Source organism: Carassius auratus, unplaced genomic scaffold (assembly GCF_003368295.1).
Source record: "Carassius auratus strain Wakin unplaced genomic scaffold, ASM336829v1 scaf_tig00016376, whole genome shotgun sequence".
Lineage (NCBI taxonomy): Eukaryota > Metazoa > Chordata > Actinopteri > Cypriniformes > Cyprinidae > Carassius > Carassius auratus.
Window position 1 is genome coordinate 56,819 of NW_020524671.1, and position 72,089 is coordinate 128,907.

At 35.4% G+C, this 72,089-nt stretch overlaps 1 protein-coding gene and 1 long non-coding RNA gene across 3 annotated transcripts; both read right to left on the reverse strand.

Annotated features, from left to right (window-relative positions):
• Positions 1–1,473: 1,473 nt before the first annotated feature.
• Positions 1,474–59,029, reverse strand: LOC113075115 (AP-3 complex subunit beta-1-like). The gene is made up of 27 exons (XM_026247854.1): positions 58,683–59,029; positions 47,300–47,375; positions 46,872–46,946; positions 44,792–44,887; positions 43,769–43,929; positions 43,620–43,686; positions 38,535–38,717; positions 38,056–38,205; positions 36,288–36,385; positions 36,145–36,199; positions 34,861–34,932; positions 34,689–34,751; positions 34,380–34,512; positions 33,777–33,886; positions 33,506–33,682; positions 33,251–33,437; positions 30,242–30,372; positions 29,936–30,083; positions 29,699–29,858; positions 27,334–27,517; positions 27,192–27,234; positions 25,864–25,967; positions 18,305–18,533; positions 16,326–16,410; positions 12,844–12,941; positions 9,214–9,352; positions 1,474–2,064 (listed from the first exon to the last, which is right to left on the reverse strand). The coding sequence occupies exons 1-27, from the start codon at positions 58,832–58,834 to the stop codon at positions 1,908–1,910; spliced, it is 3,333 nt and encodes a 1,110-aa protein (XP_026103639.1). The 5' UTR covers positions 58,835–59,029; the 3' UTR covers positions 1,474–1,907.
• Positions 59,030–62,987: 3,958 nt separating this feature from the next.
• LOC113075118 (uncharacterized) lies at positions 62,988–66,835 on the reverse strand. Of its 2 annotated transcripts, XR_003280893.1 has the most exons (5): positions 66,167–66,835; positions 63,898–63,958; positions 63,593–63,628; positions 63,166–63,212; positions 62,988–63,082 (listed from the first exon to the last, which is right to left on the reverse strand). It is a non-coding gene; the product is annotated as an uncharacterized LOC113075118 (long non-coding RNA). The 2 variants fall into 2 exon arrangements; XR_003280892.1 differs by lacking the exon at positions 63,898–63,958.
• Positions 66,836–72,089: the final 5,254 nt, after the last annotated feature.

Sequence of the window (72,089 nt, forward strand, 5' to 3'; positions counted from 1 at the left end):
GGCTGTTTGTACTCAGTTGTCATCAACACCCTTTAATTACTTTTATAATACAGCACAGCATCTCATAACTGGTTAATAATTACTTCATAATTCACATATAGATAGTATGATCTAGAATGGTTATGCCATCAAATTACACCTAGATGAATACCAGGATGAGATGAAGCAGCAGCAGCACACACGAGATGAGTGTTTCTCTCTTGAAGTGCATCTTAACAGCCTCCAGTGATGAAAGGAGATGGTGCTGAACTCTCTCTCGCACGCGTCCCTTCCATAAAAATGCCAGCTGCACATCTATGTGCACATCAAATCAACTCTGTGTGTGATAAACAAGTGCCATAATGCTCAATAAAGATGTGGCTTGTTGCTTGACAGAAAAAAAAGCCTCGTACTGGCCATAAACTACAATTTCTCTTACTTAATGGGCAAATGTACTGAGAATCTCTCCATGTACGCTCTCAAACACACATCAGCAGAGGCGAAAAGGCCCCTGTAGTCAGAAAGTGTACTCTTTGTTTAAAGTGTCTTTCATGATTCACGTGCAAGCGACGGACTGACAGATTATGAGACTGGTGTTAAACACACAGATTATTATGAGCTATTAATATTAATGCATTACAGTTCTATCTTAGCTGGACATGGTCATGATGCTCAGTTTGTTTTAATGTCAGAGTGGTCTTCAGTCGGTCAGAAGTCCTGGACTCATGCCCCGACTGGAAAATGGTAGTTATGTAAATATGAATTGGACTGAACGTTTAGGTAAACTAACTCTAAAATGAAACTTACGTATAGTTGTTTCTTTCAAATGTATAGTGCCCCCAAAAAGTATTTGGACAAAACCAAAATGAACGAATGAATGAATGTGATGCATAAGAAAGTCTTGCATTAGGACAAATAAATAAATAAATAAATAAAAACAAAACAAAAAAACAAACAGAAAAAACACAAAACAAAATAAACCAAACACAACAAAACAACCCAAGTCCATATGAAACAGATGATAAATGAATGAACTAAATACCTAATTATCTTTTAGGAGAAAGCATACAGTTTTCTCTTGCATTGAATGAGGCTTCAAATGCACTGAATGTTGTTTTTTGTGGTGTGTAGGACGGCCTTCAATCAATACGATGTTAACTGAACCCTAACAAGATATTTGGGATCTTCTCTCTCTAAAAATAAACCTCCTCAAAAGAACTCCAATACACACCTGTTCCCCATACTTCATGCTGAACACTGCGAGAAAATATGAACTAAATCACAGTACACGAGACTCCTGACTGGCTCATCCAATCAGAGCAAGTGACAGTAGCTAGTTAGTCCTCTGACATCATCTCAGTACTTAATTACATCAGTTTCAATCAGCGTTCAGAGGAACTTCTTCATTTAAACCAGATGTCATGTGATCGTGACATCACAGTGACTCCATACTGCACAAAACAAAACGAATACAAATAAGAAAAACAAACTTCTCAGTTTCCATATTGTTTTTAATCACTTTAAGCAAATGAAACTGCTGTCTGGAAAAATCACTTTAAGAAAGGCACTTCACAAAGTTTTGTAATTTTGCATGTTTTGGTCACTCAAAGAGCTGCACATGCTAGTCATCTGAAACATTTATCCAAATGAAATCTTACAGCATTGAGCTCCAAAGGCCTTTCTGGATAGAGTCAAACCTCACAGATTAGCAGGGAACATTAATAATGAAACAGAGAATTATGCAAAGCATGTTTGGACCATAAAGTCTCTTGAAATGAAAACAGATGTGAAGCCATCTTTCTGTCATCTTCTCAAAACAATACAAATCCTCCCAAGTGTCATTATGACCCAGAGTGAGCTAGATTTGACCAGAGCACCTGTCTGTGACTGAACTTGTGAAAGAGTGATGGTGAGATGTGATTTGTTTTCTATGGGCTGCTGTTGGTCAGGGCAGTCTTAAACTGTCGCAGGAGCATTGAGCTCATTACGGTTTTCTCTGTGTTAATGGTGATCACAGCGTCAGGATCCTTCAGGGCGACCGACACCAGGACCAGAGACCCAGAACTCACTGTCTTACCAGCAAACCTGGAAACACACACACAAAAATGGATTGGCTGGTTAGTTGGTGTTTCATCTGCATGCTAGCTTTATAGCGAGCGAGGAGTATAAATAGTTTGCTTCAGATGGAAAATCTACAATGGATTCAGGATTGACTTTAAATATCTTCAAAAGTTTCCTAAACAGAGAAATATAAAACATTAAAACAACCAATAATTCATTCCAATACGGACACAATTTACTTAACAGATACCCTTAATATTATTGTGCACAATTCATCCGTTCAAATTCCTCCCAAAAAAACGACTCTTCTGAAGACGTAACCGTTGAACTTGAAATTAATTACACGAAACCAACTGTGAATGAGATTTTTATCAACTAAATTAGAGAATAAATGAAAGGTGCCTGCCACAATCAATATATTTGCAGTGTTTGCAGAGGATTTCATGACTAATGATCTGAAAAGAAGGTGATAATGATAATAGCCAAACAACAGTTAGTCATAATATATTAAAGATTTACAAAACAGCCTAGTAATATTACTTTTGAACATTTGTCAAGAGAAACTGATGAGACTCGTATTTTTGGAAACACACACACACACAAATAAAATTCATATAAAAAAAATAAATATTTTTTGTTAATTGTGTAAGGTAAATACTATTCCATATGCCATAACTCTAATATGATATGATATGATATGATATAATATAATATAATATAATATAATATAATATAATATAATATAATATAATATAATATAATATAATATAATATAATATAATATAATATAATGTGTGCATAGGTTTACAGATTATATTTAAAAAAGTGAATAAAACATTTTATTTCACAAATTATTGTTTGTGTCCTTACAGCAAAGTAAGATAACAATGAATTGATAACAATGAATAAGTATGTAAAGTATGTTTATATTCAATAAAGTGCATAAATATGTGCCGTACCCTTATGTGAGCACTGGAGAGTGAAGGGGGAGATGTGTGTGTGTGAGTGTGTGAGTGTGTGAGTGTGTGTGTGTGTGTGTGTGTGTGTGTGTGTGGGTGGTGAACAGGCACAGCAGTCTATTATTTGGTCTGATTAAGAAGCTATTAGGGGCCTAGGGACACACTCCTGTCAATCACAGACTCGAACCTGGTCGCCTCTCACAGACAGGGAGCAAGTGTCGGGGGTGTGCACTAAATAGAGTGCAGAGGACTAGATCAACTTCAGTGAAGATGGAGAAAAGCATACTGAGCAATATTATGATATTAATAAATGCTCCACGGGAATTATCGTGTGATATCCACGTTGCAGTATTAATGGCCATTCACACCAGTACAGAAGCGATTAAGCAAAAAGAATTCATTCATTCTGTTGTCGTTTCATATTAATATCCAAAACTAACTATGCTTTATTTTTACATTACATTTCACATGCAGCCATTTAGGAGTCACTTTTATCCAAAGAGACTATTTGCAGGACATAAGTTACAAGTGTAAGCTAGTAGTTCACAAGCAATGCAAACCTTCACTGGGATCTGCACTAATTTAGCATAGCTAAAAAAACGCAAAACACACTGCAATTAATGTGCTTTAGACAATAAGATAAGCGACACTGTTCTATATTCAAAATAAAAAGATTTTGGGACACAATGGAGTTGCTATATGCACAATAAAACACAATTCTGAGTACCTCTTTGCTTAAAGTGACATGCTTCTGCAAGTGGATATAGTCACTGATGTTCAGTAGTAGAAGAAGAGTGCTTAATGCAAATCAGATATTTTCATCGCAAAAACAAGGTGAAATGGACCAATGAAATCAAATGAATAAAAATAAATTAAGTCATCCAAAAATGTAAAAATTAAAAAAAATTAAAGAAAAAAATAAATAAATAAAATAAACAAATATAAAAAAAAAATGGTAATTAAACCAAACACATGATCTTTGTGGTAAAAAAAATTTTTTTTTTAAATGGTGGAGCATTGCGTTAGCAGCGCAAAAGGTTGTGGGTTCTATATATATATAGCCTAAATGCACTGTTAGTCGTTTTGGATAAAAGAGTCTGCTAAATGCATAAATGTATATATATGTGTACATATACACACACACTCACCAATTATGTGAGTTTGAAAATTATGTTATGTTTGAAAAATTCTAAAAGGCTCGCTAATGACACATTCTCCAAACAACTGTCTAAATAAAAGAGTTTGACCATTTATAATGGCATGAAAAGCAGAACAGTTTACTTTCATATACAAGCTAAGGATAATATTCGGCCTCTATGAGTTCTGCGCAGTGGTACAGGACGAACACGTTTATTTTCACTTAACTGGAACACTTTTTTGGACCAAACATCTTGGAAAGGAACAACTGATTTTAAAATGCAAAATAAAACCCACAGTTAAAATGTAAATGGATGTGTTGTCACTGTCCTATAACGGCATGATGCAAGTACACCAGAGTGAGCTATAGTAACAACAGTGATGAACCGTTCCATAGCGCTGTGGGAGAATTCCACACACAGATGTGAAACACTAGTGAACGCACCACACACGGCTCCACTGACCCTGTCTGACCTCTGCGCCCTTGTACCTCCTTCCTGTCGGTCTCTCCTCCCCTCTCTCACTGAGGAGGACCCACGTGCCTGATACACCGCCATCTGCCTCCCATTTACACAGCCTATTATACAACAATCAACCGTTTAGCACACACCCTCACACACGGGGACCCCATTTAGCACTGAGAAGCATGCATACCCCCCGTCCCACCAGGAGACCCCTTCTTTTACTCCTAAACTCTCTTGTCTCACGCACGCACGCACACACACAATGACCAGCATTTATCCATGACAGCATGAGACACAAGGGCCGTCAGAGCTACTGCTAACCAACTGGAGAGGGCGTCACATCTGACAATCACACACACAAATGTTACACGATAGACAGAATGATAAAACGATAGACAGATAGATATATGATCAGACATATATAGATAGTTGACATATACAGACATTGCAGATGTAGTGCATTATATCTGTGCTGCTGACATCTGATCTCTCGCTCCCTGCGGCTCTACTAATGGAGACTAACGTTTATAAAAGTCTTATTTACACATGGACTTAACGCAGCCCTGAGGCACATCCTATGTGTGTGATTGAAACCCAAAGCCACTTCATTCACATGATTTTAGTGGTCTCTAAGCTCACATACACAAATATAGACACAAACAAACACGGTACAATTACAGCTGCAGGTCCTGATACTGGACATTCATTGGGTTTAACTGTCTGTCTGTCGCTCATTCTCACACAAAATAAACATCCACACACACACAGCAGCTTTACTCAGTGTGTGTGTGTGTGTTGTATACGCTGTGGTTCAGGCTCTAAATGGGTCATTGGTATTCTGGTCTGTCACCATTGGGCCTCTGAACTGGATTAATTGAGGCTGTGGGAAGAAAAAGCAAAGCAGAAGCCCAGCGCTGGCCAGCCGGACCGCTATCGATCCACACACACACACACACACACTAACACTTTCTCCTAATCGGAGAGAGACAGAGAGCGAGATTAAATGACTGTCGCCTCTTTATTCAACCTTAAAGACTGGACTAGTGAGATTCCTGTTCACACGCAACAGTTATCATTCACTTTCACGGATGGAGCTAAACAGTGAAAGAAACATTGCTCAGGCCACATTTACTGAATCAAATTTGACTGAAAACGGGTTCAAATCACAGATTAGCGAAAGTGTTGATGTAAATAGATGAATGTCGCTAAATAAAGAAAGAAAGAAAAATATGTGAAAATACATTCATAAAAATTATATTATTGTCTTAAAATAAAAGGAAGCCATTTTGAACTGAAATAATTTTTCATGACAATGAAGTAAATTTCCCTAATTCTTCTAAGCATAATGTAAAAAAAAAAAAAAAAAAAAAAAAAAAAAATATATATATATATATATATATATATATATATATATATATATATATATATATATATATATATATATATATATATATATATATTCATTCATAATTATTACTACAATTTAGAGACTATTTACGAACCATGGTAGAGCCTGCTGCATTATCTTTATTTTTAAAATAACAAAAGACAAACATGCTGAAAAGTACTTTTATATTGCACATTTATATTAAACATATAAATAGACATATAACATATATCTAATTGTACCATAAAATTGGCACTGAAGAAGTAAAAATATAATTTTTTATATATCAAAACATGTATTAAAACACACACATTTATATAAGTTGTATATATAACTAATAACTAATAGTCCTAAAATGGCCTTCATATTCTTTATGCCGAATATTTATTTTCTATTTTGGGGGGACATGTTTCCTTCAGATTTATAAGCTACTTCATCCAGTCGGATTGGCACTGGTCATCACGGATCCATAAAGGTTAACCACTATAACTAAATTTCCTATTCACACATCTAGCATTCAGAAGCTAGTCAGGAAAGCAAATGTTTTGCACTGGATGCACCATATGGTAAAGCCTTATCCTGGTATCTCGTTCCTCTGTGTCCTCAAATCTGCAGAGAGGGTTTTAGTCATCAATTGCCAAATGTCGGTGCCAAGTATGTTTGTGTGTGAGCGTGTGTGTCTGTTTTAAGAGTCCTCTGTACTAATAGAGGTTAATGTGAGTGACCAGATGACCAGCTGTCCCTCTCCAAAATGAAGGACAAGCTCCTCTCCTCTTCACTGAAACAAATTCCACTCACACAGCTGCTAACTAATGGCCACGCAGAGGAGAAAAGAGCACGTGAACTGAAGAGCATGCATGAAATATGATGTAGACGGACATGAAGCAGTGTAGTTGAGCAGAGGACAGGAGACAGAGATCACAAGACTCCTCAAGAGCTCAATGCGATGTCTCTGAAAACAGAAGTGAAGAACGTACTAACAGAAACCCAAGAACCAAACCCTTGATGAACCTCAATCCACATTTTTAAGGAGATGTTGAGCTACCTGTTGTCATCAAAGTCAAGTTGTTCCTTACAGCACATTCACCAATGACAAAGTTCTAAATGTCTTTTATTTTATTAATCAGATACCAATAATTCTCTAGTCCTATTAGTCCAAAATAACACATATTATATAAATATGTATAGATTTTTGTAGATTTTGTATATGTATTTACAAATACATCTTATGTTAATAACTGCAAATATGTTAATCATGATAATCATATTATATATATATATATATATATATATATATATATATATATATATATATATATATATATATATATATATATATATATATATATTCACAAATACATCTAATATCTACTTAAATATTATATATGTGCAAATAAATGCATGTGTATTAACAATTATAAATCCTATGCATGCAATAATAATTATATCAAATAAATAAAATATCAAAATAAAGTTATATGTATAAATGCAAAATTCAGTATCTTTGACAGTAAACAGCTGGTTAAAAGCAGCAGTCCTATTAAAGGAGCAATTTTCTATTTCTCATGCACAATACTTACATTTGTTTTTTTGTAAACCCTATGATGCTTCTGTGCAATAAAAAGGTTGATTAGTTGACTAGTTGTTGAGCTAACCCACCAACTAACATTAAACACAACTTTTGTGATTTTCCACTGGTATGACTGCTTATGACTGCTGTGAAAAAACAACAAAAACAACTACAACAGTGAAAATAGCTGTGATTCATTCAGTCTCTGTTTAGTAAGAGAGGACATGATGCTTTCCTTCTGTGATCTAGAGAAGGACAGGAACAGAGTCTCATTTAGACGCTGCTCCCATGGATTTCTTGTACTCTCCCACTAAAGCAGTGCTGCCCCCTGCTGCCAAACAGAAGAACTGCACCTCACAAACACCCACAATCCACTAAAACACTGAGCTCAGGTAGTCCTACCAGACCAGTAGGTACCATTAAACACAGAAAGTGCAGGACTTTGTGCATAAATAGTTAACAATGGTTTTGAAAAAGGCCTCTACAAAAATGTATTCTACTAAACATAAATATACTGAATCAGTTGGTGTATGAGTTGCACATAAAAAAAGACAATGAAGAATATACAGCCCTAAAAATATTTTCTTTTGGTTAGAAAAGACACCAGTTGGAACTGTGGGACATGGAGAATCTCTATTTTACAGTCTAACACTGAGAAACACCTCAAATGAAATGTACATCTAATTATATTTATTTGTTGTTACCTATTAAAGACTACATCAACCAGTTAAAATCTAAACTGCATGACAAACCAAATAAAATCAGAAAGAATACACTATTAAACTTCACAAAAACAACTCGCACTGGACATCTCCGTCATTTGTTTATGAGTGTAAGTGTCTCAGGGTTGTAGAGGAAGGATGAAGGAGAGGGTTTTTTTGGGATGTCTGTTAAGAAACGGCCGTGTGATTGATGACATGCTCTCATTTGCCCGATTGCGTATTCTAAATGAAATATAGGCCTTTTCCACCGACCTGCAGGCATTGATTTCCACTCAGCCTGGGTGCGGTGTGTCCTTGTGAGGAAGACTTTAATGCTTCTCAAGGTGCTTTCATATTCGCTCATATTTTATAATTAAATTAGCCTGCATCAGAGACTGCCCCAAAGTCCAGACCAAACATCACTGTGTTTGTGTGCATACATGAGACAGAGACAAATAAGTTTGTCTGTGTGTCAGCAAAAAGGCTGTGTGTGTGTGTCTGTGTCTGTGTGTGCACATAGGAAAGTTTTGGCTTCTATAGTCCTTACCAAAGTCAGAAAGTTTTTTTCCTTTGGCAATTACTCTGCAAATAAAGCTCTTTAAAAATGTTCAGGAGACACATACAAGCTAATCAGGGCCTTTAAAAACATTATAAACTGCATTTTAGGAATAAAAACATTGTTTACTTTACTTATGAACCACTTTTCCTTTTTTGATGACATTCCCAAATGTAAGCTGTCAGTTTAACACAGCTTTTAGCGATTTTTTTTTCAGCAGAAGTATAACTAAGGTATGACATAAATACAAAGTAAAGTTTCTGAAGAAAAAAAAAAAGATATTAAAATATAAACAAAATACAGGGCACTGGAAAAAAAAGCAATAAAATACAACAGTAAAACTGAAATTGTAAAAGACCAATTTATTTAAAAAAAACAGGACATATGCTTTATTTTTACCTGTATATGTTCTCCTGACTGGAAGGAATAACGCCTATGTTGGCGACTGACACCACCTTTCTGTTCACTGATTGGCTGGAGAGGTTTTCTGGTGTCATGGTAATTGTTGCCGATGACTCGTTCATGCCCACCAGTTTACCTGAGCACAGAAATAAACATTAGTTTTACACTTTTAATAATCTAGCCTCTACAGAGGTATTCAAGAAACAGTTGAAAAATCACCAATTTGCATCTTTTTTATTTTTATTTTATTAGTATTTAATGTAAATTGTTTTGGAAGCTCAAACTGGATTGAAAAGTAGAAGAGCCACATGTAAATTTTGAGCATATATTTGCAGAATATAACAGCAGGAGCTTGTTTATGAATTTGAAATGAAAAAAAAAAAGAAGTGCTCAAAAATGCTGTCAAAACAGTAATATTATATATATAAAAAAATGGCATTACTCCAGTTTTTAATGTCATATGATCCTTCAGAAATCATTCTAATATGCTGATCTGCTGCTCCATTAACATTCATTATCAATGTCTAAAAAAGTTGTGCTGCTTAATATTTTTGTGAAAACAGTGTGAAACCTTGTTGAAGAAAGTTATACCCTAACAAAAATACATATATACAGACTGTCATGCTGAAAAATAAATAAAAAATTGACAAAAAAGGTAAAAAAATACTGTAAAAAAGAGCTAAAAGTAAAAAGATTTGAGAGGCAAAGGAGACAGATGAACAAACTTAAACCGAACAGAACACCAGACACATCTGTTCTGGATAAAGCTTTTAGGAAAGTGCACCTCTGATTCGTGCAAAGACAAACCTAGCATGTATACGTGTGCTTTCTTTCGTATTTAACATCTGACGTGCGCAGACCGAAAGCTACTGGGGGTCAACACAAACTCGGCTTTCAGTAAGAGCATGTGATATTTGTGGGCCGTGTTGGACCACTCCACTTGATTAAGACTAAAACGAGAGGAGAAACACGGAGGCCGTGCAGGACATTAGCCAGAGATGGCGTGAATAAGACCTCGTCGAACAGTAACAAGCACATAAAAGCAGAACGCCGCTGCTCCTTAACAAGCTTCTTCAGGGAAACATGAGCAGACAATATGGCTTAATGCGCCCAAACTGGACTAAATGAAAATGTTGTGTTTCACTTAAAAACACAGACAGACTGGGTGCTTTTCTTTCCAAAAGGCACAAACTACGGCCCACTTCAGCGTGGCTTTCAAACAGCATGAATGTGAAAGTGCACTGTGATATCTACAAACACACACACACACACACACACGCGCTCTCTCTCGTTTAGGGGGCAAGGTTTTGAGAGTGCTCATTTAAAGTCTTAAATCTGTCCATTAGGCTCTATTGTAGAGAAAATGTGGAGTAAATGAATATAGCGTGGCTCATGCTAAAAGCCTTTGCCACAGCAACCAATTAAGAATAAATGATTGGCTATAAAAAGCGCCCTACTTCCTGTTCCTCATCTGTAAATAGTGAGGCGGGAAGCACTCTCTTCGCTTTATTAAAATGTGCGTGCACGCGTGTCGTCCTGAGTGAAGGTATAGGCGGCTCTCTAAAAAGACAAGGCAGGAATCCATTGAGCGTAAATTAAAAATCAAACCCGCCGTTTCTTTCGCAGAGCGTCTGTTTCATTATGTCGGCCTAATGTTGGACCCTAAAGCAGAGAAAGGTATTTGAACGGGCCAGGTGTGTGTGTGTGTGTTCCCGAAAGACATTTGAACAAGCCAGATGCACGATAACCAAGCTTTTCTCTTCTTGGCTTCTATTTATTTGGGTTTCCCGTGCTTGTGTTTGGTTCGTGCATCAGCTGGTTTGTTGTGCAAACAAAGGAAGGGGGAACAGGAGTTTGATCAGGAGTTTAAAGGTGAAGTGCAAATTTCTGTCAGTAACAAAACACAAAAATGCAAAAATGACTGTTTTCAAACAGGTTTCCATTACCCAGCCTGTCATTGGTCAGAGAAATAGATAGCTCCGCCCCAAACTGATATGATTGGTTGAGACTAGTGGTCGACCGATATATTGTCAAGGCCGATATATCGGCCGATATTTCATAGATCATATTTGATTTGAATGTTTTAATAGAGAAACATTATTGCAATTTGGAATTATTGGATTTTTTTTTTTGACAGTTTTCATAATGTAAACAGAGAGTGCATATATGAGTCTTTGATATTAATTTATATATTAAATAGCCTATTATAAATCTGTACACTAGATGAGGTAAAATAAACCATGTGTATGAGTTCACATTCTATTGATTTGTATTGGTGAGCGTGCAATACCTGAAAAGTAAAAATACATTTCTCAAATGACAACAAACTTTGATTATAATTTTGGAAGAAAATAAACAAACTATTATTATTTAACTATTTAAAAGCATGACAAAAATGTGAAGAAAAAAAGTTTTCATTGACTTAAACTAGACTAAAATGCTTGTTTAGTCAAATAAACAAAAACAGGACAAGGTTGGATATATATGTGACCCTGGAGCACAAAACCAGTCTTAAATCGCTGGAGAATATTTTTTTGCACCCTCAGATTCCAGATTTTCAAATAGTTGCATCTCAGCCAAATACTGTCTGATCCTAATAAACCATACATCCATGGAAACTTGTTTATTCAGCCTTCAGATGATGTATGAATCTATGTATAATGTTTTTTGAAAAAAATGACACTTGAGACTGTTTTTGTGGTCCAGGGTCATAGTTGATAAAAAAAAATTGTGTTCATATCAATCAGTTCCTCACAAAATAGTGCTTAGGACCCCCATGGTCCTGTGGAGAACAGGTCAGATGTGTCAGTCTAATTCTCCTTGGACAACTTGTGTTGGCTTTCAGCGGAGACGCTAACGTGCACATGTGAAGTATACTATGTGTGTCAGATTTGCCTGTCTGAGATTTCTGCATCAGTGATTAAATTCACAGAGACAGTATTTCATGAGACTGTGTGTGTGTGTTTAAATAACCACATTTAAATGTAAAGAGTTTTTGAACAGGTCATGCCTGTCACCAGCACTCAGCTTGTTCATCAACTAAACATCGCACACATTCAAAGTGGTGAAAAAAGAGTGGTCATCTCTGGAGAATGTGTGAATACGTTAACTGATCACATGCACTTGAGTTTTTCTAGGATGCACTGGTTAGGATTGGCAAAAGATTGAATTTTACAGAAATTATAAATAAAGAAAAAAAAATTGTCCATCAAGTTTTCAAAGGATTATCATGAACTAGCTTCATTATCTTAATTTTCTTCATTATGCTTCACGACTTGCATGACACAGTAAGTAAAAGGGACTAGCACTTTTCAATGAACTATTATGTGCAATAAAAATAGGTATCATTATTATTTTGTGTGTTCACTGACAAAAAAAAATTAGTTTTGTTTTTTAATGCAGCATTTTGAATCAGTTTAGTGGGACAATTATGATTCCTCATACTATTTCAGAGCTTAGGCTTAAAATGTTTTTCATATAAAATCCCCCTGCCCTGTGTTTTGAGGTTTTTAAGAGTGGTGTATAGATGTTTTTGACGATGTATTTTTAAGGTCTTTAAGGGGTTATTTCTTAGTATTTACAGCATCAGTGTTGTGTTGTGTATGTGCTAAGAGGTGTTTGTATTACCCTGCTCTTTGGTGAAGTCTGCTTCACTCATTGTGATGGGCAGCAGCAGCTCTCCTACCGCAGGCTGGATGGACACGCTGAATTCATCTTCTTTAGTACTGAAAGAAGAAAGAACAGCACCAAAAGGTCACCACACACCTGTCCATCTTTTTCTATGTTCCTCTCTTCTAAATATACACTGCTGGTCAAAGTTCTGGAGTATCATGTGACACTGAAGTCTGGAGTAATGATGCTGGAAATTCAGCTTTGTATTACAGAAATAAATTACATTTGAAAATATATTCAAATAGAAAACATTTATTTTAACAAGATTTTACTGTAACTTTACTCAAATGTAGCCTTGGTGAGCAGAAATAGACTTCTAAAAACATTTAAAAACCGTACATATAGTACATATACTGTATTTGGTACAGTACAAAATATTATAGCATTTATAATTGTATATATGCATTTTATGTCTACTCAAGTAATGCCTTCTTTAGATAAGTAATGAGATATATTTTTACAATTGTGTGTGGAAAAAAAAAAGACCAGGATGTACAAAGAAAGTAAACCGGGTAAATTCGGATGTCAAGATACTGATGTGATGAAGCTGTAAAACATTTCCTGGAAGTTGTAACAGTGTTTCAGAGTTTTTAAACAAGTAAAAACATCAGACATCCGAGAGACACCGAAACACAATCTATTTTGTTTTTGGTCCCTCCTCTCATCCCAAAAGAGTAAAAGAATAAAGTGATTGATTTTCAGGTTTGCCAATTTACTTTGTAAGCAGCCAATTAGCTGAGAAACAGAACTGTTATTACCATCCAACTGGATCAATCATCACTGATCCACCGATGGAGAGAGACGAAAGACGGAGAGAAAGAAAGAAGGAAAGAGAAGGATGAGAGCCATTTCTATTTTCATTTTCGTATTGATTAGCATCATCACTGTTTGTGGCCTGCCATAGGAAAGATGACTGTCGGGTACTCCAACAAAGACTGAAATCTGACATTAAAGCCCCATCATGAAGAGCGGCATGCTGGGAAACAGGAAGCCAATAAGGAGTGAATCCAGGAACGGGATAACAGGGGCACCATGGAGATCAGGTGATGAGGGAAAACAGGCTTGAAAAAGATTCAGAGACCAAATAATTGGCCCAGGGATCAACGTGCAACGTAAATCGAGGGATTTCTTTCTAATACAGCATAATCTCTTGACGTAGCCACAATAAAGAGGGGCCGAATCCCTCCTTAAACCAACTCCATGAGCTCGGCTTTCATCGAGGGGCACAGACACGTGTGCAGGCCTGACCTGCGCCCACTCGTCTCCATGTCATTGAACTCACATTGGCTCCATTAGCACACATAATCTACCGGTCGCCCGCTCACTCCCTCTCTCTCTTCAGCTCGGCTGTTTATGGTGATGTTATTCACGCCTGGCTATTTCACTGTATCGATCACAAAAGCCTCCAGCGTAATCGAAAAAAGAAAAAACAATTACAAGCTTTGTGGAGAAGTGTAATCACTCTAAATTAGATTATTAAAAAAATGTAATGCATATTATTACCATTCACCATTTTTTTAAACGTATTGAAAAGGGGAACAATTAATTTGGTCGTATTTCACCAGGTGTAAGGATAATGAACAATAGTAATGTAATCTATATAATGACATGCTAGCGATATCATAACGTGCATGCATTGTGAGTGTGTATTAATGTTTTTGCTGAATGTTGTTTTTTGAGGAAAGCGAGCACCTTCCTCGTGCCTAGTTCTTAGATGTGTCAGAGTGACCTGATCTAAGGCTTGTAGTGCTACCAGGGCTGTGCAAAAAATCAAATGCGATTTTCATGCACATCTCATCAGTAAAGACGCTCCTGTAATTAGAAGTATATCTCCTGCACGTGCGTTCAGATCAGGGTTGCCAGGTTTTTACAACAAATCCTGCCCAGTTGCATCTCAAAACTAGTCCAAAACTAGCCCAATCACGCTTCGAGGTGGTTCCTCGATAAAAATTGCTTCCCGGGGTTAAAATATACGTTTTTTGGCAGGGTTGCCTTGGTAAAATTTGCATTTTAGGGGCTAAATATCAAGTTATTTGTATTGGGGTTGTTTCGACCCACGGACATGAAAAACAACCGCAGACTTGGCAACACCGGTTGGCATTTACTACAACGAGCTGTAATTCACTGACAATCTACACAAAATCGATGTTAAAATCGCAGGCAATTCTTTCTCGATTTTGAAAGCGATTTTGTGTTAGTTGTCGGCACTGTTGGGAACGTTACTTTAAAAAAGTAATCAGTTATAGTTACTCACTACTTGTTCCGAAAAGTAACTGCGTTAGTAACTGAATTACTTTATAATAAAAGTAACTCGTTACCAGGGAAAGTAACTACAGTATTTGCGTTATTTATTGCACGTCATCAGACAGCAAGTTTTATCCTGCACCTCAAGTATTATCTTTGTAAGAAAAGAGTTTTTGGCCACTAGCTTTGTAGATGCGTGTTACACATTGGCATGACACATTACATGCACGTTCTTGCCTTTGACCACAATGAATTTGAAGCAGTGCTTATATCTCCACCTTGAAAATGCCAACTTTTCAATGGATTGCTACTGACTCGCCATTTCTTCTGCGAATCTCTGTGTAGCTGTTGCGTGTGTGTGTGTGTGTGGCGCCGCTGGCGTGTGTGCCGGCATATGTGTAAAAACACTGGCTCTGATTGGCTACCATGAAACACATGACTCTGCCTTAGCCAATTTTAATTGCTTATCTCGTTATTAACCCACCTGCTCTCTCGCTGTGTGAGCCAGGGGTGCGTTCGGATTGCATAGTTTATTAAAGCAATGCATAGTAATGCACCGCATTTAACTTTCAGTAACGTTAACAGCGTTGAAACGATGGGAAAAGTAATTAGTTAGATTACCCCGTTACTGAAAAAATAACATCGTTACCTAACGCCGTTCTTTTAAACGCCGTTATTCCAAACACTGGTTGTCGGTGGACTACGGCTCTGTGTAGTAACTGCCGCTCCACCTGAACCAGTGTTGCCAAGTCTGCGGTTGTTTTTCATGTCAGCGGTTTAAGTAACCCCAATACAAATAACGTGATATTTATCCCCTAAAATGCAAATTTCACCAAGGCAACCCTGCCAAAAAAAAATATTTTAACCCCGGGAAGCAATTTTTATGGGGGAACCTCCAGGAAACCCGATTGGGCTAGTTTTGGACTAGTTTTGAGATGCAACTGGGCAGGATTTGTTGTGAAAACCTGGCAACCCTGATCTGAACACACGTGCTGGAGATATACTTCTAATTACAGGAGCATCTTTACTGATGAGATGCACATGAAAATCGCATTTGATTTTTTGCACAGCCATAAGTGCTTCTAAACCATGATGACTCGAGATAAGCATGGAAACTGTAAGGGACTTAAAGATTCTGGCTCTGTTTAACAATGTTTTCTGTATATGATATACAGTATGCAGTGAACAGTTACCACAGCTGGAAGTTTGCAGCTTGTGTGGAGTCATTGAAGTCAATGCCCATGGACACCGTTACTGACGCCTGCGGCTCCAAACGCTCTGAAGAAAGAAAGAAAGATGTGTCAGCATGCTGTGTGAACAACCAAAACAGAAAGATCAATCTAATTCTATAGAAAAAGATACAACATTTAAATGAACATCAAAGAAGGAAGGAAAGAAAGCTGAAGTAAGGATGGACTGAAAGTGTGAAAGTTGAACTAAAGGAAGTGAATAAGGAAGAAAGGAAGGATGGATAGAAGCCAGGATAGGACAAACGGAGAAATTGAAGAGAAAGAAGTAAAGGTAGACAGAAGAAAGACAGCAAGGAGGTCTGGAAGAAAAAAGGAAATAAAGAAATAGGAAGGACAAAGAATGAGAGTAAAGATGGAAAGAAGCAAGAAAGGATGTTAGGCCAGAAAGAAGGCCGACAATTGAAAGGAAGAAATAACAGAATGAAGGAAGCAAGTAAAAAATAAAGAAGGAGGGAAGGTAGAAAAGTAGGAAAGAAGAAGGAAAGTATGAATAAAGGAAAAGACCAGAAGGAAGAAAAACTAAAAGGAAGAAATAATGGAATGAAGGAAGTATGCAAGAACAAGCTTAATGAAAGAAGAAAGAAGGAAGGATAAACTAAAGAAAAAACGTAAAGAAGTAAAGGAAGAATGTAGGGAAGACCAGAAGGAAGAAAGGAAGAAAAACTGAAAGGACAGAAGGAATGAAGGATGGATGGAAGGAAGGAAAAACGAGAGAAAGTGCTGAACTCTGAATGTGCAGCAGAGTCTAGAAAGAAGCGTGATCTATTCTTCTCCCTTCCAGCCATGAAATTCATCTTTGTGATGCTTTAACAACACAAGCATGGTTCAATTTAATGTTATCAAACCCAAACCTGTCTAGTGAATGACTAAAACTGTTTTGTGACAGAGAAAGAGAGAAACAAACAGAGGAATGTGAGTGTGTATTTGTGTTTTGCACCACTGTGAGCTGAGTGTCTGATGAGAGGACCTCTGCTAATCGATACACAGGCTGAAATCATATCAGCTGCATTAATACAGACTGAAGGAGGGAGAATGTGAAAGTGTGTGTGTGTGTGTGATGGAGAAGTCTCAGCTGGGCAGTCTGAATCATAACTATTATTTATTCATGCCTAAGACAGCTGTATTCTATATTATTAAACAGTCTCAAATGAATTGGGACTTTCTTGAATTTTACAAAATCTGTTTAACTGATTTGAAGTTGACATGACAATCAGAGAAAGAAAAATTAAACTACAGGGATGGCAAAATAACCAATGTATTTATGTATAAATAAACAAAGAAATAAATAAATAAATGAAAAAAAAAATTAATAGCAAAGTATGAAATAATAATAATAATAATAATAATAATAATAATAATGTACAACAACAATTATAATTGAAATAAATAAACAATGTAAAAAAACATCCATACTTAAAATAAATACTTAAATGTAGAAAACAATAAATCAAAACAAATCACTAAACAATTATTGTAACAAAAACAACTATTTAAAATAAATAAATGTGATGCAAAAATAAATGATAAACAAACAAACAAACATTAATTGTAAAAAAAAAAAAAAAAAAAAAAAATACTACAATTAAAACAAACACATAAATACCCAAGGCAAATAAACTGTAAATAAATAAACACTCAATGTAAAAACAACTATAATTAAAATAAATAAAAAATTAATTACTGCCCAATAAAACAATAAGAATACCCAAAATAAAAACAACAACTATGATTAAAAGGAATTAAAAATAAATAAATATTAAAGTAAATAAGTATTAGTTGTAAAGTAGGTGCTGATATCGATAAACATGGTTGTTCATATTTTAATGTCCTCACAATTTCACAATTCAAACGCTATGACCCCTTCGCATTACACATTCACAGCTAGTCCTGTTAAACTCCATTTACTGTCGTGTTAAGCTCACCGATAGCGTTAAAGCGGTGGATGTTTTGTCCGGTTGAACTCTTCTCAGAGATGTGGATGTTCTCCAGGGCTTGGTCACTACTGTTGCTTAGCGTCAGCTGCAGGGATACCATGCTGTTGCCATAGATACAGGGCTGCCGGGTGAAGCGGTACTGGCCTGACAGACCTTTACCCGTCATCCTGTGGAGCAGCTCATGGGAGGTTTCCGGCACAAACACGGGAAAACTCGCCTGCAGGGAGACATGCACATGCCAAGAAATGGCGTCAAACTGACAAGCAAGAAATACACAAAGATGGAGATGAAGAGAATACATGCAGTAAGAAATGGAAAAGAACAAAATATATTTAGTCATTATGACCAGCAGAATTTGTGAATTTGTCTGCATAATTTGTGGTGGTAAATAACTAATAATTAAGACTATGGTTGTGTTGCTTTATTCTTAAACATGTTGATCAAAATTTATTTTGTCTGACAACTCTCAATTTAAAACAACCTTTTCTTTTTGACTCTTTTCATTATAAGAGTCTTTACTGTCACTTAGATCAGTTTAATGCATCTTTGCTATTTCTTAAAAAAATAAAAATCTTTCCAACCTCAAACTTTAGAATGGTAGTGTACAATACTGACCATCATAGCAGTTCTCGGCCATAACAAAATAAACATCTGCTATCATATCAGCAAAAACGTCTCTAATGGTACATCCCTTATTCACTGTAAAGGCCCAAAGAAAAGAAAGGCCAAGCGTCATGCCTGAATTGCATCCTGTGACAGCGGCTGCCATCAATATGACGAGTGTGGAAAGACCACTGATGTCTCAATGCATTACTCCTGACTCTCAGGATTCTCTCTAGCTCGTGTGACAGTAGAACAGATCGGCGGCTGATGGCAGTTTTCTGGCTCTACACTGCACTCCTGAACACCTGGACAGGGATGACATTTCTGCCTGCAATTTATTTGTTGGCTGCGGCTCGGTCTTCAACACCAGTAATCCCTCCAAGATATGGATTCCATCTGCAACCCAGCACTGGAGTTTTTGTTTTGTTTCATATAGTGATGAGAGGTGTTATGAAAGCTAAAAATAGTGTAGTACCTCAAAGCTCTGTTTGTGGACCGGTAATGTTTTCACTGCTCAGTTCTGAATGCTTTAACATTGTTACTACATACTAACACAACAACAGCAGGTCAAATCAAATTTTTTATTTTTTTTGGAGTTGGAATTAACTTTGCTAAAATCGGTTAAATAGAGCTGAAAATAAAACTATATATTCATATTAACAGCTAAAACAGTATCCAATTATGCAATTTAACCGATATTTTTTATTACTAAACATAATATTGAAAACGTTAATATAATAGTTCTACCAATTATATTTAAATATTAATATTACATATTATTACATATAAATAAATATCAAATTATTCATATAGTCATAATACATTATTTTAATATTAATAATATAAAACTTTATATTTTGGTAATTGATATTATAATACTAAATAATATAATAAAAAATATATAGTTAAATAATATTAAATTATAAATACAATCATAAAACGGTTCAATATAATGTTAATAATATGACAAAATTTTGATTGGTGATATTAAATTATGACCATTAAAATTATTTTGGTAAATATGAAATTATTAATATTACTATATTATATTATTATTATTATTATTATATTATTTAGCAAAATATTTAATAAAACAAACAATGGTGGGCAAAACGTAAAAATAAACCAACATTAAATATGAATTATGAATTTTATATATAATATTAATATTATAAAACATTTAGATAAATTATATTATTCATGTTAAATCAAATAATACAGATAAATATTACATTATTAATGCAATCATATTACATGTAACATATAATGTTAATAATATAAAATACAAAATGTTTATTTGATATTAAATTATAATTTAAATTAAACTTTACAATTATTAATAATATTAAATGATGTATCAAACATAAAATTATTTATCAAAATAATAAATAACAAACAAACAAAAGGTAGGGTATATGTAGAAACGAGTGAATGATGGGCGTCCGAATTCTGTGGAAATTTGCAGAGCTTCTGTACGGGCCTGCACATCACCTACAATCACCATGACGGACGGCGCAACCGAAACTAGACAAACCACAATAAATTTGGTTTGAAAACCTGACAGTATGAATGAGTTGGTTTATCTGAAACAGCAGCGTTACATGAAAGCAGCAGTTACATGCAGCTGAAAGCACCTTCAGATATGTCATATCCTTTTTTAAGCTTCCTATAAAAACCAACACACGCACACACACACCATAAATTTACAGCCATGCTTTTGGAGGTGTCAAGCCGGTCTGTGTTGATAAAAGTAGCAGTAATGTTTACAGCGTCAGATTTACCACACAGAAACTGTGGCCACCGTTTCATGATAACCGCTCCTGTCTGTGTCCTCAAGGACCGGACGAGCCAATATACAACACATCGCTTATGATCACCAATATAACACACACACTTCACATCCTATAAAGTGGTCAACTCCGCTGGGCGGTGGAAGAGTAAATAACCGAAAGAAAAGAGTAACCTTGACCGCAGCGTCCCACACACACACACATTTGGACACATCTCCCGTGTGAAGGGGAGCTTGATTGAGGGGCTCTATTATGGATGAGCTTAAAGGAAACCTCAGTGATGGATGACAACTCGCTCTAGTCACCTTCACATATCCCAGCATCCTCTCTGTCCAGCTGCCACCCAATTCTGCTGACAGTCGACAAACCCATCCGCTGGCCGAGATAAAGATGGAGAGAGAGAGAGAAAAAGAAACCAGAGGAGGGAAAAGAAGGATAAACGGAGGACTGGAGGACATACAGCAGACAGAATTAAAAATCTATTTTCTATTGCTGTTTGAAATCCAATTCATTTGTTTATGAGACTGTCCGTACGAGAAAAATGTCATTTGGCGAGGTGTGTAAGAGCATCGATCCTGTCAGATGTTAAAAGTCAGCGTGATTAATATTAAAGGCTGTGAAATAAGAGTAAAGAAATCTGAGTGAGTTTCTTTTGTGTACAGAAGATCAAACGTCTAACATTGTGTTTTGTGGCTTTTTAAAAATAAAAAAAATCGGGTAACGGATCAATCAAAAGAACTAAAATTGAAATCAAAATATGGTTCAGTATGCTTTTTTAAATCTCAAAAGACTGCGACTCAAATAAATAAGTACACAGTGTGTCGGGTGTTTCAGATTGAAGCGCATCACTGTGTTCATTTACACACGAGCAGCTCATGATCCCGTGCTTTTAGCATCTCAAATCAACTCGGGTCACAATAAATACTTCAAACTCCATGTGCTTAAAATGCATTTAGGAATGAAAGGTTTACCAGGTTCACTTTATTTTCACATTAGCATTATTTAAAAAAAAGATTTTGTGAACAGATTACAGTATTTCACCAAAATTGTAATGAAAAGCTAAGTAAACTTACTGTCAACTAAACACAGAAACAAAGATCTCTCAACATGTTTGCGCCAAAATAAAAGCTCAAGGGTTTAACTCTTGAGAGAAGTATACAATAATTAAAAAACTAAACAAAAATAATTAAGATAAATCATGGAATGTTAATTTTATTTTACAGTGTAGATGTATTCAAATAGTTTGTCTTCTTGAACACATCAGTGTGAATCACTTTCACAACTAAAAAGGGCTTTTAGTCTGCGTGATTTTAGCAGTTTTTATTAATATTTAGAACTTAAAAATTCTCTGTTTGAATTTTAAATGCAGTTTTGTTATTTTGTTCAGCATTTTTGTCATGTTAATTAGTTGTTGTCTATATGATATGTCTATATAGCTTTATCTTAATTTTTATTTCAGTTTTAGTTTCAGTTATTTAGTACATCATGATAAACTAAATAAATATTTGAAATGTTGCTCTGGCAACTTTTTTTCCACATATATTTTATTTTACTTAATGATTATTTTATTGAATTTTTTACGCTTTTAGTTTTAGTTAACCATAATAACCCTTTTTTGAGTCCACTTTAAAGTCTAGATCAACATCAATGCAAATACTGTTTAATTCTGTTCAGGTTGGTCACTCAAAAGCGGTTACCACTCTTTATTTTGCTCTCAAAGTTCATCATACTGATGCATTTAACTTAAAAACAAATAAATAAATAAACACATATGTGACCTTGAAGCACAAAACCAGTCTTAAGTTGCACAGTTATATTTGTAGCGATAACCAAGAATACATTATATGGGCCAAAATGAAATTTTTTTACTTTATGGTGAAAATCATTAGGATATTAAGTAAAGATCATGTTCCATGAAGATATCTGGTAAATTTCCTACCGTAAATATATCAAAACTTCATTTTCAATTAGTAATGTGCATTGCTAAGAATTCATTTGGTTTGATTTTCTCAATATTTAGATTTTTTTTGCACCCTCAGATTACAGATATTCAAATAGTTGTATCCCGGTCAAATATTGTCATATCCTAACAAACCACATATCAATGGAAAGCTTATTTATTCAGCTTTCAGATGATGTAACCGATGCAAAAAAAAAAAAAAAAAAAAAAAAAACACTGGTCTTGACTGGTTTTGTGGTCCAGGGTAACATAAATAGATTTATATAAATCATACCCATGGACCCCTCAAGAAGACAAAGGTCCACCCAACCATAGGCTCACAAAATCCTGTGCGAAACACTAAACCATGTATTTCAAACACACAACCTAAAAACAAGCTAAATGTGTCCAACGTAAAGCACATGTGACTGACAGCACGAGTCGGTGTCTCCACGTGCGTTTCGTCTTTGCTGCTGAGTCATAATGAGGACGGCACTGAGCGTGCTCCGAGAAGAACGGGGTCACCGCAGCAACGCCGGCCGGCTGATGGGCACCAAATGAACAAATTATGACGCGGCCCCCAGATTGTGATGGGGTCAAACGCCCCCCACCCCGCTCTCAGCCCGCGCTCGCCCTCGTTCGCCCTACACTGACACTTCAATTTCCCTCCGAAGCCCCAGTTCGGCCCCCATTCGCCCCGCGCTAATTATGAATGAAAAGTTATCAGCCGGCTCCCCCGGCGCACGCTTAAACAGTATTTCAGAGCAGATCCGCACGTCAAAATGTTATTAGAAACGGGAGGAGCCGAGGCAGATAGTTTGCACGCTGACCCCAGATCAGCTAAATACCGCTGCTAACCGTCCCAGAATGCATCGGAGTGTCTCTCTATTTCACACACCGTTATTTCATCTGTACCCATGCTGGCCAAAGTCACACACACACACGCACACAGCCGTGTCATATGAATATATTTTCATACATCTGCATGCACGCTGCTGAGAAAGACCAGCTGTGTGACGTGACACGCCATAATGAATGCCCGCGTTTGAATGCATGTATGTGCGAGCGAGAGAGATGAGGTTTATCCACCGTGACTAAGATTATAGCGGCCTGTAATGTATTTATGCATAGCATTGACTTTAAATAAGCCCTTTCTCTTTCTCTCAATCTCACCCTTTATTTCAGCTCTGATTAGCCTGCCCGCCGAGGCTCGTGGGTAGTATTCTAATGACCTGTGCCTAACAGCTTCTAGCTGCGCAGCGGCCCGGGCCTGACGAGCCTGTCAATCAAAGCGGCAGCGCTGACACCCGCTCAACGCACCGATACAGGTCACAGGGGCAACCCTGCAGTGATGGACAGGAGGAGAATAGGAATTCTGACAGATGGAGGTTGGAACCTATCGGAAGTTTAAAAGTTTTCTCAGACGAAGGGATATCAAGGATCGTGTGTTATCAGCAATCAGAGTTTATCCACAGCGCTGTCAGCAAGATGTCTGCAGTTTAACAGCATGCTCATATACTCAAAAGTAATAAATCGCTATGACCTTTGCATGCTTTTTGGTGCATTTTGAACAATATTAGAATAGAATTATATTAGAAATAGAACAGGAAACTGGAAAATACTATAGAACGAATCAGGAAATGTATTATTATATGATATAATATAGTGTTGTCAAAAGTACCAATGTCAGGTCAGAAATTAAAAATGTAATGATACCAGCATGTCTCACTAGCATTTTGAGCGCGGTACTTCAGTAAAAGTCAGAAATGTGACAAACAAAATTAAAAACGTATTTTTCACATCATGGAATCAGAAAGTTAGATATCCCTTAAAATTAATACGGAGCAATTCCACAACTCACTAAATCACTCCAATGTGCAATTTTGTTTCTTTTAAGAAAAAAATGGCAGATAAATTATTGTAAAATCATAATAATATCCAATCAATTTTAAGCTCTTTAAGAACAAACGGTCAATTGGCAAGTCTGTTTTGTTAATCTGACATCAACCAGTTCCTAAAATATCAGTCCAAATGTTTTGGACCGGTTTAATGGTAGTCTTCACAATAATTACTTCAGGTCTACTAAAATGATTAGTAAGCAACAAAATAAATAACTAACTATCTAATAACATTAAATAAATATCTAATAAAATTATTATTATTGTTGTTTTAAAGAAATGCATTCTTTTATTTAGCAGGGATGCATTAAATTGATCACAAGTGAGAGTAAAAATATATATATATTACAAAATATATATATATTGCTTTGGCCTTTCTGTTCATTGAATCCTGGAAAAAGAATATCATGTTTTTCACAAAAATATTTAGCAGCACAACTGTTTTCAACACTGATGATAATAATAATAATAATAAATATTTCTTGGTCAGCATATTAGAATGATTTCTGAAGATCATGTGACACTGAAGACTAGAGTAATGATGCTGAAAATTCAGCTTTACATCATAGGAATAAATGACATTTTAAAACATATTCAGATAAAAAAAACAACAACACTTGTTTTAAATTGTAATATTTTCACAATACAATAAGATCAAGGTCCAGAACCCACTAAGAATCTTTTGGTTGAAATATGACAGCAGTGCAGGTCTATAAACGTGTATAGTGTGTGTGTTATTATCGGGGGTGTCTGTGGGCCGCTGGGATATTACAGTTCATGTGTCAATCCTAAAAGAGGCAGACACAGATAGTATTTGAGAAGAAATGACCACACATGCTTCATTCATCTCTTACTGACATCTCTCCCTCCCTCTCGCTCTCTCGACATCCCTCTCTCCCTGACACAGGACTCTCACGGGAGAGGAAGGAGCCGTCATACTGCGAAAGGTCAACAATCACATACGCTGACAACACACACACAGACACACACACGCGTGCTGGACGCACACAGGAGGAGAAGAAAGAGGCAAGACAATGAAAAACCAACCTATAATACAACAGCACAAAGAAACAGAACATAGAAGACTTCTAGATGGACACAAACAAAAGACTGGAGGGGAAATGATAAAAAGGAAGCGGTATCTAGAGGATTATGTACAGTCTGCCTGACATTTGTACTAAGTAAACCCAAACAGCCTGAATATATAAGTACATATTTAGTTTAGCAAGCATTTTATACAAACAACTCAACTCACAATATTCTAGATAGCATTATTATAACATCAACACAAAGTCATATGAACACACACACACACACCTGTAGGGCCGATGTGGTGGGCGAGATCAAGAGTCCTTGCAGGTCAGACAGCAGATTAGGTGACAGGATGGAGCTTTTGGGTGTAGTGACCGGTGCAGGTGAGACTGTCAAACAAAACAAGAACAACAGAATTAAAACCCAGGCCCATGTATTAATACTTTCATTGGTCCTGTTCTAAAACCTAACTAGAGAGCATATTAAAACATCTAAAGCTGTTCCAAACCATTTCTGAACCATTTACGTCATGATGAGGAAAAAAATATATGTAAGTCACACTGGACTATAAATCGCATTTATTTAGAACCAAGAACCAAGAGAAAACATTACCGTCTACAGCCGCGAGAGGGCGCTCTATGTCTTCAGTGTAGACTACAGGAGCACGGAGCAGCATAGAGCGCCCTCTGGCGGCTGGAGACGGTAATGTTTTCTCTTGGTTAGTTTCTCTTGGTTAATTTCTCTTGGTTAATTTCTCTTGGTTAATTTCTCTTGGTTCATGTCAAATTAATTTTGATAAGTCGCACCTGACTATAAGTCGCAGGACCAGCCAAACTATGAAAAAACTGCGACTTATAGTCCGGAAAATACGGTACTTTAATGAAGGAATGAAGTACAATACCATGCAGCATTGTGAATGAAAACTCAAAAAATAGGGACTTAAAAGGGGTTAGTTCACCCAAAAATGAAAATTATGTCATTAATGACTCACCCTCATATCATTCCAAACCCGTCATTTAACTAACTATCAATTTAAAATGGTTGTTTATACATATTTAAACAATGTATTTTAAAGGTATTGCAAAATATGCATGTGCATATACTGTATATATATATATATATATATATATATATATATATATATATATATATATATATATATAAATTATTTTAAGAGTGTAGGGAAACTGATCTATTATATAATCCATATAATCCATAGTGCTTCATAAAGGATGGAGGGGGGTAAAAAGTTATTTGCAGAATCATGGGTAATGAAGTTTTTCACAAGAAATTATTCTATTAAACAAGATTATTTTAAAAATAAGTTGAAATAATGCAGACAGATGGCTTCAACAGAAGCCTATACCACTAATTAACAAGCTCAAAGTAGATGTGTCTTTAAAGTTCTAGTTATTGCTCTAGTTCTTGTTATTGTTATAAAGTTTTTATTCAAAATCAATTCCCCTAGGAAGAAAATGATTAGGTTTTTTACTTCAGAAACCACTATGTAGATGGTAGGCAGGTCACTGGAGTTTGGAAAAGAGCTATTCATTATATATCACAAAAGAATAAAACCAAAATCATTTAAAAAAAAAACTGAGTAAGCAACTCACAGTCATCCAGATCAAGCAGAGACACTTCCTTCTTCTCAACTTGCTGAAAAGAAACATTGATGCCAGATGTTACACACGCAGAATAATATACAGCAAACCTTCATACACAGTAAGTGTGTTTGTGCTCTGTTGTACTTCTCACCTTTATGACTGCTTTAGACTGGACAGGTTTAGGCTTTGTGTTTTTCTTTTGATCTGTTCCCGAGTCTGAATCCGAATCCAGTTCTGATCCGGATTCAGACGAACTCTCAGACGAGGAACTCTCGGAGCCCGATTCACTTTCGGATCGGGATTCAACCTTCACAGCATTTCCATTCTTCTGCTTCCTGTTGTAGTCACACACAGACACAGAAACAACTGAACTATTTGAGTTTACTAACTAAATGAATAACTGCAAATCAACCTACATCCAGTAAACACACCTACATTTATAACCTTCCTTTTAAGAGTTTCTTATGCACTGAAAACTACAATCAATTATGTAAAAACATGTTTAAATCTTAACTCCTGGGTCTTTTTTTGACAACCCGAAAAACTGTTAGACAATTAGACATTACTAAAGAACATTTCAATATTAAAATAGCAAAAGGGATGTCGTTTGATAGAGACAGAGAGCACAAGAGAAAAACCTGGCTAAATTAGCGGAGGGAAAAAATGTCTGTGTAATTGTGAGACGATTAGATGGATTCATTTGGTCTTTGGATTTCATTTGCTCAGAACATGTGATACACACACGAACACACACGAACACACACACACACACACACACACACACACACACAAACACACAGGCTATCTAACTGAAGTGTGAACAGTTCAACGGCAGCATTAAAGCAGGTTCTGAGTGTGTATTAATGAGAGCATTTCACGGTAGTTGAGGATGTGGGAGAGAGCCTTAAGTCATGCACAATAATGACAGAACAGCAAACAAAACAGGCAAAGAGTGCATCGCATACACACACACACATGCGTGAGTGTGTGTGTCTATTAGCTGCTTAATTACCGCCTCTAATAAAGGCAGCAGGGTCAACTACAGAAACGTTACATCACAATAATTAACAGAGCAAACTGTGTGGATTGGACGAAGTCATCATGTTTGTGTGTTTTTATGCCTTGCAAATGTAAACATTTAGATTTATGTGGTGAACTAAACATATTCTTTTTAGCAAAATTGCAAAAGGGACTTTTGATAACTTTGGAAGCATCTGTAAAAATGGGTTAAAAAAAATATGGTGAAATAAATTATTTGCATTGGATGCCATTGATTCATAAAACAAAATGTGCATTTATGAACTTACAGCTTTTACTGAGTTGCATTAAAGCTACTCCGTTCACAGATATCTCTGTATTTTGAAAGTTAAGCAAACTAAAAATGCAATGAAAAATATAAATGTTAATTCTGGCACATAAAAATGCATTGCTAAAAATAAAATGCATAGCTTCTTTGTGGTGGGGTCAGTGAAAACATTAAATTACTGAGAATAAAAACCTAATTGTTGAGGCCTGGCGAGTGTGAACGAGAGAAAGAGAGAGAGAGTGTGTGACTGTGTGCATATGAACAGATGGAGGGGGATATTATTGGTGCCACATTTTATTAGTCACGTTTTATGCAGCAGCATACACAATGACACAAACACACACATTGAACACACAAATAATTTACCTCCTGCACATATATAAAACCCAAGTTGTACACGCTTCATCCATTTGTGTGCACACTTCAACAAAACCCCCGTATATGCAGATAAGATGACCAAAGTCAATCTCACATACCATCTGTCTATATATTTATGGCACATACACACTTCAAAATAGGCAACAGCATGTAAAGCAAGTATGAAGCATTGGAATTCAGACCACCTACTTTCTCAGTAGAGTTCGATGGGTGTTTAGCAAACATGCATGACCTTTAATGAAGGTTTATGCCTATGTGATTGATTAATGTATCAATTTAAATGAAGAATGCTGGGTTGGACATAAATATGAATGGATGATTTCTAAAATACAATGCAGTTTGGAAGTTTGGTGTTGGTAAGACTTCTGAATGTTTTTAAACGTAGTCTCTTTTGCTAATGAAGACTGACAAAACTACAGTAAAACAGAACTATTGTGAAATATCACTACAATTCAAAATAAGTGGTTTCTATTTGAATATATTGTAAAATGTGATTTATTTCTGTAATGTAAAGCTGTATTTTCAGCATCATTCCTGCAGTCTTCAGTGTCCCATGATCCTTCAGATATCATTCTAATACACTGATTTGGTGCTCAAGAAACATTTCTTATTTTTTATCAGTGTTGAAGACAGTTGTGCTGTTAAATGTCTTCATGGAAGATGTGATGATTTCCATGATGCATTTTAAAAACCGCCTATTTAAATTTGTCAGGATTTAAAAACTGCAGGGAATTTCTTTTGAAAGAATGAATGTGATTGGTCAGTGGGATACAAAGCAAGGTCATGATTGCTTAATTTAAATGAGCTCTTTTACACTGTGTGGGACCATTACCTGTCTTTGCTGTCCGGTTTCTGCTGTTGTAGTTTTTTGTTTTTTAGAGTTTTCTTCTTCTTTTCTGAGTCTGATTCACTGGAGCTCTTCTCCGATTGGCTGGAGCTGCTCCTGTTTGAATCTCCGCTGTTCTCCTCGCTCTCAGACTCACTTGCTGATTCTAAATGCACACAAATACAGGTCAAGACAAGCCTCAGATTCGCCAAAACACAAACCAATCCAAAGCTCATGTTTTACCTTCACTGCTGCTGTTGCTACTGTCTTCACTACTGCTTCCCTCTTTCTCCTCCTCTTCTTCTTCTTCTTCCTCTGAATCAGAGTAGAACTTCTCATGTGATTTGGCAGGTTTGGATTTTCTAAGTGCAGGGGCTCCAGCCTCTTTCACCTGCCCCAGTCATAAACAAAGAGGAAATGAAGTCATAATAATGTGAGACTTGGCAACATCACTGCCCTGTGAGTGAACTGTACGCTAAGGCCATTTAAAATTATAGATATAAGATATTTTTATCACTATCTTAAAAAAAAAAGACAAGGGAGTCTTACCGGTTCTACTACCTCCACATTTCTCACTGATTGGTCAGGAGCGACAGCCGGCCAATCAGAAAGCTCCAAGTATCCACTAGCCTGAGTATTGAGAGTATGAGAGAGTGTGCCAAGCTGAAACCGGTCCCGATCTAAAACGAACAAAAGAGGACAACTGAGAATCAGGTGAGTAAATGTATGTTAATGCCCTCAAATATATGTCATGGCGGCTGAAAACCTGTAAAGTTTTATTATCAAAGCAACGCCACAAACATCCCTTTAATGGTAAAAGTAAGATAAGATCATTCAAAAATTATAAAGTACAAGTTTAATAATTTTTTTTAATTTAAAATAATTTGTAAATTTAAAATTTTAGATTATTTTTCTAAAGACACTGGCATTGTGAGATTAATCGCAAATTATTATATTCTATTTACAAAAAAAAAAAAAAAAACAAGTGTCAATTTAAATATTTAGTAAATATTTTCCAGATAATATCAAACATAATTTTTTTTTTAACTTTAAATACATTATTAATATAATAATATTAATTATAATATTTCATATTATATTATGGATGTAATCATGTATATAATTATAAATAATGTATAATAAATTAGATTCAGCATTATTGTCATTGTATATTTATCACAAGATATATACGATTCTACAGTAATCTACTCCAATATAATCGAATAAATATTCAGCTGCATCATAAAAGTGCCATAAAAAGTTTGAAAACTGTTTTGCTATGCAAAATTAACAAACTAAGATCTTCTAGTTTATGACTCTAATTCTGGGTATGACTGTACTTCTTTGTCATAATAAACAAAAAAGCAATAAGTGTCTGCACAGGCCTTCAGGAGACGTGCTGGGTAATTGACATTAAACTGGCAGAAATGCCACGGCATTCAGGTCTGCCCACGTGCCCTTCTCACAATATGCTGGTTACATCCCATAATAACCCAGGTATATGAACGCATAATCACTCCGGCTCTGCAGAATATGAACATTAGCGAAAAACACCACTGCACACCACTAGCGGATCTAAACCACAAATATTAAAAATGACAGCAGTTAAGTGTCTCGCAAATGTTATAGGGTAAATTTATACCGCATTAATGAAATTAAGATTAATGGCTGTATGTTTCAGTATACTAATTTATTTTAATCTATACAGTAACCATAGGGACAATCATGAAATCATTGTATTAAAGCAAGAAACCGGAGCACAGATTTGAGATCAGTAGATTAGCAACAGCCCACTTGGTCGATTGATGAGTTTTTCAGCTTAAGCCTGACGATTCGCCTTCACTGCAGAGATCATATGTCACAACCTGTGTCTTCACGTGACTTAAAAACACACACAAAGACATGCCACTTTGAGTTTCATCACAGCGGAGCATAATCAGCCCTTACAAACTTTATTACCTCCTATTAAGGGCGGGACACGCTTTACCAAGCACCGAAAACGATACTCAGCGCAACAAATATTACCCCCAGCGACAGCCGGCATCAATCACACAGAGCACATCCTTCACGCTAAACCCAAATCCATCCATCCGTCCATCCATCCATCCATACATCTACAGGAGCAAATGAGTAACACCCTTTCCTGCTCGAGGGTGTAATTACTCCCGGTTAATTGCAGGTGCAGTGCGTGATCATACAGGAGGTAGTAATAAATCGACGTGTGGGTGTGTGCGGGGCGGACGGGACGCCCAGATTCAACTGTCTGTAATCAAATTATGCAGAATCCAATGATTCAATTCTGCACGGGAGGAACAGAAGGCGAAGCCTACAAATCCATGCCGCTACTCCAGAGAAAAAAAGCCCAGTTCAGAGGCGGGAAAAAATAACTGTGTGCCGCTTGATAGAATCAGGGGCAGAGTTTTTCTGCGTGCTGTATTGATGTTTACGGGTTAGACCTGCTGTCATGGCCTGCGGGGATGAATTCCCATGACAGTGTTGAGTTTTTCAGTTCTGAAGCCCTGCTGGAATGGAAAGATGTGATGAAATAAGAGAAACGGCAGAGAAATCGATGTCAGCAGAACTCTGGAGTTCGTATAGATGTGGTCGTGTCGTTTAGAATGAGAGCATGACGGAAAACTGACGGCTTTGGATTTTTTTTTTTGGTTTTAACATGCAACAAAGCTTTAAACATGAGTGATACAGCCTAGAAATGACTGACCTGCGGTGGTAACTGAAAAGTTGTAGGTTTGGATCTTGCACAGAATGATTTCAGGCATCCCCACACCTTATGACCACTGAATTTAAATGGCTTGTAAAATCATATATCATATTATATTCATTACAGATACTTTAATTACTCTTGAGTAAAACCAGAGATACTTTGTAAGAGACATGCCACTTCCTCAATCCTCAATACAACTATACTGCCTTAGGAAAACCCGTAACAGCAAAAATGGTGGTTGAATGTACATGTCCCGCCCCTCCCACTGGAAAGCCAATCATCTGCTTTTAACAGTCAAGCCAGGAAACATTTAAGCCTATCGTCTGGTTGCATTGACGTATGCGCACAGTTGAGGTTTTGCGACAGCAGAGACGATTTGGCGAGTATCAGTATAACATGTAAGAAAAAAGGCATTTTAAACCTTATTTTGGGGCAATGTCATCAAAAAAAAATTCAGCGATTTTTACCATATTTTAAAAGGACTTTGGTAATACACTTATATTTGGCACCCTTGGTAAATATGAGCAAATGCGGCTGTGAAAATAAATCGGCATTGTTTATAATTTGATCTTTCATAAAAAAAAAAATCAAATCACAAAATTCTAACGTTTAATTGAAATGAAAAATTAAAATTGGGGGGGAAACACAAATTAAAAAACACATTGGAGAAATGCATGTTGGCCCTGATTATTGGCACCTCTACAAATTCTTACGAGTAAAATATTTTCCCCCACTTTCCATTGTTTTACTTCAACGTTAGCGTAGAACTTTGTGAATTATTAGTTGGGGGCACTTTAATCACTAAAGAAATTGAAATGACGCTTCAAGGTTTTTACCTTTGAAGGCAGACTGCAGGACAGGAGCCGGTTTGGGTGCCATCAGGATGCGGCGAGCGTACTTGCTCAAGGCTCCGCTCTTCTCGTTTGGGACAATCAGCTGACGAATAAACCGTGTTCGGTCTCTGATGTCGTAGTTCTGATCGTACTTCCCCAAGTTCAAAATGTATTGAGTCAGCAATTTAGTCTGTATGACGGAAAGAAAGTGAGGTAAAACACAATCTGATTTCTAAAACAAGTCTGATTTGATTTTACCTGTTTGGAATTGGTCAGGTAGAGTTTGGCAGCAAGGTTGACGATCTGAAGTTTGACAATGTCTTCTTCGTTGGTGAAGGTCTTGGCCATCTTTCGCAGGACGTCGGGGGCAATTTTAGGCACGTGTTCACAGTATTCACCCATCAGCCAAAGGATGCTGGCCCTTGCCATCGGGACCTAAAGAGGCAACAGACATTAAATACACAGTTACATCTATATAAATCACACTATAACACTAAAACAGTTGTGTAATATTGCTCTCGTCTCTCACAGTGATGTTGTCGAAGAGTTTGGCCATGTGTTTGATGATGTCACTATGCTGTGATGGCTGAGTCTGCAGAAGTTTCTTGATGACTACGACGCTTTCAGCAACAACAGTCTCTACAAAGAGAAGAAATGCATGAATACACTGATAATCCAGTATACTATGTCTTTACTGTAGTAACCAGTGTTGAGGAGTGGCTAAGCAGCAACTTAACTACATTTTTGAGATGCTGAATTAATACACACTCTCCTATATGTGATGTCTTCTCTTAAATGTAGCTTTAGTGAGTCATTTTAGTCATCGGATTCATTCAGGCGATTTAGATAAATCGAATCATTCCTTGTGATCCATTTCTTAGGGAAATGCTGCAGTTTACCATATTTCAGAATTAAATATTTAAGAAACTACATATTAAGCGTTTTCTACTTTTATCAGCTGTGCAGTTTATGTACTTTGTATGTTAAATGCTGTCATCCTTATTGATCTATATTAAATTTTTATATTTAACAATATTTACATTTATATTTTGATTTATGAGTTGATCAAGACATTGAACTTCAAGCACTGTGTCTAATAACTAAACGAGATCTTCAATATGTGTGTGATTACCGTCTCTGTTGGACAGCAGCAGGACCAGGCCGTTGAGGCAGGTGTCTGTCACCTCAGAGATGTTAGTGGCACACCGGCCGATGGCTTGGATGGTGGCCGCCGCGAACGCCTTATCCTGACTCTTCACATATGTCTGGAACACACATATAACTGCTTAAAGCTGCTATTCCTCAGCTGCGTTTCTAAACCTAATGAGCTGCCTACCCAGAAAGGGTTTTGAGGCATCATAGAACTATTCAAACTTCATCTTAAGATTCATCTCAAGAGTTTTCTCCCCCCTTAGATTTAACTCAATCTATGAAGCTTTACCTGGAATTCTCTCAGTATGGTGGAGATGTTTGCTTCATTAGCCAGGTTGGTCAAAATCTCCAGCTGAAGGATTTAAACAAAAGCAAAAAAAAAAAAAAACATTAGGTAAGCAACAAAACATCAGCAAGCAAGCGGAAAAGACACATGAAGGTACTGTGAGTCAATGCTTCACCTTGAGTGTTTTGATGTGTGTTGCATCTGTAGACCTCACATAGAAGCTCTTCATGAAGGGCTCAAACATCCCCTAAAAAACACAGCAGACATTACCACAGGTCTACCTCAGATACTTTAGATGTTTGTTTTTTAACTGCAGTCTTCACCTCAAGACAAGACTACTCAGATTCTACATCAGCATTTACCATTTACCTCAGAAATGACCCTCACTAGTATACCTACATACTTTTTAACACATGGTTTCTTCAACATAATTTCTCAGTTTACTCTCAGTTTAATTAGACCTACTGTACTCAGATTTTACCTTTTGTATTCATCTCAGGTGAAATTCATTTAATAAAATTTTTTATCTCTATATAATTTGCAGTCAGGTTTACCTTAACACTATCTCGGGCTTTACCTCAGTGGTTTCCTAGACATTACCTCAGATTATTTCAGGATTAATTTAAGCAACGCTGGTTAGGTAGGTTTTAAAGATGGTATTTTTTTGAGCTGGCTTTACCTGGTCCTTAGCTGGTAATGAGCTGGTTTAAGATTATCCTTAGCAGGTTTAAGCTGGTCCTATAATGGTCCGACCAGTTTAGGACCAGCACATGACCAGCTTAAACCAGCTCAAACCAGCATCCCAGCTTTATAACCTACCTAACCAGTATATGCTGTTTATTTATTTTTTTATTTTTTTAAAGTGTTCACCTCAACCTTAGCTCAAAAGATGCATTATATTTTTATCACACAGTTTATGTCAGATATTACCCTCAGTTTGCATACATAATTGAAGCCTCTAATTTTACCTCAAAACTTTATGTAAGATTTACTTCATATTTTACCTCATGATATCTCTCAGAATTGAGGCCTACCTCTGATTTCACCTCAGTGTTTACCTCAGATCTTACCTTGAAATTAACTTGATATTTTACCTCATGATTTCTCTAAAATGTGTGGACTACCTCTGATTTGTACCTCTTAATTTACTGTATGGGTTTACTTGATATTTTACCTCAAGATTTTTCTCAGAATTGAGACCTACCTCTTATTCCCACGTCATTGTTTACCTCAGATCTCGAAATGTATTCTATATTTTACCTCATTCTCATTCAGAACTTAACTTGCAAGTGACTCCATATTTTACCTCAAGTTTTCTCTCAGAATTGAGCCCTACCTCTGAGTTTACCTCAGAATAAGCACTTGAAGTACACAAAGCTGATTCTAAATAATTAACAATGTTCATAACGTGTTCAGATTTCAGGAGAAAAGCAGGATGAATGTTTTGAGGAGTCTGTACCTTTCTCTGAATGGACATGGTGGCGATGTTCTGCAACACAACGTACTGAACTTCCCTAAAAGCGCCGAGAATGAACACAAAAACAGGAATTAGATTAAGAGATTTGATCTCCGTCTCCTGATCTCATAGTGTGCATGTGTTACCTGTGGCTCCTCAGGAGCCTCACCAGGGACTTGGTGATGATGTTAAGTTCATGTTTAGGAGCCAAATGCCAGTAGAGCTGAGATACTGCCATCACAACCTGACAAAAAGAAATGATTAATGTTATTAACAAAAAGCTATGCCTTTAAATGTTAAATGTAAGGTACTTAAAAGCATACCAAGAAACTAAAACACAAAATCATCATGGTTTTTCCATGGTATGTTTTTACGAAGGGAGAGAAAGGTGAAAAAAAAGACGAATGGACATAAAAAGTAGCTTATGAAAGAGAGACAGATTAATGGGAGACGTGGTGGAGAGTCCCAGTGACATGTGAAGTGAGAGAAAGAGAAAGAGGAGGGTTTGAGCGAGGTTGAAAAAGAGATAGATGGTGATAGATTAGGAAGCCTTCAATGTATGTAATGATTTTGTCTTCCCCAAATTACTTTGACCCCAATATATGAACAGGACAGCAGACTTCAACACATCAACCGCTAAAGCAGCAGAGAGAGAGAGAGAGAGAAAGAGAGAGAGAGAGAGAGAGAGAGAGCTGATAAAGACAGAGTGCAGACTGAGTCTAGAACAAAGCAGGACAAGTTTTAATCAAAACATATCACACACACAAGTACAAAAAACACACATACACAGAGACCTTGAGCTTTCAGGTTGATGGAGCACTCGAGTCTCCTTGTGTGTGTGTGATGTAGGAGGGAATAACATTTTCTGAGCACATTTTTAAGGCCTAGTGTGTGTAACATGATGGAGTTTGGTCTGATACAGCCTTGGTCCCGCTAACATTCTGATGTACAAAAACACACACTCGCACTTAAACACAAAACACACACTCAGGTGCGTCCTGAAGGCCTTGGCTATTGCTCAGAGTTGAACAGGAATGAGCATAAGAGAGAGAGAGAAAGAGAAAACTGAAGAGTGAAGATGTGTGGGGAAATGGAAATATGTGAGCATCTTAAAGGATTATTACAGATTAAATATGAATTAATAAAGAAAGGTTCACGATAGGCTGAGAATTGTTCATATTTATTTTCATCGTATTTTCTGTTGTTCTGTTGTTGTTGTTGTTGTTTTTTTTAATCATTATTGTTCTGTTTTGATTAATATACCAAAATATTGATTAACTCTTTGTATTATTATGTTTTTTGTCTGTTAATACAAATAAAAAGAAGAAAGGTTGTAACTACTGGCTGAAAACCATCTTACCTTACCTTCTATTTATAATATTTGTTATATTTATATTTAATATTTAATGCTAAATCTATATTAAATTACTATCTATTAATAATTATTATAATTATTATTTACTTTAATATTGATATAAGAATATGAAACAATAAGTATTATGATTAATAGTGTTTTATAATAATAAAAAATGTTTATTATTGATAATACAGGCCACTTTAATAATATTTGCTATACTAGTATTTATATAATTATGCCTTTTATATTTTATGCTTGAAACATATTCAATGTAATAGATTAAATGTATCTGTAATAATGATGTAAAAAAATTAATAATAAAGATTATTATTTAATTATTAATAAACATTAAACATATTATATATTACTATATTAACTTTAAAAAATATTGATTTAATAATAATAATAATAACAATTAATAATTCTGTTTCTATATTTAAAATTGCAGAAGTTACTTGATTTTTTAATTATGACAGATTTGCTCCAAGAATATTCCTTTAAACAGAGTGTTGTGTATAAGTGTGTGTGTGTGTGTGTGTGTGTGTGTGTGTACTCACTGCTGTGTTTCTGCTCTGTAACAGTGGTTTAGTGTTTCTGAGCAGGAGTCTGTGGTCTGGATCCATGATGTACAGATTGGACTGCTCCACTTTCCTTTCCTCCTCTGAATCATAAAACGCTTTCTCACTGTTCTCGTCAAACACAGCGTCCTACAATCACACACACAATTACTGAATAAAAACATCACAAAAATCCAGAGATCATTAAACCAACTCTAAAAATGGTTAAAAGGAACACCAGCAACTTCCTCTTGTGAAACAATCACTACAGTCTACATAACAGCAGTCCCTCCTTCCTACCTGAAACCCTCAATGCTAGCATCGAAAAAGAAAACAAAATGAAAATAGGATTAGTAAAAAATGTTAAGCAGTAATTTTGTGTTCAAATGAAACGACTAATCTTGATAGCGGAGCTTAAAAAAAAATGAGAAATCATAATTAAATACTGTCTGTGCTTAAACACACTGAGAGTGACTCACTTCTTTCCACGGGCTGACAAACTGTGTCCTAGCGTAGCGTGTCAGCATGTGTATGATGACCACCTGACCCCACTCCTCCACGTCCACCAGCAGGTTACACAGCTTCCGATAGTTCTTATGGATCAGGTCGATCCGGTCCGGACAGACCTCCTCAAACGCCATCACCACGCTGCCGGCCACAAGCTACAAAAAACACAGGACAAACAGCAGCTTAGCCACCCGTTAGAAACCCCTTCAGAAATTCTACATCAGTCTGAAGTGTTTTTTCACTCTGTGGTACACTAGTAAAGTTAAAGAGCCACACAGATGGGAAATCAAAAATGACCTGTATTACAGTGTATGATGTAGCTGTCCATCAGTGTAAACAATGTGCAAAGCAATTAAACACGATTTATAAAGTCATTGGCTTCTAAAGTAAGGAGTCGACTCTGAATCGCTGAAACGAGTCATTATAGATTTAAAATCTTTTGCCCATCTCTATGTACGTCACTAGGAACACTTTGCATAATAATCTCCGCCTACCATCTTGATAGAAACAAAACTCTGACCTGCAGAGTTTGAAGAGGGTTCATTACCAACTTTATTTAGACCAACGAGCATCTCCAAATCACAACGCGAAGTATGATTATGAAGTTATGTATTTGTTTTCTCCCGAGCGTCTTATCAGTATGTGTGCTGTCTGCAGCCTGTCTGCGCTGATCGTCATGTACAAACACGTCATTAATGAAGTGTAACTCCGTGAATACTCAATGAAGAGACATGAGAGAGATATCTATAGAAAGCTTGACATGTCTACTTTAAAACTAAACAAGTGCTGCCGAAAACAGATTTTCTGTGATAAAGTAATCCATATGAAAACAACGCGATGTCTGTTTTTCATGTCTCTCTTCATTATATCTAATGTGACCACGCCCCCGCGCTGAACACGCTATTCAGATTCAAACTGAAGCGCGCGGCTTGAATACACACACACAGAAGAAAAAGCAGCGAGACTGTTCAAGTTTTTTATTTTACCGTTTGCTTTGCGGTGAGAGGAATAAGACATAATTCACCCCAAACAGATGCTAACGCATTGTTTACCATGGAGGTGTGTGCGCAACAACCAATCAAAACTATGTCGGTTGACCAATCAGAACACAGTATGCTACCGAAAGGTGGGGTTTAAGGGAACTGAATCTTTTGAACAGCTTCGTGCAAACCGTTTGGGGATCTCTGAGAATTGAGGTAATTTTAAAATGATATTTTGACAAAATGACAATGTTTTTTAACCTTGGATGGATTTAAACCTAATGTACAGGACTTATAAACAGTGATAGGAAGCTTAGAATTTTCATCTTACTGGCTCTTTAAGTTTAGAGTCCTTCATTTTGATTGGTTGTTACAGATTCCAGGGGAGGTCAATCAACTGATTCGGAATGTTAGTTTAATTCTGAATATTTCATGATTTTTCAATATGAGTGGCCGTTTTATACACAAGAGCATTTTAGGGACAAAAATCTGGAAAATGAGAAGCAAAAAAAAAAAAAAAAATTATAATAATAATTAATATATATATATATATATATATATATATATATATATATATATATATATATATATATATATATATATAGATTCATACTATTATTTATAAAACTAATGATAATTATAACAATAATAAATGTGGTATCAGTGAAATAAATGACTGTTAATGTAAATGTTATTTTGGACTAATTAAATTAAATTTTCAATAATTTAATAGTTCAGGCATGAAAAAACAATACAAATTTGCACAAGATCAGACATTTTAAGTTTTTAGATGATAATAATTTATAAGAGAATTAAATGGTTATGAAATAACAAACAACAATTAATGATCCACTAAAAAACCCGAACTACCCATAAATATTTGTGCACCTGAATGACAAACCAACAGACCAGTGACTCAAACAATCCATTAGAGACCATTAGAGAAACATTATATTCAAATTATATTGATTTATCTGAGATAAACAAAAATTTAAGTGTATAAACAAACATAATTTAAAACCAAAGAAAACCAAAACCAAGAAAGCAATAATGTAACATTTTATCTGCACACACACACATATATATATATATATAAATACACACACACACACACACACACATATGTATATAAACACACACACACAAATTTTAGTTTTATGCTTCGGTACTCATGTGGAAAGTGTCAGTTTGAATATTGGCTGTTATTATATTGTAATTCTACCTAACTGAACCTGCTATAAATATATATTACATTTGCATAAACATGAAAAGAAGAACAAAGTCATCTGTACACATTCACTATTACACTGTGTCTAAAGTTATAAAACTGTGGAGACACACACAAACACATGCTGCACACACACACACACACACACACACCTCTACAGCGTCTGGCCAATTATCACTCACCCGCTTCTCCTGCAGCAACCCTAAAGATGTGCTGGAGGTTTCTAATTGCAAATTAAGCTGATCAGGTTATATATGCGTCGTAATTACAAACCTCAGTGTGGTCTCAAAACAAACAGATGCTTGGAAGATGACAACCTGTTCTGCTTCCCACCGAGCTAATATAACACACCACTCTCACTTTAGACTAATGAACTACAGTATATGAGAGAGAGTGTGTGAAAACAACACAGAGAGAGAGTTTGAGCAGGTCAGGCGCTTCATTCATCATCATGTGACTTCAGTTCCAGCTCCAAGGGAAGAAAATTACATCTAACTGATCACTTACAAAAAGGGTGCAAAACAGTTACAAATACAATTGTAGTTTTTTTTACTGGAAATTGTTTATCAGGACAACTCAAGCCAAACTCTCGCCACTGTATATACATTGTGTGTGTGTGTGTGTATGTATGTATATGTATATATAAAAAAAAAAAAAATAATAATAATAATAATAATAATAATATATATATATATATATATATATATATATTTTTTTTTTTTTATTATTATTATTTATTTATATTCAAGAGAAACATTTGTAGTTTGTAATGCAGACAAAACAGATAAACAATTCAGATTCTGATAAACAATTTACAAACTTTTTTTAAGTTATTCTTATATGTATGCTTTTACATTTATCTATTGTATAATATCCATACATTTAAAAAAAAAAAAAAATCTTGTTATACATATATAATATTTATATAGCAAATACAATATTATATACACGCATAAATAATCTCAATCTAATTTATATACATCTTATTTTATTTGTTATTTATTTTCATTTTTAATTCTTCTTTGCATTAATATAAAATGTTGATAAATATAAATTGTGCACTATTAATTAATATTGCACACTGTAATCCAGTTCAAGTCTATGTGATGAACGGGTTTGGTTAAAAGTGCCGGTAATCTAAAAGTAGTCAGACTACATTACCTAATATGAGTAATCCAAATCATGTAGAAACGTTTAAGGAAGACGCAAGGCAGTCAAACAGTCTTCATTTCTTTTGTTTACTTTGATATTTTTGGTCTATCTTTGGATTTACTCTATTCACCGTTCATCTTTGGCGTCTCCCCATCTATCTGATCCCATATTACCCAACAAGAGCTCCAAGGTAAACTCCATCCACCATCAACAAGGCTCTCACTTACACACACCTCATCAAGAAACCTCTGCTATCTCTGCTGCTTGACAAGACTTTAATGGAACAATCACACTAAGCAAATGGTTTCTCTAATAACAATAAATTTCCTGTAAAATTATGAAGGGTACAGGACGTTTCCCTGGATCCATTTTGCCATGAATTCTAATTAAGGCCGGGCCGCGCTGACGGGAGAGGAAACAGGGAATGCTGGGTCATCAGCGAGCGAGGAGAGACGGAGAGAGACGCTGGGACGCTGCGGCTGTGATTGATGCTGTGCTTGCCATCAGACCGAAGACACACACACGCTCATATTTCATCAACGGCGACACATCCCATAGAGCTTCCTTTAGCAGCGTACAGGGGAAGCTCGTAGAGATGTCTATTATATCACAATAAACATTTCCAGTGCATATTCGGGTGAAATACAGCTCTGCACTAAAAGCCTATGAGGACAGCGCTAAAAAACATGACAACGTGAGCAGAAACCCCACGTACATAACTCAGATTTGAGGCCGGCAACAACGACCAAGTCCAGCGGATATGTGTTAAGATCATTTGCTGCTGAGACTTTGTCCAAGGCCCTGGTGGAAATGTTTTGAGCTCAGAAAGTGTTTCTTTTACTGCCAGAAGTGTTTTAGATAAAGAGAGGAACAGTGATAGGAAGCGAGACAGAAATAAATGTGGTGTTGTGCCTCCATCTAGTGATTGCATGATGTAAATGTAAGTTAATGTTCACAAACACACACACACACACACACACACACACACACACACACACACACATATATATATATATATATATATATATATATATATATATATATATACATTAATTAATACATACTTTTTAGAATATAGTTAAACCAGCCAGTTTCACACTGATAGAGCTGTATAAACATTGCATATTTTGCAATATTGTACAGGGCAGACCAAAAATATATATATATATTAATCCCATGCATTGATTTTTTTAATTACTTTTAATTATTTAATTTCTTTTAATGTACCATTTTATTTTAATGTAGTATTTAATAATTAGCATTTTTTTAATACTTTATCTTATTGTATTAAATGTATTTTATTTTATTACTTTTATTTTCATTTACTTTATTGGCTCCTTTTGTGGGCTTACATTTTATTTTATTTTATTTCAGTTAAAGTTCATTTTATTTCAGCAAAAAAAATTGTATGGTTTTAACTATAATAACAACCTTCCAAACAAACTCAAAAACATGAAAATAATACTTTAATTAATTAAAGTATAACTTAAAATTTATAATTTAAAATATTTTTAGAACAATATTACTAAAGTTTATTACAAAAAAAAAGTAAACAAAAAGGCTTAGTAAACATGCATTTGTTTCCAGTTTGAATGCAAAATAGACCATTTAATTCTATTAAGTCTCAATTATTTGTTGACCATTTTAATCACTAACAACATTTTGGTCATGTCTGTGTGAATATCAAGATATTTTACCGTGCTTTTGTCTTTCAGGAGTTTCTCAATCACTTCGATCAGATGCTCTTTCTGATCCGGGTCTAGACTGGAAGACAAAATCAGAGACCTCTGTATAACACTCGCTTGTTAACATACAGCGACCTCATCTGTGTGAGTGTGTGTGTTACCTGTAGAGTTTCTGAATGGCGTGAGCGGCTGTTTTCCTGACGTAAGGTGAAAGGTCGGTGGCTGCTTCTTTGATGGCCAGCATCATGATGGGGACGATGATGGGAACTCTGATGCTGGACAGGACCCTGAGAGCGCTCGCTCTGATCAGCTGATTGGGATCCTGCGCACACACACATATGATTAAAAAAACATGCGTTAGCTGACCCAAAACACTGGCTAAAAAAAAGGACTTAAAAAACTGGGAGGAGACAAGGGATGCACGATTTAAAAAAAAAAATAAATCTACTTGCAATTTTTCTGAAAAAAACTTGGCATTTAAAATGTGATTAGTTTGCTATGCAAAATTTGGCGTTATATATTAATATGGCTGTAAAATTATAATAATAATAATAATACTAACTATAAATATTGCAGTTTTTATTACAAAATAAAATATACTGTAACTGTACTACATATTATATTAATAAAATGCTATACTGTATATTGTATATTTTACCATAGATTACATACTTTTGGTAAAATAAAAAGAATTGTGAATTTGTAAAGAAAAGAAAAAAAAAATATATCATAAGAAATATTTTTGTTTACATTGCAACCATAAAATTACACTTGCATATTGGTGGAAGCTGTTTTATAATTTTTTTTTTATATGTATATATAGTTTTTAGAAATTTATTTGTTTGCTCTTTAACTACATAAACGAAATGAATATTTAAAATGTTTTCTGGGCAACTAGCTGAAATAAAATAAGTTTAAAGTAAAGCTATAAAAATCACTAAATAAAAAGACAATAATAATTACTTTGACAGTTCAACTGTAAAATTACAATACTAATATTTATAGCGGTTTCAATTTCTTCAAACTTTATTTTGACTAAAAAGAGCAGTGCATTTATTGAACTGAATTGCTGCCTTTGTGATTTGATAAATCGCACAATGCCATATCGTAATTTCAGTTTTATTTTGATAAATCATGTAAAGCACAATAAGAGCATCGTGGGAGAGGAAAGGGGCGGGACTTACCTTGAGCGCCCGCTGAAAGGTGCTGATTGACAGGAGGGCGAGATCCTGCTGTTCCTCTGCATACCGGACCAGGTACACATACACCAGCTTCTTCAGCTGAAACATGCAGACACAACAGAACTACATATTAAAAACAGTCCAGTTAACTTTAAGAAGTAGATAAAGAATCATCATCCAATCCCAGCTTTAACAAACTCATATGCCATTTTAATATCACGAAACAGTCTGATCTGCTTGTGCTCAAAGGTGAAGGGTCAAAGGTCGGCTCTCCGTTTAATTGCGTCCAGCTCTTGGGGTGACGACAGGTCGTTAGCGATCAGGGAGTCACGACGACGCATTCCATCATCATCACCATGGCGATTAGCAGCCAAATGGAAAAACATCACTCACTTCATAAAGAGAGACATTACCCATCTGCCCCTCTGTTTAATCAGATTTACATACAGCGGCCTGCTGATCAGGGATTGGAGCAGCCGTGCGCATGTTAATTAGACAGCTACTAAATGAACCGCTGGCATTTATGAAGCAGAATTATAAGAGGAGCAGAAAAACAAACCTGATGGAGAGAGGGATTGCTTTTTTCATGCAAGATGGTTGTTGCTTGGTTTTTATAATAAGGGGCACAAATAACCCCAAAAACAAGTTATTGTGCTTTAAACCGATCATAAAAAGTGCACTCTGAGGATTCAACCAGAATTTCAAGGGGATCCACAAACACACAAAAAAATATTCTATACATATTATAAAATATATAGATTATTAAATGTAATAAATTAAAATAAAATGCTGTAAAATAATACATTAAAATAGTAAAAAATACATTATTATTATTATTATTATTTATTATATGTATATAAAACAAACATTTATAATGTTTTGTATTAGTTTTATATGTTATGTTATTTATGGTTTAGGCAGGGTTATTACAGTAAACTAAAACTAAAACAGTTAAAACATGATAAAAAAAACTATAAAACAATTATTTTAAGCTAATTGTCAACATTTTCATTTAGATGAACTTGATGTACTAAAATAACTAAAACAAACTGAAATAAAATATCTATCTATCTATCCAGACAGACAGACAGACAGACAGACAGACAGACAGACAGACAGACAGACAGACAGACAGACAGACAGACAGACAGACAGACAGATATATTTAATAAATAAAAAAAATAAATAAATAGACCACAACAAAAATCCCTTAACATTTCTGGGGGTCCGTGGTATCATATTTTTCAATAATACTGCATAATTTATATATGAAAATAGCAAAATTATAAAAAAAAGTAACATAATAAAAAGTAAATAACAAAAACATTATAATAATATAACCAAGCAGGGGTAGAGCTTACTGAAGGGTTAAATAAATGAGTGTGTGTGTGTGCGTGTGTGCTTGTGTGTGTTTGCGTATGTGTGTATGACCCTGCAGTGAGTGGATCAATGGTCACACCTGTGGTGTCCTCTCGTGCGTGTGTGTGTGTGTGTGTGGATCAATGGCAGCATCCCCAAGTCTCTAGCTCCAGAGAGAGACAGTACTCAGTACACAGCTGCCCAGCACGGAGCATCAGACGTGGGGGGAGACAGAGAGAACGTGTCTGGACCCCTGGACCACCAATTACACACTGGCCCCTCAAAACACCAGCCGTCTTCTTCAGTCAAGACGTTTTTCCCAACCACCTCTCATGTCTTTCCATCATCCTGTCCAGACAATCATCTTTCCATCTAAACATTCATTCTTCAGCAGCAAGGGCTTCCCTGTCAGATGCCTGATCAAAAATCTACAGGGGTCCTCACAGCTGCTGAACGCCTGTAGTCAGGAGTCGATTTTCACGCTCAAATCAAAGAAAAAGCAGAGTGAGGAAAACTTATGTAAATGTGTTCCTGTAGCTCAATTGGTAGAGCATTGCGTTATCAAGTGCAAGGTTGGGGATTCGATTCCAAAGGAACACATGATAGGTAAAAATTTATAGCCTGAATGCACTGTAATTTTCTTTGGATAAAAGCGTATGCTAAATGAATAAATTTAATTTTAATTAAATTTAAATGTGTCAGCACATTCTAAATCTTCTCTTACCTCAATGTTTTTGCTTGCAACATTCTTCACCACTGCTGGGAAAAGTTCAGATGCGTTCTTTCCCTTGGCAATCAACTATATAGAGAGAAATAAAAATGTTAATGAGACAGAATGAAGCAACAACACACTGACGCTGAGTGAATGTGTTCATAAAATCACAGACTGAATCTTAAAGGGATAATTCAGCCAAAAATAAAAAAATAATAATTTAATCTCCCTCAAGTCGTTCCAAACCTGAATTAATTTCTTCTGTTGCACATGAAGAATGCTGGTAACCAAACAGTTGTTGGTTTCCATTTACTTCCATAGTATAGAAAAAAAAATACTATGGAAGTCACTGAGAGCAGTAAATGTTGGTTACCCACATTTTGAATTTTTGGGTGAACTGTCCCTTTAATACCAGATCACTGTCTCTCAGAATGACGTACCCCAACTATCCTCTTCATGGCCTCCAGCTTCAGAGACTCTTTGCTGCTTTCCAGCATCTCTTTCAGATCTTCATTCCTGCAGAGAAACCAAAGGATTCAGCATTACAGCAAATTCATCATACTAACCGTATCGTTTTACTTCAAATGAAAGTAGGGCCATCAATTCACTCCAATTCCATGTCAGTGATTTACCATTATTCACTCTTCGTTAACAGCTTCAGTTCTTTTATGGTAAATGAAATAAAAATTGTAATAAAATAATATCTGTATTATCCAAATACACACACACACACATGTATACATATCCACACACATATATACATGCATATTTATAATTAACTTTTAATATTTTTTTTTTAGAATGAACATTATTTTATTATGAATGACATATTTATGCATAATTGAAGATTTGTATATGAACTATATATTTATATTATGTAATTGTATATTTGCATTTATATTATAAATAAATTTAAAATTATATAAAATATATAAAATCAATTAATATATATATTATCTCTCTCTCTCTCTCTCTCTCTCTCTCTCTCTCTCTATATATATATATATAGAGAGAGAGAGAGAGAGAGAGATATTCATGTCATATATATTTACATACATACATACATATATAATTTCCTTTAGACTGGTTTTGTGGTCCAAGTTCATGTCATATATATATATATATATATATATAAAACATTTGGCCAATATACAGCTATTTGATAATCTGGAATCTGAGGGTGCAAAAAATCTAAATACAGATAAAATTTCCTTTAAAGTTGTCCAAATGAATTCTTAGCCATGCATATTAAAAATTAAGTTTTAATATATATACATTAGGAAATGTACAAAATATTTTTATAGAACATGATCTTTACTTTAATATCCTAATGATTTTTGGCATAAAAGAAAAATCTATAAATTTGACCCATACAATGTTTTTTGTTTTGTTTTTTGGCTATTGCTACAAATATACCCCAGTGACTCTGGTTTTGTGGCCCAGGGTCACAAACACACACCTTTTTATAATTTTATTTTAATATCTATTTTAGATTTAAACATTATATTATAATAAACGGTATATTTATACGTAATTAGGGCTCAAGCCTGGAGGGCGAGAGCCCTATTGTTTTCCTTAGGATTATTTTTTTTTTTTTTTTTTTTTATTCTTCTAATTTTTTTCTAAGGTTTCGGGGGCTTTTGGGGTCCTTAACATGCTCAAAAACTCTTGAAAATTGGCACACACCTTGGAACCTGCGGCCATTAGGGCCGGGCAGAGTCTGATACATGGGCGTGGCACAGGGGCTCTACAGCGCCCCCTGTAGTACCGAGGGCCATATATCATGCATACTTGCACGCATAGATATGAAACTTGGTACATATATATAACTCATCAAACCAAACAACTTTCACACTGCATGTCATAAGCTCCGCCCAACAGGAAGTTGGCTATTTAGGGTTTTATGAAAAACACATGCTCTGGAATTTGATATACTCCTCTGAGGAACTCCACCCGTTCACCACAAAACTCGGTGAACACGATCTCAAGACATTGGGGATGCTAAATTGCGAAGAGATTTTTGATATCTCGAACGGTTTGCCCGTGGCGAGGCGTTGAAATTATGGCGAGAAATGAGAAACAGGAAATGTCTAATAACATCCACATACATTTCCTGAATTTGATCAAACTTAATTTGTTTGTTCGTTGTATGATACCGATCGTATATATGTGACTATTAGGAGTCAAAGTTATAGCGCCACCAACTGGCAGCAGGAAGTGAATCATTTTCAAAACGCTTTGAATTCAGCATCTTATTTTTACTTGATTTGCTTCAAACTTCATCAGAATAATGACAAAACACGGCCGAAGAAAATCTGTTGTGGGGATATTGATATCTAATATAGTGTTGCCATGGCAACGTGTCAAACTTGAATGTTCTGTTCTGGTGATTTTTAGGCAGACAACAAGCTCAGATTTACATGAAACTCGAAACAGATATCAGTATTAAAGATAGCTAAACCATGGCAAAAGCTTTGAAAAGGGCGTGGAAGAGGCACTCTATAGCGCCACCTTTTGTCAAAAGTGGGGGGGTTAGTTTTAGCTACAGACACCAAACTTGGTACATAAATTGTTCTTATCAAGACGGACAACTTTCTAATTCACAGTCATAAGCTACGATCAACAGGAAGTCGGCTATTTTGATTTGAATGTGTATTTTTGAGATTTTACAGTTGTAAAATTAATGAATACTCCTCACAGGGGAAGTACACTATACACACAAAACTTTGTCTACATGAAGAAAAAACATCGAGGAACTTAAATTGCGAACAGATTTTGGTTAGCTTGAACGGTTTTGTCGTGGTGATTTTTTGAAATGACAGTAAAAAGTGAAACATTAATCGTCTTCTATTTTTAAATTGCAGCTTCCAAACCTTTAAAAAACATTTTTCATTTAGAAAACCAGTGATTCTGAGGAAATATGCATAGTTTCATGACTTTACAGCACTGTATGATTAAAAGAAAATTAAAAAACTGTCAGACATCTGATCTCACTCTGTCACTCTGTTTGAGGAATGTATGAGTGCTGACTGTGTGTGTGTGTGTGTGAGTGTGAGTGGGGGAGGGGTGTGAGCTGAGTGGCAGACAGACAGACAGAGAGAGAGAGAGAGAGAGAGAGAGACTTAAACATCTCTTTAATCACCAGAAAAAAAAACTGTTTTTTAAATTGTTATTTTTTTGTTGTTGTTGTTAATTGTGCTGTTTTGATTACAGCTTAAGAAATATCTTAGGCCTTATCCTTTTCTGACAGTTTCAGGGATTAAAAAAAATCCTAAAAAACCTTATTTGTGCTGCAAATAATAATTTCAAACTCATTTGATACTGACCTCTGACACCCTGTGACATGACATTTATTTGAATTTACATAATCTCAAGGATGTAACAGTAAAACTGTTCAGCTCACAGATGAAGACTAAGCTGTAATGCAAGCAGAACTATTTCACAAATGCTTATAGGTTAATGAAATCATAACAAAACACTTTTAAATTATTTAAGGATTTGGTAACACTTTAAAATAATGTCTCAATTGTTAACATTAGTAAATGCATTGGTAACACTTCATAATAGCTGCAATTCTTAGCTAAGCATTAGTAAATAGTCAGTTCATGCTTTATATAGCCTTCTCCCAAAATTAATATTTTAGTAAGCATTTTATAAATACAGCTATAATTAAATTGTTCATGGTTTATATGCACATTTATTTTGAGGAGATTAAAGGCTGTAATCTTCCTAAAAAAATGTAAAATAAAAAATAAAATAAACAAACACAGAACTCATAAATATTTATTTCAAGATGCAATAAAAGAAAACTGTACACTTGAATTTTTATATATATATATATATATATATATATATATATATATATATTAGGGGTGTAACGGTTCACAAAATTCACGGTTCAGTTCGATACGATACACTGATGTCACGGTTCGGTTCGGTTCGGTTCGATACGTTTTAGATACAGCAAAATGTAAAAACATCTCAACTTTTCAGAATGCCGCAAGCGCACCGCGGGTCATGTGACAAGAACTAAACAATCAGCTTCATCCTTTCCCGTAACAACGTTGAAAACTCAGCCAAGATGAAGGAACAGCTGTTCACAGTTGTATATGGATTGCAATTTTGAAATAAATTTAGTAGCAGAGCTACTGCAAGCGATTTTTAGAGCTGCAAATCCATTTATCATTCGCTGAAATTTCCGCGTCTCATGGAGAGAGCACGTCATTGTTGCTTAGCAAAGACAGACGCCTCATGAGCGCTTCTGCCCGAGCGCTTTGGAAAGGAGGAGAAAGATGCGCTTAGCGTTTTCCATGCGTTTTTAGGCGCGATATGTGAACGGCCTCTAAGGCGCTCGCTCACTCAGCACGCGCTGAAGGCTCGTTGCAAAATGTCTAATGCATTTAACAGACCAGAAATATAAGATCCTAAAATAACCAACAGGTCTGGTGTGGGTGCACTTTGGATTCCCTGTAAGCTATAATACCGGTGTCTAAATGCTGGAGGGATAGTTTGTTGCGTGCTTGTTTCTCCTTTTTTTCGTCTTTTCCCAGATACTGACACAATAAGGTGATGTCAGCGTAAATGAGTTGACATGTTTCAAGTATTCCCGCTGGTGTTTTTTTTTTTTTTTTTTTTTTTGTATTCCCGCTGGTGTACCCTGTCATGTTGCAGATGCGACATACCGTTGTTTTTTTATCCACCACTCTCTTGCCATCACCATTATAGCTTAAAGGGAATCCAAAGTGCACCCAAACACCAGACCTGTTGGTTACTGGAGGATCTTCTTTTTTCTGGTCTGTTAAACGCATTGGCCGTTTTGCAACGAGCCTTCAGCGCGTACTGAGTGAGCGAGCGCCTGACTGAGTCGCCCAACATAAACATATAAGTTGGTGTTTTTTTCTTCTTCGGGAGTGTCAGGGGCGTTGCCTGTTACGTCGTTTGGGTTATTGGGCTACCTTGTTGAACGCATATCATTATATTTCTACCAGAAAGACGGGAGATAGAGGAATGTACGAAGCATACATTTATTGACAGCTCAGCGAGCACAAATATAAATTTCTTTGGCGGAAGGCCCCGTCCATGGTTCGTAATCCGAGGGTAGCGAATCTGCATTTCCTGCCTGAAGACGAAGGCAGGGGCGCAGCAGACCCCCCCCCGGAAGGTAAGGACAGGACCATCCTGGTGGTGGGTGGGGGTTGGTGACTGTGAATTTTTGGTGATTGACAGTGTGTGTGGATTGTAGGGAGGGGCTGTCTGGCAGAGAGAGAGAGAGAGAGAGAGAGAGAGAGACCTAATCATCCCTTTAATAATCAGGAAAAAAAATCTGTATTTTAAATTGTTATTGTTTTTGTTGTTGCTAATGGTGGCGTTTTTTTTCCTTTCATTACAGGTTAAGAAATCTCTTAGGCCTTATCCTTTTCTGACAGTTTTAGGGATTTAAAAACATCCTAATAATCCTTATTTGTGCTGCAAATAATAATTTCAAACTCATTTGATACTGACCTATGACATTCTGTGACATGACATGTATTAATCTCATGGATGTAACAGTAAAACTCTTCAACTGACAGATAAAGCTGCAATGCAAGCAAAACTATTTCACAAATGCTTATAGGTAATTAAAATCATTACAAAACACTAATAAATTATTTAAGGATTTGGTAACACTGTAAAATAATGTCTAATTTGTTAACATTAGTAAATGCATTGGTAACACTTTATAATAACTGCACTCATTAGCTAAGCATTAGTAAATATTTCATGATTATAAAGCCTTTTCCCTTAATAATAGTCATTATTAAGCAGTAATACATCTATAAATAAATTGTTCTTGGTTTAATTAAAAGCACATATATTACAAAGGAGATTAAAGTCTCAGTTGTCTCATAAAATAAATAAATAAACCCAACCCAGTTTGATTCAGAATTCAGAAATATTTATTTCAAGATGCAATAAAAGGAAACTGTACACTTAAATAGCTTTTGAGCGATTCTTCAAGGATTAGCATCACCTCCTCTTGTACGATGGTTTGAGGAATATATCTTCCAGATAGTACCACCACTCCCTATATGCAGAGTATGCAGTCTTCGTAGGGCACCAACTCCCAGAGGGGGCACCATCCCAGTTGCTCAAAAAAAAAAAAAAAAAAAAAAAAAAAACATGCGCCATTCTCCCATCCGCGCTCGCGACCGCTCACACCTCATGTTTGCGGCTGAATGTTCGTAATTGATGGATGGACATCTATGCCTGGGTATAGGACATCAGCAATCCGACACAGAGAAAAGAAAACTAAAAAAAAAAAAGGCATAAAGCTGTCTTGACATTGGACATTCAAGAGTCTCAAATTTAGGGACGGTCTCTAAAGTTACATGTGATATTGTTATACACTTTTCTAACGTCAGTAGCATTTGAAGAGAATTACTTACAAAAACAACTGTAATTGTTCATCTAGGTGACAGCTATAATGCACAATTAATTTGAATGTTTGATATTTATTACAACAAACTGTAAGTCATATGTAAATTTGCTACTTTTTCACATGGGCTCAAATGCAAATTTGAAGCTCAATAGCATTTGAGAAGAAAGACTTGCAGTCACAAAACAATTGTAATGTGTTCATATAGGTGTCAGCTATAATGCACACCTTATACATTTTTTTATAAATATAAAAATAATGTGTTACTAAAGTTATATATATTGTTCTGTGTATGTGATTTCAAAGTCTAGATTGGTCGGATTAACCCTTTAACTGCCGCATTCCTTAAAACTTGATTGTCAGAGGGTTACTGTAAATGCTTATGCCCGCTGGGCACAGTTTTCCCGATGCCACCGGGATGGCGTTGCACTGATGGCTTGAGCCCGACATCGCTGCTTGCAGCTATATTTCAAGTTTTATATTTGCATTCATATTATAACTAAATTCTATAAAAATGTAAAAAAATATATTATTATATGATATAAATATTATAATAAACTCTACATTAACCGACAGTAAATAACTGTGAACATACAAATCTATATTTTATTTCTTTATTATCGTCTTAACATCTCAGTAGCTAATTCAAGGAAATACTTTATAAATATAAATATCCCTTTGCTGCAGCTCCAAAAACACAGAATTCAGGAAAAAGCATCTTAATTCAAGCTAATGGAAGACAGTCAAAGACACATTAGATGACTCTGTCTGCACAGTGCTGTCATTTACATTGGTATCATGTGAGAGCCACATTCTTCAGCCAACTTGAAGATAGTTCATCATGTCACAGAGATACAGATGAGCTATTATTGAAGCAAAGGAACAGAACTGGAATATAAGGATGCTCATACCATCATATCATGTGAATATTTGAATGAGTAAGACGACTGACCCACAAATGCATTGTCTAAATTTTTTTTTTTTTTTTTTTTTTTGCCTTTACTTGAGCATTTCTCCTACCCTCTGCTTGGTTTCTTCTCATTACTGCTGCTGTGCTTGTTGGTCAGAGCCTGTTCCTCTGAGCTGAAGTCTGATTTCAGTGTGAGCTGAAGGTTCTCGGCCGAGACGAGAGCGTTTCGCATCACTCCAGCGGCCTCTAAACGCAAGCTGCCCAATCCTCCGTTCATCTTAAACATGTACAGAATTACTAGAAACCACAGCAGTAGAGAAGGTCGAGATGATCCACACAAAGCCTTGCATCAAGCCATTCATCGCAAGAAGTTCCTCAAGTCTTGTTTATCTATACAAACATGACTATGAGATTGTCCATTTCTCCAAACCGGAACCGAAAAGACAAACTCGAAGAAGCTGAAGCCAAGAGAAAATTAAACCGGGTATGAAAGCCAACGTCTACTGGTTTCTTTCTTTCCACCGATGCTGTTGAGAAGACAAGAGAGGGACAATACAGCACTATCCTCCAGACTCGATCATCAGGTTAATGTGCAGCAGTCGCACAGCCGTCCAGTGTGACCATCACACACCAATTAGATCCACGAGCGCTGAGAGACCAGCCACGGTACAATGGTTCACTCTTATCATGACCTAGAGGCTGAATTCTCTTCATTTCCTTCAACGTTCTGCTGAGAAACCGGTCACTTGGCTAAAGAAACGTCTCACTTATCGATTAGCTTGAGAGATGCTTTGACGATCCGAAGAGTCCCTTTGAATGCTGATTGCGAACGAATAAAGGAAGTGGGTAAAATGGAAAGGAAGTCTACTGGGGTCAAAAGAGCACCATCTAAAGTGCTGAGGAGACTCATATCTACTCCAGACATGGTCATTCTTCATGGCTGTGGTCACCTCCCTTTAGAGGAAGCGTAAAGGCTCTTATCTTCAGACCGAGGCTTTCATCACCTCTGGAGAACTGTGTTCAGCAGCTCTGCTTATCCTGATAACATGAAACTTCCTCCTGCCAACCAACGCAACAAAAAAAAAAAAACAAGTCTGAACAAAAATGGGGTGAGCACACTTACATTCTCATTTTAAATTATTTAAACATCGATGCCACCATGTCAATTGATTAATATGCACGAGGTAGAGAGAGAAAGTAAGCGCTCGTGTTGTTTGAAGACGACGAGTCTCGCGCTCTCTCTCTCTCTCTCTCTCTCTCTCTCTCTCTCGCGCTCTCTCGCCCTCTCTCTCTCTCTCGCACTCTCTCTCTCTCTCTCTCGCACTCTCTCTCTCGCGCTCACTCTCTCGCCCTCTCTCTCTCTCTCTCTCTCTCTCTCTCTCTCGCACTCTCTCTCTCGCGCTCACTCTCTCGCCCTCTCTCTCTCTCTCTCTCTCTCTCTCGCGCTCACTCTCTCGCCCTCTCTCTCTCTCTCTCTCTCTCTCTCTCTCGCGCTCACTCTCTCTCTCTCTCTCTCGCCCTCTCTCTCTCTCTCTCTCTCGCACTCTCTCTCGCGCTCACTCGCTCGCTCTCTCGCGCTCTCCATCAAGGGCCGGGGAGCAGCTGGCCCGTACAGTTAATGAATAACGGATCAACTACGACAGCCTACAACGCACTTCCTGCGATGTGACTATTGTGGATTCGTAAATCGCGATATCGATGCTTAAACGACACATCGTGCAGCCCTACAAAACAACACTTTCGGCTCTTTTCACAGTTAATAGTGAACACTGGCTTTAAAGCTGCAAAAATGTCCACAAATGTAGGCCAAACAACTTGTGCAATATATTCAGGGTCCTGTCAAGGCATTTGAAAGCTTTCGAAGAGAAACCGATCGAAATGAAGCCATGATTTACTGATAAACCTCTCTTCTAGTGAGCTGTTGACTCCAAAACTGCTGCAAAATCACTGAATCAACTGAGTTTAACCTGGAGTTAAAACTGGTGCAGTTAACAAATTATCTTATGTTCTTATCAACAAAAGGGATTAATCGAGTTTATACCAGGTTTTTGAATAAAAAGTAGTCCATATGACTCATAGCCTAAATGTATGTAAGTCTTCTGAAATCATATATAATCTAAATGATTAACTCATATTGCATCACTTCTGCAGTCATATAAAAGCTTTGAATGAGGAATGGACCACAACTGTAATTGTTATTTGCCTAAAAAAATTAAATATAGCTTATATCACCCTCCAGTGAGCTCTTAACTTGAGCTGCAAATGACACAAATGAATCAATGAGATGAACAAGAGAACAGAAGCAAACAAAGCATTGCTTCGAGCTGGTTCTCATGAAAAAAAAGGACTGATGTTGATCTAGTTCTACATTTACAATGTAGGTTACAATATGAAAAAGACCTGTGTAAATATCTATAACATATATTTTTTTATCTAATATATCCAGTGGTTGCTTCCACAGAAGAAAGAAAGTCGTACAAGTTTGGCACAAGACATAAAGGTGAGTAACTCTATCCCAACAGTGTTGTTATCCCTGCTTCTCATTTTTAATGCATCTCTCTCCTTCCTCATGAGTTCAGTCTTCTGCTTGCAGTCATGTGAGAGTGAAAATTCAGTTAGGCCTAAATAACATTAACTACTCTTCTGTTAAAGCCACACACACACACCAAGCAGCAAATTAAAATCAAGAATCAGAGATGAAACAATATTCAAACAATACTCTCTTAACAACAGAAAGGAATCCATACACTCTAGTAGCAGTTAATAAATAAATTACAACCAGCAGAGAAGTCTTTAACCGCATAATAAATGACACGATTCTCTTACGTCCCATTAGATTAAACAATTAACAGGCTCATTAATGTAGGAAGGAGCAAGAGACTTCCTGTCATTCAGGACTGTAATTGTTGGAACAGATCCCTTAAAGCAAAATGGGATTAAGATCCCAGAGGACGGGGACATGAGGGTTTGACGTCAGAGCAGTCGGCAGCTTTCACAAAGAGTCTGGAGAAAACAAACACTGGAGACAATACAACGTGAGGATCAGTCCTTATGAAACACCTTAAATAATCATGTTATTTAGAAGCCAGCGTGACCCAGGTCTAGTTTCACTAACACTGATGTGATATCTGCATCAAAAGGACAGATATGTCTCTGATATTACAGTCATACTGACCCCTGGAGGAGAGAGAGGGCTGAACAAGCATCGCCATTAGAATGCAACACAACACAAGATAAAAAAAGAAAAAGAAAAAAAAACTGAACCATAAGAATTATGGGAATTATTATTATTTTTATTTTATTTTTGCAATATATATTTTTATATGCTAGAAATTAAATGTAATATATTATATTGTAATATATAATTTAGCTTTGCATTTTCTTTTTTGCATACATTTTTTCCTTTAAATTTATTTTTTGCATGTATAAAATATTCTAAATCAAAAACATTCTAAAGAAGCCAATATAAGTGCATATACATTATATCTGTATATAGAGAAAGAAAATGGTTAGATATTATATTAAATTAACTATTATATATTAATTAAATACATGTTATTTTATATCTCCAGCTATTCATGAAATATTTCAAATGTAAATCAAATTTAATTTTCATACAAAATTGTGTGTGTATCTACTTATCTAACTATAACTTTATTTATCCTCTGATAAATGCATGTGCTATATTTAAATAATGCAACTCCTTAAACTCATAAACATACTTTTACTGGAAATATTTAATTTGTATACCAAATATAATATGTGGGTGCATTTATATAGGCTTTTATAAAAAAAAAAAAAAAAAAATAAAATAATAATATATATATATATATATATATATATATATATATATATATATATATTATATATATATATATATAACTTCTAGAGAAATATGCTTTTAAATTAATAATAATAATAAATGGTTTGTAGAAAAAACAAAGCAAAACTCTCACACAAGGCATGTTTGCAAATTCAACAGAACTCTTAAAAATAAAAATGTCAGACAATATCTTGTCGACAACTTTTGAAACAATCAAAAAGACAGAAAAGCGCACATTTAAGTTCTCAAGACATACAATTTTATATGCATTTTAGGATGAAAAATTGTGTGTCAACACTACACTGACCCGAAATATACAATGACAGATCTGTGAACGAACCCAAAACTCTCTCACAGACTCACACTGGCCTTCAAGAAGAACTCTGAGGCTCATCTTCTCTCCATGCAAATATTACACAGGCAGTTGATCTTGCAAATGAAGTATAATAGTTCCAACCTATCGTTTAACAGCCCAAATCAGCAGTTCACAAAAAGGAGGCGTGTCCCATCAACTTATACTACAGTATCACACAGAGCAGGGCATCACCTGTCACCCAAACATACACAAACACATCTTCTTCCTAGGCTAGAATACACTTTTCTGACAGTAACCGCTGTGGAAACTGAAACGCATGTTAATGGAGATCATGTGAGCGTGTGTTCCGGGTGTCTTACTTCTTGTAGTCGGCGCTGAAGAGGCTGAAGGCGGCCCCGCTGCTGCTGCTGATGCTCCCGGGGATGCTGCTGTTCTCCTGCGCCGCGTCCACACCGGACTCCACCGAGCCCTGATCGTTATACGACACACTGTTGGCGGACATCCCGAGCATTTACTCGATTCACACGGATCACAACAGCACGCGACCTTATTTATCCTCCGATAAACGCAGATGTGCTTAAACGATGTTGCGTTTCTACTTTCCGCTGAATGGATCGAAAGAAAAAAACTTTTTTTACTTCTGACGTGCAACTTTTTTTCCTCTTCCACGCAGAGTCGGAAGTGAGCTGGAGTCACGTGACCGTCACATGACAGCAGCGTGACGAAGATCCAACACACACACACACACACACGGTGACGTGACAGCGCGTTTCAAAGTGAATATGGAAGAAAAATTTCCCCTGGGACACTTAATAATTTATTTTGGGAGTGTCTCAAGACCCAAATGTTTTGGAAAGAACTCAGTGTTTACTTACAAAGAAAGACTATGATGTCTGTTAGGCTAACCTTGAAGAAATTGATGTTATGTTAAAATGTTTTTCATTTGATGGTGACAGAAGTGTTCTGTTTATATTTGATTTCTATATTTATATTTGTTTATATTTAATAAAATAAAAAAATCAAGTGAAATAAAAATTTTGAAGAATTTAAAATAGATATTAAAATATATTTAGAGACAATATCCAAAAGCAGAAACTTGAAAGCAATAAAAACTATAGTTGTTTAATAGATACAATATCATGTAAAATGCCTTTTTCCCACTCTCTCTTTTGTTTACTCTTTTTTAGTATATATATATATATATATATATATATATATATATATATTTGTATTATCCCTGATGGTATCCCTGAATGGTTGTACTCTGGTTTGTAAACTATAGTCTGTTCTTGTGTTAGTATTCAATTACACACACACACACACTTTTTTCTTGTTCTATGTCCTTTCAAAATATTTTATTCAACTTTTTAATTTAATTTACTATCGTATTTTTATGTTTTATTAAACATTTATTAAACATTTTACATTTTTATAACAAATTATATAACAAACATTTACTACATTATTCTTTAAATAATTTTTAAACAAAGCAAAGGTTAAATGTAACTCTTCGTTGTTTTTATAAAAAAAATATTTTACATGAAGTACTCCATATCAAATAACACAATTATTATTCGTTTACAAATAATTATATTAATGTAATTGAATAATTCTAAATACACACTTATATTAATATAACTAATTATATGTAATTTAATACTATTAATATATATTTTTCAACAGTTTTCAGCAGCGTGGCACACTCGTCTTCTCTCTTGTTCTGCGTTAATTTTTATACATTTAAAAAATTTTGTATTTTTATCTCATATTATTATTGTCATTAACTTCAATTATTTCTGTTTTTATTAATTAATAATATTATTTAACGATCCTAATTAATTATTTAATACACCCCCAACGTTTTTTCTCACTCTTTATATTTGTATATTTTTCTTTATTAATTATTTAACGGACCGTTAAACTTTCTTAAATGGGAGATGTAATATTTTGTCAGCTTCTTATAAAAAAAAAATTCTGTGATGGTTATTATGACATAATTATTTATCAGATGCCAGTATCGTGGATAGATAAATAAAGATAGATAAACTATGTATAATGTGCGTGTTATTTTTTTCCATATGGAGCACCTGAAACCCGCAGCGATTCTCATAATAACCTGCAGATGGCGATAAAATCCGGTTAAAAATATTAGTAGTACGTGTCCTGTTTTTATCTCGTGCTGTTGATTATCTAAAATTATCTAAAATACCAAATTTGTTGCTACTAAATATATGTCAATGTAATAAATCGCCCATTTCACTTATATATTTTATATACTAAAGTAAAACAAAACAAAAAAAAACGTGACTTTTCAAGTTTTTTTATCTGCAACAACACCCTCACACGCTAAAACACTTCTTTACTTCACCTCTTTCTTTTCTCCTGACTTCCACATGTTTGACCTTTTGTTTTCTCCTCACCTCTATTTTCTTTCTTTTCTTTTCTCATCATTCATATTAAATGAATGACCCTAGAATCTGAGAAAAATTCGGAGAGGTCAAGAGTTACTCTTTAAACCGTAGCAATCAGCTGATTGTTGACCAGAGCTGTACACATGTATCTTCATGAGTGGTTTTGAGGATCGTTTTATCTTGTAATGTTTGTAGAGTAGAAGGCCACAGGTCTGACGGTCTCAGGGTCAGTTAACAGACACGTTTACAGTGCTTCGGGGAAGACAACAGCTTCAGATTTCACTGTGGGTCATTGTGACATCATCGATGACCTCAAAATAATTCCTGCTGACTGTAAAATATCTGAGGTTTAAGGGTTCATGAAGACACACACACACACACACACATACACACACACACTTCGCAGAGAGAAAGAGAAGGAAAATATAGCTTTATAAGTAACTGAAAATATAATTTATGCTTTTGATAAAAGACAAAATCTTCAGTGTGTTCGTCTCTTTCTATGGGCAAGAATAAGAAGTTCGTTTATTTCTAGTAAATCTGCAATCCCACACTTGCAAACCTCAAATTGTGCAAAATGAAGCCCAGTTCTTCTCAAAAATAGCAACCAAAACAAATTTAACCAAATAAAAAAATATATATAACAAAATAACTCTGTATTATATACGTCTTAAATTCTACATTAATTCGTTAATGTATATTTTTTATATGAATATTACAAATAAATATTTTAAATATTAAAAAAACATAGTTAAAGAATTGAAATGAGTGTACATTAATCACTAAAATAATATAATTATTATATTTTACAAATAATTATAATATAATTCTATAATTTTAGATAAATATAGCAATATTTTATTAATGCAATTTAATAAAATAAATTTAATTATTCAACCATATTTTATTATCTTTGATTTAGAAATATAAAAACTAAAGAACCATAACAAAAATTAACCCGACAAAATAAAATAGCAAATACACATTAGAAAAAATATATGCATACAATCATAATTATTTAAAAATATATATTTTATTCTACAATATTTATTTATTCACATTAGATACAATATATTCTTCATATAATCCATTTAAAACTTTTATTCCTGATTTCATCTGCTATTAATCAACTAACACACATCTGTTTGTCATGGAGACTTTTATTTTACTGCTTTCAAGCTGCACAAATCAGACCAAATGTCTTTTCTTTCAGCAAAAGCACCAATTCCCAGTCGATGGGTTTATAAAGTTCTTTCAGTTTATTTGTAATGAATTATTTATAATAATCTGGGTATCAATTTATGAAAATACACTGAGCAAAAGTCAAAAAGTCTAATTATGTAATGAATTTATATACTGAGTGATTTCCTTGAAGAGTGTAAACATTGTGACGATGTTCTGTGTTTTTGAGATAGTTATTATTAATAATATTATAAAACAGTCCGTCACTGCTGAAACAACTATTTGAATTAAATTAAATATTAACAATATAATAGTTGTTCATCATAAAAGTGTTGAACACTGAAAAATACATTTAGACATTTGGAAACATACTCTCTGCAGGGTAACATAGATATGCTTTTCATAATAGAATTGTAGAGGATCGAGAGAGAGAGAGAGAGAGAGAGAGAGAGAGAGAGAAACAGGAAGCTGAGATTCCATTTCCTGATATTCCCATTCATGCTTGGCAGTTTGTGCCACAGCGATCCGACTTCATCCAAGCTGGAAATATAAACAAGTTGGACATTTTTTTATTCTTTTGTCTTTCCCTTCATTTTGTTCCTTTCCGAAAGTAGGGGTTTGTTTTTCTGGAAAAGAAGTGAAAGATGATTTCCTGATGATTTGAAGATTTTGATACACTGTAAAAAATTTCACGTAAAATCAACAGTAACTTACTGGCAACAAATAGCCAGCAAGCTTCAGTATTTTATTCCACAGTAATATTACTGTAAACCTGACTACAGTAGTTCACAACATACTGTATAATAACTTACAGTATATTTATACTGTAAAATTAATTACAGTTCATGTTTTTGCACTGTATTTTAAAATACTGTAAAGTTACTATGCAGTATAATTGATTACGGTAGTTTTTATATTCACATATACTCATCTATACACAACATATAACTAACTACAACCTGTTACATGCTTAAAAAATAATTAAATATAAAGGCTTGTATGCAAAAAAAAATTCACACAGTTATATTACTGATTATTAAATGTCACGTAAATTATGACAACACTCAGAAGTCCATTTAAAAACTTTTATTACAATTTAATTCATTAAATGGTAAAAACACTCTCCAGACTTGACAGGGCCAATGCAGATCCCAGGTTTTTGCTGCCTATAGAGAACAAAACACAAAAATTAAGTTGCACTACAGCTTGACCGAAATCAATGTGATAAACAGACTTGAAAATGACTTACCTCTTTATTAACTCATTAGCACGCTGCAATGTCGAACAACATACACGCTGAAAGAAATGAAAAACATATTCAACACTGCATAGACCTACACAGAGATATTCGTTTCACAATGCATCCCCAGATGTAGAAGTGAAAGAACATCCCATAACCTGGCATGTCATATTAACACCACTGTGTGATTTGTCAGCACTTGGTGTAATCACTGCATGGTTATGATACATATGTGTACGAAGGCCAACGGCAGTTTTGAAGTTACATGGACACTGGAAAAATCCACAAGAGAATCTATAGTTTGCAAGATTCCTGTGTTCCTTAGCAAGTCTGACAAATTCTGGAATAGACTTTACAGAGTACTGACACACTTTGCAAGATAAAGGCATTTCTAATCTTATTTCCAAACAATTTTAACTTTAGATGCAGTACTTACCCATCCACATCTGGTGACTTCACCAATGATTTTTACCTTTAAGACAAAGAGAAACATGGATCAGTTAAAACATAAAAAGGTTACAAAACAATTCCAATATATAGAATCAAATTAAATAATTTGAAAAGAAAACAAATTTCAAAGACCAGAAATGACAAGCTATCAACTTAAATGCAACTTAAAAATAGCACAAAAAAGTAAATCAAATAATTGAATACTAGTATTAGTTATTCAACCTGTGCATTTCATTTATTACTTGTAAAAAAATGGCTAATCTATTAAATTATTATTATTTATTTATGTACCTATTACAATTAATTTGAGATCTCTTGGTGTCCTAACAGAGACCCGATTTCGAGGGAGAACCTGATTTGTCACAAATAAGAAATGAGAAGCACCCAAAGTGACAAGAATACGGGGATTATAATATCCATTATCGTGAATATCACACAATATCAAATATACAACTAAATTATCCGCAGTGCGATGGCAGTGGCTGTATTCAGATATTAATGCACTTGAAGAAGTTAATGAAAACGAGTGAGCAAAATCATGGGAACGTCTGGTCTGAAGAAGGACTATACCGAGACGAGGGAATTAAACCGGCCCGACTTTCACTGCCTGTGTGTTCACTTTAAATGAATACATCGGTTGTACTCACGCAATAAATGTATAATATGACTGAAAACACTGTGGTTGTCCCTTTAAGTCGTGCATAACATTAGTGTAATAGGTCGATTTCGAACATAGCTTCAGGTTTAGGCGCGTAAGGCCTCGATCGCGACAGGACACACGCACACGGTGTAAGTTACACCACCGGCGGCGCCAGGGGGGGTCTTGGGGGGTCTCAAGACCCTGCCAAAAAATGCCTTGACCCCCCATTTGACCCCCCAGCCTCTTCCTGATTAAAAATATATATATATATTCGGGATAAAGATCCAAAAATGTTTCTCTTCAAACTACGCAGAACAATAATAAATAATAATTATTTCGACATTTATTCATACACTGAACCGAGAACCGTTTCTGTCGGACGCGTCCGATTGGAGAACCGATGAGCTGATGATAACTGCGCATGCGTGATTCAGCGTGAAGCAGACTGACACAGAGCACATCTGAACCGAACTGATTCTTTTGGTGATTGATTCTGAACTGATTCTGTGCTAATGTTATAAGCGCGGGTAAACCAAAGGCTTGAATGAAGTGCAATCATCGCCAATGACGGCATTACATCGAGCGCAAAAGAACCGGTGAACCATTTTTTTTCAGCTGGTTTATTTGATCGAATTGTCCGAAAGAACCGGTTCACTTGAGCACCTGCTCCTTTGCCCCTTAAGTGCCCTTTTGTCAAAGCAAAATTTCCTCATATTTTTTTTTGTAATAACATAAACTTTTGTGAATGCCTGCCCACGCCCAATCATAATATTAGTACAATTTATTAATAATAATTTAGCCGTAAATAAAATGACCAACATGATGACCGTTCACCTGACTACGACCTCATCCAACCGGGAAGATTCCTCATGCTGCACGCGCATTTTTTAATTGCTAAAGGATATTTTCAACATCGTGGCAGCTGGTAAGTGCTGTTTCATTCTCAGCGAAGTGATTTTGGTGTTTATTTACTTATTATTATTTTACAAGAACGATGTGATGTGAGAACATGCAGATACGTTGTTTATATTGCTGTGTGTAGCCTGTAGTGTAGAAGTAACTTCTATACTCTTTGCTGTAGTGTAGAAGTAACACTAGCGTGCTGTTTGAGGGAGAAAAGTTTCACATGCATCGAGGGGTCTGGTCTTTTTTATGTTATTTGAATAAACTTTTATTATATTACAGTACTTATTTATTTTTAACACGTAAAAATAATTATCACAACACTGGTAAGGCTTATTCAGATTTTCTCATTCTCTGAATTATCATTATAAAAATAAAAACTATTCAGAAATGAATTAAAATATAATTATATTTTAAATGTGATGCAAATATTTTTTCTACAAAAGCAACAGTGTTTACAACAGCAAGACCACTTTAGCCTGTAAACTCAATAATATCTATCTGGAAAGAGATGTAAAAATATCAATGTCAATAAAAATGCATAATATACCTGACATGAAAGTGCAGTGTGAAGGATATGAATAACAAATATAGCCTGTCATTTGTTTACATTGCAAAGGTGTTTTTGTTGTTTAGTAACAGAAATATGCAGTTATTAGCCATGTCCACTGTATTTTTTGTTGGTTTTCATGAGACCCCCCTTGAAAAGACCAGGACCCCCCCATTGCCCCCCCAATCAAAATTGTCTGGAGCCGCCACTGAGTTACACACAAATGTTCAGAAAGAATAACATTTCGATTACTTTGTTCTAAACTTGAAATTATTAACTAACATTAACAGCAAACCTTGTGATAATTAATATTTGGTTAACGTTAGAATGTTTGTGTTACAGACTAACATACTATCAAACTCACCACCGATTATTTAGTGGTAACGTTAAAACGAATATCTTCCCTTTGGGGTGAAACTTTTTGAAATACACATCTTTAAGATATTGAATAAAATTGTATATCTCACCTGACTGGTTCTCGTTGGTCTTGTTCATCCTCAAAGGCTCAGAAAATGAATTGGAAAATGAGTGCAGGCTGACGGTTTAGATGATTGGTTGCCAGGTATATCGCGTACGATTCCGCTCTTTATGTAATTAGTGTGTTTAATAGAAAGCAAAATAATAATATTAAAAATATATCATGGGAATTGATTTTATCTATTTACCTAGCCTATATTTTTGACATCTACATCTCTACAACTACCTCCCACCCACAAAATTGTTGGCTATAACCTATGAGATTAGGTGGGTTTTGTGTCAAAATCTGGCAACCATAAAGATACGCAATTAAAAAACACCCACATAAATCATTCAACTTTTTTTAACTATATGCCAAATGCCTTAATATATGGGTTACCATATGAAACGATGTATTATAAAATTCCTTATAAATAAATATATAATTAATAAATAAAATTCCTTGTAAGTTGGATTATTACTGTCATCAATTTAACAGTAATATAAGGATTACTGTAATTATTTTCCCACTCTATTGTTTTTTTCAAAGAATAGCATAAATTGACAGCAACTGTCCTGTAAATAGTTTCTACAGTAAGACAAAGCTGGAAATACAGCAATAATACTGCAAAAGTTATAAAATTGACAGCAACTTACTGTAAACTGTTTCTACAGTAAGCTTTCTCTGATAATACAGTAATAATACTGTGAAAACAACAGAAATCGTTTACAGTGTAGATTTATTGGTCAACTCAGTGAAAAGTGAGATTAGTTTAATTTGTATTTTGTTGTTTTTGCACAGATTCTAAAAGCTGATCCTAAATGTGTAAATGTGTATTTCAGATTTAATGTGAGGAAGTTAATATTTTCAAAGTCTTCTTTTTAGGCAGAACAGGTCTTGATTTAGACGTTGGATTGATACGTAAAGATGAGATCAGTGTGTGTGTATGTGTGTGTGTGTGGTTGTGTGCGCTGAAGTGTGTTTAAACAGTGATTAGCAGCTGAATGTTCCTGAATTGTCACTCAGAGAGAGGTGAAGCAGAGCTCAGCATTAACCCTTTATCTGTCGCTCTGACCTCTGACCTCTGCTCTCTTTCCTCCGTCCTCTGTGGAATCTCAAGATTGTCCGGTCAGTTCATTCATCCAGCAGTCAAGCTGCAGAGCTAAAAACACTAAATGAACACTAAACACTTCATTATGCACACCATTACTGACTACACAATACAACTGCATACTTCACTTTACAAAATAAATTATTGCAGCACACATTAGTAAAAATACACTAATAAAAGAATACAAAATACTGCAGTAAACTAAATTTGTTGCACACTTGCCATACACACACTAATGTAAACCTCTAAACTCATAAGGGCTAAAAACATCATTTTAAATATTGTCATTTATAATAGTAAAAAAAAATTAATAATAATAGTGTGTATATATATATATATATATATATATATATATATATATATATATATATATATATATATACAGTATAAATATATATACATAGTAGATCTATACACAAATGTTGTTGTTTTTTCTTTTAAAATACAAGAATAGTATTTTATTCTGACTTATAAAAAATTGGAATTTTTTTATGACTCTGTACTGTATGTTTCCATTTTTCTTCCAATAGAGGGAGTAATTAATGTATATATTTATTTGTAGATCAGCATATTTATTTTAACGTTCCAGTATTTATTTTATTTAAACATTTACATTTTTACAATTATTCAAACTGATTTACACAGGTTTAAAAATCAGGTTTCACTGAACTTGCATTTAGTTTAGTTTTAAGATGCTGATCTTTTGATCTTAAATCTGCTCCTTTGGGAACAATGATTTTTCTTTGGGCTCATCCGCTGCACCTGTCCTCACACACACACACACACACACAAAGACAGTGATTTATTGGAGGTCGACTGCTGTGTTTGTAAACACACTGTGGGCCACGTAACCTCAGACAGCCAGACTTCTTATCTACGACACACACACACACACACACACAGAAACCAGCAGAGAGATGGCAGAGAAACACATGAATCTGTGTCCTGATGATAATGAAGTGCAGACGGTCGGAAGTAAGCATTCGCTACAGATAAACTTAAACACCTGTTAAACACATGCACAGAAACACACCGACTGTCAAACAACATCATGAAGATCTGCCCTGAAAAGAGAGAGAAGCCAAAGGCTAGACAAAATTATTTTAAAAATGGAATTTGGACACACCAAAACATTACAACTTGCTAAAAAACAGTGCTTCTCAACTGGTTTTACTTCAGGACACAGATTTCATACTTCATTTTACAAACATCAAACAGTTAAAACAAACATTGAAAGAGGGACTTTAAGAAAAGCTCTTCTGACCAATAAGAAACCATCTAGCAACCACCCAGATCACCCTAGCAACCACAGAGTTCAGTTCAAGGATGGTCCACTGACCCGGGGTCGAGGAGACAGTTTCAGGTCACATGCAAACACTGCAAACTTAAACATTTGGTTCTCTCTGATGTTTTGAATGTGATGTTTTGCAAATCCTACTGAATTTGGTTGATACCAAAAAAAGTAAGAACAAAAACAGGTAATGCTTTCTAGCCGGCTTATACAGAGCTTGGAGAAATTGTATGACTTGATAATGTCATACAATGATGATACTGTATGTATATGTATGTATATCTATCTATCTATCTATCTATCTATCTATCTATCTATCTATCTATCTATCTATCTATCTATCTATCTATCTATCTATCTATCTATATATAATGCCATAAGTTTGCATTATTTTATTTTTATGTTTTCCATCATTTGTTTTTTTTAGTTTTTTGTATATATTATTTTATAATAAATGATAGAAAATTATTATATTCATATAGTAATGTAAACTAAATATAATCTTATATGTATATATACGTAATATAGTAATGTTTTGCACTATATTCCATAATTGTAATTTTTTTTATCTTGTTTTAATAAATTGCAAACACGCATTTAAAATGATATATTAATTAGAAAATAAGTAAAATCAAAAAGAAAAAAATATATATCTTGTGGATCGCTATCTACCTACAGTAGATATGTGTTTATAATTAATAAATGAAATAATTGTAATATTATAATAATGTAAAATAAGTAATTTTTGTGCTCTCTTTTGTTTTGTGCTCTTCATTGTATCTGCTCAAAGGTCAGACAGTTGGATGGATATTGTTTTATAAATAATAAATAATATATATATATATATATAAGATTTATAATATAACAATGTAATATATATATATATATATATATATATATATATATATTACATTATTACATCATATTATTTAAATTACAAATAATATGATAATTTATAATGTGCACACAAACGTTTTTTATATATATACATATCACTGAATGTCTGGTCATCATTCTGTTGCATTTTAAATGCTTATCTCCCTCAACTATCTCTTTTTAAATTCTGAGCACTAATAATGAATTAACAATGGGAAAACGTTGACATGCAATCGTTCTGGTCTGATGGGACGACTGGAAAGATGATGTTACAGGAATGTATCACACTTCTGCTGAAAACTGATTTCTTTTTGTTCATTGTTGCCATGGAAAAATCAAATCCATGTGCATACACACTCGCTCATAAAACACATCCCAGAATGCAGCAGGGAAATGATGTACAATGGATAGGATGTGGTGAGGATGTGCAGAGAAACTTTAGGGAGTGGGAGAGAAATGCCACCCAATAACTAACATAATCAACAGCCACCGCTAAATTTACCTCATGGTTAAGTGACCTCATGGCCTTCATCCTGTCCCGTCTCGCGGCTCTTTTACCCCGACAGGAAAGAGCCATCCAGCACACACAAACTTCAGGTGACCTTCGGCGCCCTACGTTCCCTCTCGGTAGACGTCGCGCTCATCCAGTCCTCTTGAGCACATGATCTCAGGGACAGGAGTGTGTGTGTGTGTGTGTGTGAGTGAGTGATTAGTTTTACATCCTGAGGGCCATCAGACAGGATTTCACAACCCCGTAACTCTTAAGAGACTCTCTTTCTTGTGATATCTCTGCTCTGTTGCCTCTATTCAAAATGATCCATATGAAAGTCCATGCAGATATTGAATGTCAGGCTGATATTAAAAAGCTCACTCATAGTTACGTGATTTTGACCCTGCAGGTTTAAAAGAACAAGATGGATGTGACAATGTGTAGAAAGCAACTCCATAAAGCAGCAACAGGAATCTACAGAGGGCAGACAGAAAAATCAAGCAACTTTGATCCATTATTATTAATATTTCAATCGGTGGTAAACATTAAAAAACTGATCGTTCCGGTCGAGAACTTTGCTAAGCTGAAGTCGCAGGTCAGAGTTCACTAAACTTGAACTTTGTAATGCAACAGAAGACAAAAGTGCTTGTGTTTCTAGTCTCCTGTCTTCACATATTTTTATAAATTATAAAATGTTATATTCTATTTATTATTTATTATAAAATATACATATTTTGCATAATCTTTGAAGTTATGGAGACATAACACTTCAAAACAGTACAACATAATAACATAAGTAGATAAATCACTTCACAGTTACAGAAGAGTCACTATATGCCTTTAATGGAGGAGATTTTATGATGACTGACATTAGTTAAATATTTTCTCAGACACACATGATTAGCTAATGAAGCACATGGATCGGGTTCAGAGGCAGCGAGAGAGTGTGTATCTGTGGGAATATGTCTGTTTTAAGGTCTTTGCCATCTGGGTCTACATGCTGAGAGCAGGAACAAAAGGCCAAGAGAAGGAAGTTATGACCCAAAATAAGAAGTGAAAAGAAAAACAGCAGGAGGGAGAGAAAGAGAAATAAATAAATAACAGGTGGAGCTGAGACGAGACGCTACGACATACACCTGACAACACAGAGTCACAGAACAACACCAGCACACACTCCTGTAAGTCCAGATCTGTGTCTGTGCTACTGTTAACACCGAGTAAATCAACCCTCTCCCACACAAACACAAGCACACTGGACGGGAACAGAGGTCATTCTCCGCAGACCAAGCATGTGGGGTGGATGTGATTGTGTACAGCGGCCCCAAAAATGATTTGGATGCTTAAAAGAAAAGTTCACCCAAAATTAAAAATGTTCTGAAATGTACTCAACTTTATGCTATCCAAGATGAGTTTGTTTCTTTAACAGATTTGGAGAAATTGAGCATTATATTACATGCTCATCAGTGGATCCACTGCAGTGAATGGGTGCCGTCAGAATGAGAGACTAAACAGCTGATAAAAACATCACAATAATCCACAAGTAATCTACATCACTCCAGTCCATCAGTCTATCAACTATTGTATTGAAAAGCTTTGCGTTTTTAAGAAAAAATAAAATAAAAATCCATCAAGACATTTTTAACAAACTGTCGGTTGTGGCTAAAATACGAGTCCATCATTTTGGTTTCTCCAGTGAAAAAGACATCTTGTCTGAATCAGGAGTGAAATATGCACAGATCAAACACAGTTTACAAGTGAAAACATCCAAAACTGTTCTGGTGGATTTTGATGCGAGAGGACCTCAAAAGGATGGACTCTTTCACTAGACTCATAATTTGACCAGATGTGAGCGTTTAAAGTCTTAACGATGCGTTTGTTTCTTACAAACGCAGCTTTTCACAAGACGTTAACTGATGGACTGGAGTGCTGTGGATTACTTTATTGTGATGTTTTTATCAGATGTGTGGTCTCTCATTCTGACGGCACCCATTCACTGCAGAAGATCCATTGGTGAGCAAGCCATGCTACATCTCTCCCAATCTGTTCTGATGAAGAAACTCATCTTGGATGTCCTGAGGTTGAGTGAAGTTTCATCACTCTGAGGCCACGGGATGTTTATGCATCTAAACAGATTACAGTCTCTTTGTGCAATCTCACATTGATGA

What these genes read in the sequence shown, in the direction of transcription:
- LOC113075115 (XM_026247854.1), bottom strand. Translation starts at nt 58,834, where the DNA reads ATGCTCGGGATGTCCGCCAACAGTGTGTCGTATAACGATCAGGGCTCG. An exon ending in CCATGAAGAGGATAGTTGGG is followed by an intron (nt 46,947 to 47,299) that starts GTACGTCATTCT and finishes CTCTCTATATAG; the next exon opens with TTGATTGCCAAGGGAAAGAA. An exon ending in CCTTTCAGCGGGCGCTCAAG is followed by an intron (nt 43,930 to 44,791) that starts GTAAGTCCCGCC and finishes GTGTGTGCGCAG; the next exon opens with GATCCCAATCAGCTGATCAG.